The sequence below is a fragment of the Hemitrygon akajei genome, unplaced genomic scaffold (assembly GCF_048418815.1).
Source record: "Hemitrygon akajei unplaced genomic scaffold, sHemAka1.3 Scf000133, whole genome shotgun sequence".
In the NCBI taxonomy this organism is placed as follows: Eukaryota; Metazoa; Chordata; class Chondrichthyes; order Myliobatiformes; family Dasyatidae; genus Hemitrygon; species Hemitrygon akajei.
This window is the reverse complement of record NW_027332019.1, coordinates 175,799-247,887: the sequence shown is the minus strand read 5'-3', so window position 1 is coordinate 247,887 and position 72,089 is coordinate 175,799.

The window sequence follows — 72,089 nt, the reverse complement described above, 5'->3', positions numbered from 1 at the left end:
TGTAAATTTCATACATTATCAGGTATCAGGGACAGGAATCAATTTCAATGACTCTGAATTGATCTTTCACTACTTTGGGTTTTTCCTGATTGATCTCAGCTGCTGCACAAACACATTTATTTACGCGGTGACTCAGTCGAAATTCAGGGAGCAGGTGATCAGCGCGGTGAAATATCCCGTCACTTCGATGCTTCAGTTGATTAATGGCGCCGCATCTGAGTAGTCGCCAGAGGCGGCGGCAGAGTCTCCAGTCCGGGCTCCAGCTCCTCAGATTCACCGCCTGATCTCCCAACTGTTGTTCCCGGGCGTTTTTTCCCATCGACCGGCAGTCCGGGACGTTAAGATAGTGTGTGTGTGTGGGGATGGGCAAAGCACCGTCCAGGAGAATCTGTACCTCATTCTTCCCGCCAGATGCCAGACAAAGAACTACTCCGGAATGCCGCCCGCACATTCGTCTGCGGATATGTCCATCTATTCCCATTCCGCTCACCAACTTCACTATCAGACATTCCCACAAGACGGTGCGTGTCGAGTCAGATGCTCATTTACTAACCCAATGTGAATCACATGAATCCCCACCTTCTCCTTGAATGATTGGCTAAATTTTAAAAAAGGCTTTCGATTAACGGCGGTGGACACTCCAACTTAAGGCGATTCCTGTTATCGACTGGACTGTGGTGTAGAGAATTTGGGAAATAAAATCCTCACTCCTTAAGTCTTCTAATGAAAGTTAAATTACCCCCGAAAAATCCAATCGATTATACGTAATGAAACACAATACTGCGAATTCAATTAAGGTTACACCCCTGATTAAGAAAGCGGATCAATGAAATCAGTCAAGCCCCCCAAAATTGCAATGATGCCTGCATGATTTCTTTCCTGATATGCTTCACCTGTGTTCAACCGTTTCATAATGAAAAAACCTACACGATCCGGAAGCATGATTTGCAACAGGATAAAAGGAATAATTAAGTATAGTAAGTCATGGCGATATAATTCCTTCCCTCCTTGTTTCTCCCATAAACCCAGCACTTTTATGTTTCCATTCTAATTCATGTCGATATAATTCCGTCCGTTCTTATTTTACCCCTTTCTCCCCATACACTGACCCCTGATGTGTTGGATATGACTGGCTGGATACGGTTTTAACTCCGTTCATCCCTTTCGCTGGGATCCTGCTGCTCAATGCTCTGACAGTCAGGCACATTTTGGTGGCCAGTCGGGTCCGTAAGGGGCTGAAGGGTCAGAGCAAGGGGGAGAACCGCAGTGACCCGGAGATGGAGAGCAGGAGGAGGTCTGTGGTTTTACTCTTCACTCTCTCCGGCAGCTTCATCCTCCTGTGGATGACAATGGTTGTAAATTTCATACATTATCATATATCAGAAACAGGAATCGATTTCAATGATTCCGAATGGATCTTCCACTTCGTCTGGTTTTTTCCTGATGGATTTCAGCTGCTGCACGAACACATTTATTTACGCGGTGACACAGTCGAAATTCAGGGAGCAGGCGATCAGCGCGGTGAAATATCCCGTCACTTCGATGCTTCAGTTGATTAAAGGCGCCGCATCCTGAGTAGTCGCCAGAGGCGGCGGCAGAGTTTCCAGTCCGGGCTCCAGCTCTGCAGATTCACCACCTGAACTCCCAGGTGTTATTCCCGAGCGGATTGTCCCATCGACCGGCAGTCCGGGACGTTAAGATAGTGTGTGTGTGGGGAGGGGCAAAGCACCGTCCAAGAGAGTCAGAACCTCATTCTTCCCGCCAGATGCCAAAGAACACTTCCGGAATGCAGCCCGCACATTCGTCTGCGGTATGTCCATTTATTCCCATTCCGGTCACCAAATTCAGCGGCATACTTTCCCACAAGACGGCGCGGGGCGAGTCAGATGCACATTTACTAACACAATGTGAATCCATGCTAACTCGGACCGATCCTGTTACTGCTATCCAAATGTACCGCTATTTCATCTTTTATAATTGTCTCCTGTATCTTCCCCACCACTGATGTCAGGCTAACTGGTCTATAATTCCTTGTTTTCCCTCTCTATCCTTTCTTAAAAACTGGGATAAAATTAGTTACCCTCCAATCCTCAGGAACTGATCCTAAATCTATAGAACATTGGGAAATGATTACCCATGCGACCACGATTTCCAGAGCCATCTCTTTAAGTACCCTGGGAACTGAAGTACCACCAGGCCCTGGGAATTTATCAGCCTTCAGTCCCATCAGTGTACCCAACACCATTTTCTGCCCAATCTGTATTTCTTTCAGTACCTCCGTTACCCTAGGTCCTCTGACCGCTGTTAGAACTGTCTGTGTCTTCCCTAGTGAAGACAGATCCAAAGTACGTGTTCAACTCGTCTGCCATTTCCTTGTTCCCCAGCATATATTCACCCATTTCTGTCTTCAAGGGCCCAACTTTGGTCTTAACTATTGTTTTTCCTCTTCATATAACTAAAGAAGCTTTTTCTATCCTCCTTTATATTCTTGGCCAGCTTACCTTCGTACCTCATCTTTGCTACCTGCATTGCCTTTTTGGTTATCCTCTGTTGCTCTTTAAAAGTTTCCCAATTTTCTGGCTTCCCACTCATCTTTGCTATGTTATACTTCTTCTCTTTTAATTTTATACTGTCCTTGACTTCCATTGTCAGCCACGTTCGCCCCTTACTCCCCTTAGAATCTTTCTTCCTCTTTGGAATGAACGGATCCTGCAGCTTCTGTATTATTCCCAGAAATAGCTGCCATTGTTGTTTCATTGTCATCCCTGCTAGGGTATCCTTCCAGTCAACTTTGGCCAGCTCCTCCCTCAAGGCTCCATAGTCCCCTATGTTCAACTGTAATACTGACCCTTCCGATTTTCCGTTCTCACTGGCGATGCATTTTGGCAATGGATTACCTAACATTACCAGCGTTGAAAGCATTCCAGTTGTTTAACACTATAACTACACCTTTATGGCCGGTCGGATTGATTCTACTTTTTAATGCTTTAACGGTCAGTCATATTATCGCGGCAAACAGAGTTCGCCGGGGGCTCAGGAACAGCAGAGAGAAAAAGAATGATCCAGAGGTGGAGAACCGGAGAAAGTCAATAATTTTGTTGTTCGCTCTGTCAGCCAATTTCATATTGTTGTGGATCCCCTATATTGTATATACTATGAACTGGCAAGTTCAGAATTACTCTTACAGTGACAGATATTTGAACACCCCGACATATATCCTGCAACAGTTTGGGTTGATGTTGCAGTTTCTCTGTACCTGCACCAACACGTGTATCTACACTCTGACACAGAGGAAATTCAGGGAGCAATTGATGTATGGACTCAAACATCTGCTCATATTAAGTGGTCGGCTCTGTAGGTAAAACGCATGTCCGATTGTAAAGTTTGTTGGGAGTTCAAATAAATGGTGATATCATTCAGATTTCCAGGAAGTTAACCATACTTTCATGTAGCCTGGTGGGAGAACGTAAATAACTTGTCATTACCGGTTCGTTCAGCAAAATTAACTCAATTAACTTGGGCAGATGTGCCAACGAATGAAGGCTCGCTAATGAGATCTTCACGTGAGCAGAGACTGCATTGAAAAATGCCAACCACCCACGTGATGCTGGTGTGATTTTTCTTCCATTGCTACAGGTCCATTACAATTCACAGATTAGCGGTTTCTAGCACACGAGTGGTCTTTCTCGTTGAGAACCTGAGCAATATGTCGAGAACATGGAAAGCCCGTGACGGTTAAAGTGAGCTAGAATGATTGTAACATCCAATGCATTGGTGCTTTTCGAATGCCTTTTCGTCCTGGAAACGCGTGGTCCTTTACATAAACGGAAGTTTAATAACTACCCATAAATGGACATGCTTAGCAGCTGACTTCTCTGGGTTGTTATGCAGCTGCGGCGTGTAAATGCAAGCCGGTTTGTCTTCCACTGAGGTTTGGTGCTTATACCCAATCTAGAACCATGGTAATTCTAAGATCAGAGCCGCTTCTCTTTGGAAGGATGTGCTGAAACTGGAGACGGTTCAAAGGCGGTTACTAAAATGGTTCCAGGATTGAATGGCTTATCAAATAAAGAACATTTAATGGTTGTCACTACAGCTTTATTCCCGATTGGTTTGATTCTATTGGTGAAAGTAATATTTGTAATGTTGTTTCGCTTAGGAAGCACGCGGCTCTTTATGAAAACTGGTTTAAAATGTCTGGTAAACGAAACTCTCATTTGACCTGTGTTACGTACCCAGTAACTGGGTCTACAGAGCAGCAGAAATAGAAGGATCCGTTGGAGTCTGGTGGTACCAAAAAACTAAAGGTGTTTATTAGTAAACTACACAATACAGTATCAAAAATGCAAATATACATATAAAACAGGTTAGCAATAATAAACATAGAAGTGTAGGAATAATAATCAACAATAATAAACAAGCTCTATCAATGTCTGGCAGTAAATGAATTGTCATAGAAGAATATAAAGTTCAGTTCAGTCCATGTGTGCTGAGGTAGTTATCGTTGTGTTGCAATCGTTGGAGAGAGAGAGAGAGAGAGCAAGAGATTGAGCAGCTGCAGCCAGCAAACCTTCTGTTGTATTTTGATTCCGTTGTACCGTTGTGGTCATTCGGTTATGACCCTCCGCTCTCGGCCAGACCGTTCTTCTGTACTGGACTCATCACTCTGGCATGAGTGGACACACACACAAGTCCCCACCGGCCCTGCCGTCACACTGTGAGCTTTGTTGACCGATCTCCTGGTGTTTCTGAGAGTGTCTCCCCACATCTGCCTTTTATCCCCATTGACGGGGTATCAGCCATCCGTCAACTCAAAATGACCATGTCCATCAAATCAGGCCACACCTGCTGTCTCCTTAGGAATTTTAAGGAGCAAAGTAACGTCCTTGTAGCGAAAGGTATTACAATCCAGGGAGAAGCCATAATACATAAATCAAATGTGTGTCTCTCTCTTATCTGTAGCAGATGTTCCTGCCTCTGTGCTTCATCTCTCTCTCTCATTAGCAGCATAGCAATAGCAATAGTTCATAGCTCTCAAAAGGTTAACTCTACACCCCATTTCCATCAGGTCTGTTCAGCACTCATAACACCGGTAAATGGACATGTATAGCAGTCTGACTCCGTGGAGTTCTTATCAGAAATTAAGTTGGTGAGTGAAGCTTCTCTGTACAATCAAGCATAGCTAAATAATGTTGTATTCTCGGGCGTAGGAGAAGTGACTGATCGCATCGAAGCTCTTGATTCTACCAAATACACCGCACCGAAAACCAGATGCACAGAAAGTTCCTGACTTCGTTCACCTCCGATGCAGTCTGGCGTCTGAACCTCTGGTTTCTTCCTCCTGAAACCAATAACCAGCTCCTTGGGTAACAGGTTGTTATTGTGGAACCACGCTTCCAGTGCTGTTGATTTATTTTCTTTATCTCCCTGCTATGGTTGCAAGGACGAGGCTGAGGATGAACCCCAGCGCAGGACAGAGGCGCGGAGGCAGAGTTGTGAGGCATTAGCACCGTGGCAAACGGGGAACCGGTATCCAGCAGAGTCTTTACACGGAGACAGTGTTTACGTAGAGTATCCAGGAACTGATGCGGAGCTTAGAACTGGCAGTCCTGAGGAATCAGGAAACGAGGTTTACTCACACTAGAGTCGAACAACGAACTGGCAAAGCATGGCCGTGACGCCCGAGTTTTACCCTGTTTTCGCTAATGTGAACCATGTGTTCTGTAATTAGTGGAACTGAGAATGATCGGAGATCAGACGAGGGGATTAATGCCCAATTAAGGAGGTAATAGCAAGATGGGGAATTGCCAGACGGGTCCATGATAGTACCGAACCCCCCCCCCCCCCCGCCCTTCAGCGGGAGCCTCCAGGCGATCCTCCAGGCTTGTCCCGATGGTCCGGATGGAAGTCTTGGATGTGAGTGTAAACTGAAATTTACCAGACCAAATAACTACACCACAAACAAGTCTTTATTTAATCTTTCACCCGTTTATTTGCTCGAACTCAGCCGGCGAGAAAGGACTCGGAGCCGATCATCAGGAAGACTGAGTATCTCTCTCTCTCTCTCTCCCCGGCAGCTCGCAACGAGCTTTCTGTCTAACACTCAGAAACATGACAATTTATAGAACTGGCGGAACAAAGAACAGTCGGTTCCATGGATATTCCCACCAAATCAGTTACAGCAAAACTTAATTAATTAGATAAGAGTGTACACTAAATCACAGGCTTTACTTACAGACAAATTCTAGCTTCATCAGTAAATCTTCAACAGACAAAGGTGGGAACATAGATCAATGACGTCACATTGTGGGGCATGATGTAGGCAACCTAGGGCTAAGGGTGAAACCTTCAACCAGGCCAGTCCAGTTTCTGGTGTAAGTTTGGCCAGCTGATCATTCACGGTACTATTGGCTGGTTCCACTATGCTGGCTGCTTTCGGAAGGCAGGTGCAGTGGAACTGCTGTTTTAGAGCAAGTTCTTTACAGACTTCCTCATTGATTTTGGCTACAAAATGTGGCCCATTGACCGAGTTTATCATTTCTGGAAGTCCACAGCGAGGAATTATTTATTTTAGAAATATTTTCACAACAGTCATAGTGGTATTATTAGTTGTAGGAACAGCTTCAATTCATCTGTTAAATCCATCTACTGTCACTAAGCAATACTCATAACAATATACTCTAGGAAATTCTATAAAACCAAGCTGTAAACAAGAAAAAAGGCCCGCCAGACAAGGGGGTAGTTCCGGAAACAAAAGGCACTTTCTTCCCAGCATTCATTCTTTTAGAAATTAAACATTCTTTGGCTCGCTTTTCAAGTCAAGTCAAGTCACTTTTATTGTCATTTCGACCATAACTGCTAGTACAGTGCATAGTTAAAATGAGCAACGTTTTTCAGGACCACGGTGTTACATCACACAGTACAAAAACTAGACTGAACTATGTAAAAAACAACACAGGGAAAGCTACACTAGACTACAGACCTACACAGGACTGCATAAAGTGCACAAAAACAGTGCAGGCATTACAATAAATAATAAACAGGACAATAGGGCAAGGTGTCAGTCCAGGCTTCGGGTATTGTGGAGCCTGATGGCTTGGAGGAAGAAACTGCTACATCGTCAGGTCGTGAGAGCCCGAATGCTTCGGAGCCTTTTCCCAGACGGCAGGAGGGAGAAGAGTTTGTATGAGGGGTCCTTCATAATGTTGTTTCCTTTGCGGATGCAGCGTGTAGTGTAAATATCGGTGAATGCGGGAAGAGAGACCCCGATGATCCTCTCAGCTGATCTCACTATCCGCTGCAGGGTCTTGCGATCCGAGATGGTGCAATTTCCGAACCAGGCAGTGATGCAGTTGCTCAGGATGCTTTCAATACAACCCCTGTAGAATGTGTTGAGGATGGGGGTGGGAGACGGACTTTACTCAGCCTTCGCAGAAAGTAGAGACGTTGCCAGGCTTCTTTGCTATGGAGCCGGTGTTGAGGGATCCGGTGAGATTCTCCGTCAGGTGAACACCAAGAAATTTGGTGCTCTTTACGATCTCTACCGAGGAGCCGTCGATGTTCAGCGGAGAGTGGTCGCTCTGTGCCCTCCTGAAGTCAATAACCATCTCTTTTGTTTTTGTTCACATTCAGAGACAGGTTGTTGGCTCTGCACCAGTCCGTTAGCTGCTGCACCTCCTCTCTGTAAGCTGACTCGTTGTTCTTGCTGATGAGACCCACCACGATGGTGTCATCGGCGAACTTGATGATATGGTTTGAGCTGTGTGTTGCAGCACAGTCGTGGGTCAGCAGAGTGAACAGCAGTGGAATGAGCACGCAACCCTGGGGGACCCTCGTGCTCAGTGTGATGGCGTTGGAGATGCTGTTCCCGATCCGGACTGACTGAGGTCTCCCAGTCAGGAAGTCTAGGATCCAGTTGCAGAGGGAGGTGGTCAGGCCCAGTAGGCTCAGCTTTCCAATCAGTTTCTGAGGGATGATCGTGTTGAATGCTGAACTGATGTCTATGAACAGCAGTTGAACGCATGTGTATTTTTTGTCCAGGTGGGTTAGGGCCAGGTGGAGGGAGGTAGCAATGGCAGCATCTGTTGAGCGGTTGGGACGGCACGCAAACTGCAGGGGGTCCAGTGAGGGGGGCAGCAGGGTCTTGATGTGCCTCATGACGAGCCTCTCGAAACACTTCATGATGATGGATGTGAGTGCAACGGGACGGTAGTCATTCAGGCAGGACACTGAAGACTTCTTCGGCACGGGGACGATGGTGGCGGCCTTGAAGCACGTTGGAACGGTGGCGCTGCTCAGGGAGATGTGGAAGATGTCAGTGAGAACATCTGCTAGCTGGTCTGCAGGTGATGTTGTCCTGTAATTGGTGATGTCCTGGATGCCCTTCCACATGCGCCTCGTGTCGCCGCTGTCCTGGAAGTGGCTGTGGATTAGCTGGGCGTGTGCACGCTTTGCAGCTGCTTTCTGGAAATCAGGGTGCCAGCAAGATTGTAATAATGTATTAACCATTCAACCATTCCCTCCTTGCCCAGGCGTGTACAATTATGTACATAATCTATCAAAATAGGTAAGAACACAGACCTGACCTGCAGAGGTCACCCATACATTGTTCTGAGGTTTAAGGTGGCAAACCATGTGGGACCATAGTTCGCGCTCTCCTTTAGGGTCGTCCTCCTGAAACGTACGTATCTCCCCCATGTCTGGCATCCCCGTCCTTACATTTTGTCTAATAGGAGCTTGCTGGGTTCCCGAGGTGTCTAAAAGTGTGGGATTCGAGGCTGTCTGTCTAGCTGCTGCATCAGCCCTGGCATTACCAATAGATATCTCATCAGATTCCCCAGTATGGGCTGCACATTCCATAATAGCCAAAACTCGAGGTAGCTGTAGAGTGCTGAGTAAGTTGTCTGCATAAGCTCCGTAGTCTGTGCATAACGGGAGTCTGTGTAAAAGTTCTCACTTAAATCTGTTGCTAGGATACAGGCACGAGTCAGAGTGAGCAGCTCAGCCTTCTGGGAAAGAGGCCTACGTCACTGTCTGTCATTATCACATAGCCAGAACATCGTTTCCTCACTGGATTACCGGAGACCTTCCATCCTCATAAAACGTTGCCTCGGGCTTGAGGGGGTAATGCGGAAGGGCTTTGGAGAGTCTGTCCTTCTTTTACGGTGATCCAAACAGTGGGAGGGGGGGTGAACTTGGTGCGGCCGACTTCATGGCCTGAAATTGTCCGGAGATGTGGTACAACATCTTGGGTTTGGTCAATATTAAAAGAGTGTCTCACCAGATGTCCCGTCTTCACCTTCAACTCCTTCCAGTATCGGAGTTGGTCCGCAGCCAAGTCCGGCCAGTCTCCCTTGGTGCTAAAGGCTTGTTTCATCAGGGCATAGGCAAGAAACCCACGCTCTTTAGCTTGAACCCAGGGGCAAACCCTAATGGTGGTATGGGGAAGCACCAATCCTGTCTGTCACCAAAGGAAACCTGAAACTTCGGCCAGTAATGCACTGCCCTCTTTTCCTTTAGCCTCTCCAGTCACGGTGACTTTGAACTTCTGTCCCTCGAGGGGGGCATAATATCGGCTTTCCTCAGTTGAGCACCACGTAGGGGTCAAATGAGGGTCTGCCTCCGGCAGAGAGGGTTCAGACGAAGTGGAGTCCAGATTCAGTGCCCACCACTGGAGGGGGATTCGGTAACTGGGGAAGCTGTCGGTTGTTCGCTAGTCCGTGTATAGAATCTCCACTTGCAATGGACAGAGCAAGTCTCACTCTGCTAGATTACACCCCAGACTGGTGGTGGCTGTAAATGAAACCTCACACTGGGTCCCCCTGGAATTCCATGTGCGTTCCGTGCCATTATTAGAGGTTTGGTCTCCTGCGAGAGTGCGTAGCGGGCCACAACTCTCTCCGATAATCTGGTCCCAATTCCCCAGGGTTACGTTTGGATTCAAGTACTTTAGTGATGTTTACAGGTTGTTGGAGAGCCCTCTCCAAGGCTTGAATAATCTGGTCTGTCTGTTCATTCTCATCATGGATTCCCACCTGTAACTCTTGATAGGTTTGGTATCTTAATTCTGCCTTCCATTCCCGCCCCTCATCAGCTGAGAGAATCATGCAGCAGAGACCGAATGAACCTTGCGGGGTCACATTATACATTTGTATAGTACTGCGGACATACCGAGCAATCTGTGCTGGGTTTTCTTTTCTATCTGGGGCCGGATTCATGATCACTATCATTTCTTGAGGCTTCCAGGGTGCGTACACAGGAATCACTGAGAGCTGTCCCTCCTCCGCTGCTCATGGATTAGGCAGCATTCGGGTGGGCAATTGTCTCTGTGGAGCCATTAACTCTGGGGTTTTAGTGGATTCTCCCCTCCCTGTCTCGTAATAATCCTCGGTATTCCCTTTATGGATCTGAGGATATAGAGAGCCTCCCCTTCCCCGCTGCCGCTGTTTTACCCGAGTGGCCACCGTATCTGAGTACTGGGAGGATTGGGGTTCGGGAGCACTGGGTGCACTCGGCCCTGGTAAGGTGGGGGGAGTACGGTGGGTGCCCACTCCTCATCACGGTCACCGTCCTCAAACAGGGTCGGTATCCCAGACATGGGTTCGGGATCCCTTGTTTCCCTGTCAGTTCGAACTTTAGACTGACGTTCCTGCCCTTCTCTCCTATCTAGGCCGGCCTTGGTTTGCTGACGTTGTTTTTCCTGCTCTCGCTTTCGGCGCCCATTCACCCATTCACACTCTGCCTTTAGCGTCTTCTGCAGTACGTACCTCTCTCCCTTTGTCACACGCATTATCCCTCCAACTTGCTCATCATGTACTGTTCCACTTTGCATCGGCCTTATCCTTCCATTGCCAACAATTTCCACTTCTTCCCACAGTTCATCTTCCATATCAAATTTACTGCTTGTTCTCAAGAGGTGATATCGCAGGCTCCCGCTCAGTGGCCACATTCCCCCCCCCCCCAATCTTTTTATTCAGCGCTGCGGTCAACATTCACAAATCTTTTTCCTTGTCTGGAAAACTCTCACACACATTATATAGGGCTGCTCTCGGCCCACTCGTATCACTCGACTCCATGCCCTCTAAGTAATTTACCCGGCACAGAGCCTCCTGCTCGATTAACAATCAGATAAATTTACCCAGCAGGCACCACCTGCTGAGTTGATAAATTTACCCAGCACGTCTGTCTCCTGCCCAGTTACTAAAATTTACCTGGTACCTTCTTCTGCTCAGTTAATATATTTACCAGGATCCGACTCCTACTCAATTAATAAAATTTGCCTAGCTTCTACAAGTCTTCCGACAGATACTTTCCCGATCCTGTCAAGGTATGCAAGCAGCCCTCGGCGAGGAACCGTACCTCCAAAGGAACTACCGGAGAGCGACAAAAGATGAAATACCCGTTGGGCGCCCGGTCGGTCTCCGCAGTCCCTGGAGTGGTCCGGCCGCTTACTCAGTCTGTCTGCTTCGCACTCTCTGTATTGGGATCCTGTTCGTGACGCCCAATGTTAAACTCGGGAGACCAGTTTCCTCTCGGCACCACAGTTTATTGGATTCTCTTGCAAGAGTTTGAGAGCCAGTTATCAAAGGGAAGGCATGTCAGTGCTGCCAACCATCTGACAAGTGGACTCTCTCAGTCAGGTTACAGCAGTATATTCATACACAGTAAGTCCCATACATCACTGTTGCAAGCTGCTATTAGAACTGGTACACCCACCAAGTCTGTTGGTGCAAAACTTAATGTCTTAGGTAACAGAGTGCACTAACTCAAGGTTTGAATATAGATGGATATACAGTCCAGTCCTTATCAGCTATTCCCTTTGCAAGGTCCTGACTTCATTCCAGACAGATGTTCATTGCTGTCCTTATCGATGAGTCCTTACTCAAACATGGGTACAATATATATTATTAAATTCTCAATGTCCCTCTGACAATTAAAAGGAAACCAGTATAAGCCGTTTACTTTCTTAACTGCTGAAGACAGAGTTTACTTTAGTTCAAAAATTCCTGTTCAGTCCCAATTATTCTTTTAGCTAGAGGTTACTTGGGTTCAAAATGATTTTTTATATATCCGCATTTCCTCAGAATGGTTTCTCCCCAGTGTGAATTTGCTGATGTCTCGAGAGCTGAGATGAACGACTGAATCCTTTCCCACATTCAGAGCAGGTGAACGGCCTCTCCCCAGTGTGAACAAGCTGATGTTCTTTCAGCTGAGCTGAATCGGTGAATCCCTTCCCACATTCTGAGCAGATGAATGGCTTCTCCCCAGTGTGAATTCGCTGGTGTCTCAAGAGCTGAGAAGAACGACTGAATCCTTTCCCACATTCTGAGCAGATGAATGGCCTCTCGCCAGTGTGAACTCGCTGATGTAACTTCAGTTGAGATGACTGAGTGAATCCCTTCCCACATTCAGAGCAGACGAACGGCTTCTCCCCAGTGTGGATTCGCCGATGCTCCTTCAGTTGAGATGACTGGGTGAATCCTTTCCCACATTCAGAGCATGTGAATGGTTTCTCCTCACTGTGATCTAACTGGTGCGTTAATAGACTAAAACGCCGAGTGAATCCTTTCCCACAGTCTGAGCAGGTGAACGGCCTCTCCACAGTGTGAACAAACTGATGTTCTTTCAGATGAACTGAATCGGTGAATCCCTTCCCACATTCTGAGCAGATGAATGGTTTCTCCCCAGTGTGAATTTGCTGGTGTCTCAGGAGTTGAGATGAACGAATGAATCCTTTCCCACATTCTGAGCAGCTGAACGGCCTCTCACCAGTGTGAACTCGCTGATGTACCTTCAGTTCAGATCACTGAGCAAATCCCTTCCCACATTCAGAGCATATGAATGGCTTCTCTCCAGTGTGGACTCTCTGATGTAACTTCAGTTGAGATGACTGGGCGAATCGTTTCCCACATTCAGAGCAGGTGAATGGCTTCTCTCCAGTGTGAACTCGCTGATGTGACTTCAGTTCAGAAGACTGAGCGAATCCTTTCCCACATTCAGAGCAGGTGAATGGCTTCTCCCCAGTGTGGACTCGCTGATGTCTCTGTAGGTTGGACGAGTGAGTGAATCCCTTCCCACAGTCTGAGCAGGTGAACGGCATCTCCCGAGTGTGAACTCGCTGATGTAACTTCAGTACAGATGACCGAACGAATCTTTTCCCACATTCTGAGCAAGCGAACGGCTTCTCCCCAGTGTGGACTCGCTGATGGGACTTCAGTTCAGATGACTGAGCAAATACCTTCCCACATTCAGAGCAGATAAATGGCTTCTCCCCAGTGTGAACTCGCTGGTGTCTGTGTAGGTTGGACGAGTGAGTGAATCTCTTCCCACAGTCTGAGCAGGTGAATGGCCTCTTCTCGGTGTGAACTCGCTGCTGTTCATTCAGTTGAGATGATTGAGTGAACCGTTCCCCTATTCAGAGCAGGTGAATGGCTTCTCCCCGGTGTGAACTGATTGGTGTCACTGTGGTCTGGTTGAGCGTGTGAATGTCTTCCCACCATCCGAGCAGGTCAATGTCCTCTCACTGGTGAACTTTAGGATATACCTTCAGCATCGACAATGGAACGAATTGCTTCCCACAGTCAGAACAGGTGGAGCATCTCACTAAGGTGTGAACTTGCTGATGTATCTTCAGACTGGATGACTGAGTAGTTCCCCTCCCTCACACAGAGCAGGTGAATGGCCTCTCCCCACTGTGAACTCACTGGCGTGTCTGTGGGTAGGCTGTGAGTGAATCCCTTCCCACGCTGAGAGAAGGAGAATGATATCTCACTGCGATCAATTCTCTGTCAATTCAGAAAGTCAGATGTTTGAATCCCTTGTACAATCAAAGCAGCTGAAGAACTGATCTCCAGTGAACAAATGCTGATGTGTTCTCAGCACCCCGGTTCCAGTGGATTTCATTGAGTTACAACAGAAAACTTCATTTCAGTGACAGAACACATTACCAGCTGGTATGAGATAATTCTTCATCTCCGTGGATCAACAACAGATGTGTTGGTGTCGCAAAGAAAATATTTGGTCACTCCTTAAATATCCAGAGTCAGCAAAACTGATGTGTTGTTGTGTTTGAGATTCCCGTGCACAAGTGTTCTGTCATTTCAAACCTGTAAAAATATTTGCAAAAGACATCAATGGGTGAAGGACAGTATTTCAGGAGAGATTATAGTCTGTGGTAAGAACATAAGAAATAGGAGCAGGAGTCGGCCATCTGGCTCGTCGAGTCTGCTCCACCATTTAATAAGATCATGGCTGATCTGGCAATGGACATCTCCACCTACCTGCCTTTTCCCCATAACCCTTAATTCCCCTACTATGCCAAAATCTATTCAACCTGGTCTTAAATATATTCACTGAGGTAGTCTCCACTCCTTCATTGAGCAGAGAAATCCACAGATTCACCACCCTCTGGGAAAAACAGTTCCTCCTCATTTCCATCCCAATTTCCCCCAAATCTTGAGGCGACGTCCTCTAGTTCTAGCCTCATCCACCAGTGGAAACAACTTTCCTACCTCTATTTTATCTATTCTTTTCATAATTTTACACGTTTCTATATGTTCTCCTCTGAATGAGAGCTCTGGCATCACAATTTTACCAATTTCAACTCAAGTTGGGGGTACTCATCTTGAGATATACCCCAGGCTACCGTGGGAAGTGAGGGAGGAAAATGCTGGACGTCTGGTGATGATCTTTGCACCATCAGTAGGGAGGGGAAAAGTACCAGAGGATGAGGAGACATTGTTCTCTTTTCAGGTAAGCCAGATAAGCCAGGAAATTACAGACCAGTGGTTCTTACTTCAGAGGAGGGCAAGCTGTTGGAGAAGCTCCTGAGAGGCAGCATTTCTGAGCATTTGGAGAAGCATCATCTGATGTGGGATAGTCAGCGTGGCTCTGTCTAGGGCAGATCGTGCCTTACGAACCCGATTGATTTCTTTGAGGATGTAACAAAACACACTGATGAAGGTAGAGCATTGGATGTAGTGTACATGGCTTTCAGTAAGACTTTTGATAAGATTCCTCATGCGAGGCTCATTCAGAAAGTAATGACGCAAGGATCCAAGTAGACCTTGCTTTGTGGATCCAGAACTGGCTTGCCCACAGAAGCCAAAAGGTGGCTGTAGATGGTTCCGTATTCTGCATGGAGGACGGTGACCAGTGGTGTTCCACAGGGATGTGTTCTGAGACTCCTTCTCTTTGTGATCTTTATAAATGATCTTGATGAGGAAGTAGAAGGGTGAGTCAGTAAGTTTGCTGATGACACAAAAGCTGAGGGTGTTGTGAATAGTCTGGACAGTTCTCCAGAGGTTGCAGCAGGACATCGATAGGATGCAGAACTGGCAGATGGAGTTCAGCCCAGACAAGTGTGCCGTGGTTTATTTCGGTACATCAGATTTGAAGACAGAATGCAATATTATGTTAGGACTCTTGGCAGTGTGGAGGATCAGTGAGATCCTGCAGTCCATGTCAATTCTACACTTAAAGCTGCAGCGTTGATTGACATTGTTGTTAAGAAGGCCTTCATCAACCATGGAACTGAGTTCATGAGTGGTGAGGTAATGTTGCAGCTATATAAAACCTGATTTATACCCCACTTAGAGTATTCTATTACCTCATTACAGGAAGGATGTGGATACTATAGAAAGAGTGCAGAGGAGATTTATAAGGATGTTGCATGGATTGGAGAACATGCCTTATGAGAATAGGTTGACGTCTCAAGATGGCGCTCATGGAGTAAACCACTTCTAGGCTTTGCTCCAAACCTTTTACGTCTTTTTAACCTACAAACACCCCTTCAAGGATCTTCTTATACTTATTCTAAAGGGGTCTAAACATACAGAATTTTTCTTTTTAACTATTTGAATTATTCTCAACTTGCTGAAATGTCTAGAGCAAAAGAATCGAAACAGACGAAAGAACCGATAACTTTAGAAACAATTGTGAAGCTTATAGAAGACAAATTTGAAGAACTGGAGAGAAAAATAACCGTAAAGCTTTTTCGGTTTGATGAGCATTTGAAGCTGGTTGAACAAAAGCTCCAGACACTTACACTGGAATCACAAAAACAACAAGTAAGTATTTTGGCTCTTGAAGAAGCCGCTCGCAAGAAAGATCGTATAATTGAAAAAATACAAGAGCAAACTTCGACTTCTCAACAGATGGATCGTTATAAAGTTAAAATTACTGATTTGGAAAATCGCTCTCGAAGGCAAAATCTTCGGTTAATTGGGATTCCGGAAAAATTTGAGAGCGGTGATCTTACCGTTTTCTTCTCTAAATTTCTAATGGATGTCTTGGGTCCAAAGGTACTGGACTCTCTCCCGGTAATCGATCGGGCACACCGTGTCTCCCGTTTTCGGTCTGATTCAAGTTTGAAACCACGACGTGTAATTCTCCGGATCCATTACCCTCATACCAAAGAACGTTTGATTTGGGCGGCTCGGAAAAAGGGTATGATCAGCTATCAAGAGTTTAAATTTCGCATTCTGAAAGATTATAGCCCTGAAGTCTTAAGGGCAAGAATGGCTTTTAGATCGGTTATGTCGAAATTTCACCAGAAAGGCTGCAAGCAAGTGCTGTTATTTCCAGCACACTTGAGAGTCACTCTTGAGGACGGAACTTTTCGGCTGTTTAAATCTCCAGCGGATGCTCAAAGTTTCCTGGAACAATGACATTCTATCGGGCTGACTAATGTAATTTAGCCTATAGATTTGGATCTGTTACAGAATGATGTTTGGTTTTTTTTTGGGTATGGCTTACATGTATTTCTTATATACGGTTAAAGCTCTTTTTGCTGGGTTTATTTTGACTTTATTATTTTTCCATATTATTAATCTATTAGCGTTGAAAATAACTTATTAGGGTTTTTTTTTTCCTTTTTACTTTTCTTTTTAAGCTGATATACGCATTTTTATACTCTTAACATTTAAATATTAAGATTTTTTAAAAAATAAAATGTTGTTTCTTCTTCCCGACAGACTTTAGTGCTTGGAATGTCATATCTGTTTTGATGTGTCTGAAAGTTTTAAACTTTCATTTAAAATACCAATCCAGTATTAGTTATTTATGGGTTTTATCGTTTTAATTCTTTTTTAACCCTTTTGGTTATATACATTTATAATACTAATTTTATGTTTTAACTTTTGTTACACCAACCCTCTCTTATAATGTGGGTTGTTTGTAGTTTTTTTTAAACTTTGTTGTGTCTGAGTTGCCGTCTTGAGACACGGGGGTAATTTTAGTATTAGATTGCTTGCTTGCCTCTTTTTGGCTTTTTTCCTGGGGTTTTGAGGGTGGAGGGAGGGGGATTTTTCTTTTTTCTTTTCTTTTTGCTTGCTTTCTGCTTAGTTTTATTTCATGGGCTTATATGAAACTACAAAAATGGTCGCAGTGTCGTGACTTCCGGTTTCTCTTTGAACTTACTTCCTTCTTCCGGGTTCATGAGCTCACTTCTTTTTCAAACTTATGTGTTAACTGTAATAAATATTGTCAATATGGATAGGACTATTAACTTTGTTTCTTGGAATACTAATGGTTTAAGTCATCCGATCAAATGGAAAAAAACAGTCAAAACTTCTTTTATACATCATGAAACAATTTCAGATCCGCAAGGTAGATTTTTGCTTATTACTGGTCTACTTTTTAATCAAAAAGTTGTTTTAGTTAATGTTTATGCTCCAAATACTGATTGTCTTGAATTTTTTAAATGTTTATTTACATCCTTTCCTAATTTAAATCAATATAGATTGACAATGGGTGGGGATTTTAACTGTTGTTTAAACCCTTTGATGGATAGATCCAAGCCCACCCAAACTCTTCCGAATAAATCGGCTTCTCTCATTAACTCTTTTATGATTGACTCAGCTATTTGTGAAATTTGGTGTCTTTTACACCCTAATGACAAAGAGTTTTCATACTTTTCCCATGTTTACCATAATTACTCAAGAATTGATTACTTTTTCATTGATCACCATTTACTTACAGATGTTATGGATTGTAAATATGACTCTATTACCATATCTGATCATGCACCTTTGAAGTTATCTATTAAGATGACGGATTCATATATTAATACTAAAGGTTGGAGGTTTAATCCTGTTTTATTGCAGGATTCTGACTTTGTCAACTTTATTAAACAGCAAATTGATTTGTTTTTCTCAACAAATTCTGCAGCAGAGATCTCTAGTGGAACTTTGTGGGATACTTTTAAGGCATATATTCATGGACAGATTATTTCATATTCTGCTGGAGTTAGGAAACGAACTAATTCTAAAATATTAACACTAGTTGATAAAATCAAAGCAATTGACAAGATTTATTCAATGACCCCTAGCAAAGAACTTTATAAAGAAAGAGTGGAACTTCAAATGGAGCATAGCTTACTATTATGCTCCTCGATTGAAAGTCAGTTAATTAAATCAAAAGCCCAATTCTATATATATGGAGATAAGTCTGGTAAATTACTAGCTAACCAATTGAAAATTGCTTCGGATAAACGACAGATTACTAGGATTCATAAACAAGATGGTACTTTGACGAGCGATCACAAAGAGAAAAATAAAGCCTTTCAAGATTTTTATAATCCCTTATATCAATCAGAATGTACTAAGGACTCTTCTATAATAAATGAATTTTTAAGGAAATTGAATATTCCAAAAGTAACTGTTGAGGATAGTGTATTTTTGGATACACCTATTACGGAGTCTGAAATAGAAAAGGCTATTTTTTCAATGAATTCGGGTAAAGCTTCTGGTCCAGATGGTTTTTCTACAGAATTTTTAAAATCTTTTTCTTCCATACTTTCTCCTTGGCTTTGTAAAATTTTTAAAGATGCATTAAGTATAGGCAAACTACCACAAACTTTTGATGAAGCTTCTATTTCTTTAATTCTTAAAAAAGATAAAGACCCTACTGAATGCGCATCCTATCGGCCTATATCCTTGTTGAATACGGATTTTAAGATTTTTAGTAAAATTTGGGCTATTAGATTAGAAAATATATTACCTTGAATTATTTCTGAAGATCAGACTGGATTTATTAAAAATCGCTATTCATCTTTTAATATTAGAAAATTAATTAATATTATTTATACCTCTTCATCTAAAATACCAGAATGTGTCATTTCTTTAGATGCCGAAAAAGCATTTGATAGAGTCGAATGGCCAAATTTGTTTAATACAATGCAACATTTTAATTTTAGTTCAAAATTTATATCATGGATTAAATTAATATACCATAAACCCTTAGCTTTGGTTTTTACCAATAATCAAAGATCCCCTTTTTTTCAGCTATTTCGTGGTACAAGGCAAGGTTGTCCTTTAAGTCCTTTATTATTTGACATTGCTTTAGAACCCTTGGCTATACCTATTCGTGAATCACCCAATATTTTCGGCATTACCCGTGGGGAGATGACGTATAAGGTATCATTATATGCGGATGACTTGTTATTATATATATATGACCCTGAAAGATCTATTCCTGCTATTTCTTCTTTGCTCGCTCAATTTAGTAACTTTTCTGGTTATAAATTGAATTTTAATAAGAGTGAACTATTTCCATTAAGTATGCATGTTCCAATTTATAATCATGTACCATATAGAATTGTTACAGATTATTTTACTTATTTAGGTATTAAAATTACTAAAAAACATAAAGATTTATTTAAAATTAATTTTCTACCTTTAATCGATCAAATTAAGCAACTTGCTAATAGGTGGTCTCCTCTATGTTTGTCTTTGGTAGGCAGAGTTAATGCCATTAAGATGATGATACTAACTAAATTTTTATATTTATTTCAAGCATTACCAATTTTTATTCCTAAATCTTTTTTTGATATGGTTGACTCTAAAATATTTGTGACAGAACAAAAATCCTAGACTAGGCAAAAAATATTTACAGAAGCCTAAGAAGGAGGGCGGCTTGGCTCTACCAAACTTAAGATTTTACTATTGGGCAGTTAATATACGGTATTTAATATTCTGGATACCAGAATCGAGTACAGCTGCTTGCCCACAATGGGTAAATTTGGAATGTAAATCTGTGCAAGATTTTTCACTGATCTCAATCTTAGGATCTTCACTTCCTTCTTCGTTATTCAAAATGAATAAACAGATAACTAATCCCATAGTCAAGTATACATTACGAATTTGGTTTCAATTTCGTAAATTTCTTGGCTTGAATAAGTTTATGCTGTCATGTCCTATAACATCTAACTACTTCTTTCGACCTTCATCTATAGATCAAGCTTTTCTTTTATGGAAAACAAAAGGTATAACATGTTTTCGTGATCTGTTTTTGGATGATAACATTATGTCCTTTGAACAGCTATCTAATAAATATAATTTACCTAAAACCCATTTTTTTAGACATTTGCAAGTCAGAAATTTTCTGTATAATGAATTAAAGTCTTTTTCGAAAGAATGTCCATTGAACATTACAGAAAGAATTTTAGCCCTCAATCCTTGTCAAAAGGGTTTAGTAGCTATCATTTATAATATGATTATGAGTGTACAGCCAGATGTATCAAAAAAATTAAGAAGGAATGGCAAGAGGAATTGCATTGTCTTATATCTACTGAGCAATGGGAAAAAATTTTATCATTGGTAAATTCGTCCTCTATTTGTGCTAAACATGCCCTAATACAATTTAAGGTTGTACATAGAGCTCACATGTCTAAAGATAAACTTGCTCGATTTTATTCTTATGTTAATTCAACCTGTGACAGATGTCATTCTGATGTTGCTTCATTGACTCATATGTTTTGGTCTTGTCCTTGTTTACATAATTATTGGAAAGATATTTTTAATATTATTTCAAGAGTTTTAAATATCAATTTCCAACCGCATCCTTTTACTGCAATTTTTGGTTTACCAATGATAGATAATAATTGTCTATCCGCTTCATCTCAACGAATGATTGCATTTGTTACATTAATGGCTAGAAGATCTGTTTTACTGAATTGGAAAGAAATTAACCCTCCAACTGTATTTCAGTGGTTTTCTCAAACTACTTCTTGTTTGAGTTTAGAAAAAATTAGAAGCGTGGTTTTTGATTCTTAAGTTAAATTTGATGAAACTTGGAGACCATTTATTCAACATTTTCATATGAGTTAAATGGTCTGATCCTAAACCTTACTGTTATTATCCTTAATTATTTGGATGGAGGTTCGGAGTTATCGGCACTACTGTATGTACTTAACATTATGCAATTGCCCATGTTGGTTAGTTTTTTTTTAAGTTTTCTTTTAGTTTTTTGGGGTTTTTTTTTTCTCTTTTTCGATTCTTTTACATTAATACTATGAGTTTGGGAGGCCTTATATATTGATTATTACATATCTGATTGTCTATTTAAACTATTAATTATGTACTCTCAAACGTTTTGTATTCATATTTCACTTATGGTTTTCTTTAAATTAATAAGAAGATTTAAAAAGAAAGAAAGAGAATAGGTTGAGTGAACTTTAGAGTGACAGAGGATGAGAGGTGACCTGATAGATGTGTATAAGATGATGAGAGGCATTGATCATGTGGACAGTCAGAGGCTTTTTCCTGGGGCTGAATTGTGCCTTGTGCAGGAAGGCACAGAGTCGACTGTACTTCCTTAGAAGGTTGGCGTCATTCAATGTCTGCAGTGAGATGCTGAAGATGTTCTATAGGTCAGTTGTGGAGAGCGCCCTCTTCTTTGTGGTGGCGTGTTGGGAAGGCAGCATTAAGAAGAGGGACGCCTCACGTCTTAATAAGCTGGTAAGGAAGGCGGGCTCTGTCGTGGGCAAAGTACTGGAGAGTATAACATCAGTAGCTGAGCGAAGGGCGCTGAGTAGGTCAATTATGGAAAACCCTGAACATCCTCTACATAGCACCATCCAGAGACAGAGAAGCAGTTTCAGCGACAGGTTGCTATCGATGCAATGCTCCTCAGACAGGATGAAGAGGTCAATACTCCCCAATGCCATTAGGCTTTACAATTCAACCGCCAGGAGTAAGATATGTTAAAGTGCCGGGATTGATTGTATTTAATGTATTTAAGTAAACTACTTAAGAACTTTTTAAAAGCTATTATTAATGCTTTTGGAGAGAGTGATTTAGATGCATATCATATTTTTACTGAGTTAAGTATTGTATGTAATTAGTTTTGCTACAACAAGTGTATGGGACATTGGAAAAAATGTTGAATTTCCCCATGGGAATGAATAAAGTATCTATCTATCTATCTATCTAATTGGGAAACACAAGGGGCATTGTTTTAAGGTGCCTGGAAGTAGGGTCGATGGGGATGTCAGAGGTAGGTTTCCCACACAGAGAGTAGCAGGTGTATGGAATACACAGCCAGCAATGACAGTACAGGCAGATACCATACAGTCTTTTGAGAGACTCAGATAATTTCATGGAGCTTAGAATACACAGAGTGCAATGCAGTTGGGAAATATGAGGCAGTTTCTAGAATAGGTTACATGGACGGCACAACACTGTGGGCTGAAGGGCCTGTATTATATTGTAGATTTCTATGTTTCCATATGCACTCATCTTCTAACAAGGCACGGATCAGACATTCTGACTGACCATCAAATTATCTGACTATATCCCTGTCTTTATGAGAATGGGCTGTTTCTGACTTCAATCAGCCTGTGACTTGGCTCAATTTGTTTCTCTCCTTTGGGATTATTTCAAGTTCTGGGCATGTTCCACAATACTACAAAGATCACTGGTTACTGCATGTACGATCCTGGAGATTTACTAATTACTTGGATCGCCCCCCCCCACCTGCTGATTGACAGTGATGAACCCATCGATGGCAATGCCAATGAATATATAGTGGAGGGCAGTGGTTATTCTCATTGGAGTGCGGTACCTTTGTGATCTGAAAGCCAGAAGTCACGTCATCGAGGTAAAGGTGTTTCATACCGTTATTAACCCAGAGAGAACTAAATCTGCCGGAAGGTTTTATTTCCATACAGCACTAATTGACATTTTCACTGACTGGAAGGTAAACTCTTCAACCGAGCTTAACTGGGAACTATATTTTCGTTCTGATTCATAATCCTCGGATTTACATAGTGGTGCTCAGCAATGTTTCGGACATACATCCGCTCGCACTTCCTTCGACTGTACGGAACAACACCGGCAATACCGCCCATGGCTGCCTCTTTACCCAGAAACCCTCACGAAGAGAAACCTCCCGGTGTTGTTGGGTTGGTTGTGGGCTGGGCTGAGAGTTTGAAAGGTGGTGGTGCATGTGTGAATGTGGTTTGGAACTTGTTGAGGGGAAGAGAGTGGGGAAGGAGCGGGAATTGCTGGGAGGGGGTTGCCTGGGTCTGGTAATGGCAGACAAGGTGAGAGGAGGGGCTGAGGGAAAGAGAGTGGAGAAGGAGCGGGATAGGGATTTGGGATCAGAGGTAGGCAGCTGGGGAGAAATGGATTATTGTGAAGGGAGAAATAAAGGGAATAAGGAGATAGGGGATGGATGAATGAAAACCGAGACAAAGGGAATAAAAGAATAAGAAATGACAGTGGAGAGAGGTCTGAAAGTGAGGACCATGAACAAGTTCAGAGAGGAGGTGTTGTCATAATTAGGTTTAATGAGAAGGCGCAAGGACACATGAAGAAAATTAACCCGTTTGTGCTAACAACAACTCTGGCAAATAAGATAGGGGAAATAGTATTTGCAAAAGTTCTTAATGATGGCAATCTATTGGTAAGATGTGCGAATGAGGAACAACTTAAGAAAGCACTCAAGCTAAAAAAGATAGGAAAATGCAAGATGGAATATACAGGGAGGGTGGGAGCATGAAATGGCGGTTGTAAAAGAGTGATCACGGGGTACCAATGAGTATAAACATGGAGGAGTTGAAGAGGAATATCAAAGGGGGGAAAGTAATTCATGTTCTAAGACTGAAAACAACAAAGGAGGGAATGAAAAAGGAAAGTGAAACAGTATTGATTGAATTTGAAGAAGAAAGATTGCCAAGAAAAGTTTTCCTGGGTTTCATGAGTTACCCAGTAAGGGTGTATGTGCCAAAGCCATTGAGGTGCTATAATTGTCAAAGGTTTGGACACATAGCTAAAAACTGTAAAAGGCAGAGGAGATGTGCTAGATGTGGGGATGATCATGAATATGGAAAGTGCGGAACAGGAGTGCAACCAAAATGCTGTAATTGTGGAGGAGCTCATAATGTGGCGTATAGTGGGAGTGAGGTTATGAGACGGGAGAATAAAATTCAAGAAATAAGAGTGAAAAGAAAGATCACTTATGCAGAAGCTGTAAGAATGTCAAGAGAACAGAGTAATGCTCCTAATGATCAGAGAGCAATAGGGATGCAAGAGATGCAGCGAAGAGTAAATGACAGGATTTATGTGGAAAAAAAAGCTGTAATAACATTCATTGCAGGAGTCATTATTAGTACGGCAGAGGTAAAGTCAAAAAGTGACAAAATTCAGCTGGTGGTCAAAGCAGCAGTAAACCATTTAGGGTTAGCAGGACTGACATGAGAAGAAGTGAGGGAGAACCTCACTAATCAGTCAAGCCAAGAAGTGTGATAGGTTGGTTAGTACTCATTATGGTGATTCTTTTACAATGGAATGCAAGGAGTTTACTGGCCAATGGCCAGGAATTTAAGGAATTTATTAAGGAAATGGTTGTAAAACCGGATGTAGTGGGTATTCAGGAAACTTGGTTGAAACCAGCTTTAGACTTTGTGGTATATGGGTATACAATGATAAGGAAAGATAGAAATCTAGGGGGAGGAGGAGGTTGTGCTATGTTAATCAAACAAGCTATACTGTACAGAGTACTGGAAAAAGGAGACAATCATAGTGGTGGAAATGTGGGAGAGAGGGGAGGGAGTGGTTATAATTAACTACTACAATCCATGTAAAAGGTTGGATTTGGACAGCCTACTAAGGATACAAGGACAAAATAGACATAAAGTAGTGTAGTGTTCAGATTTCAATGCTCACAGTACAATATGGGGGGATCTGATTACAGATTCAAATAGAACGGTAATTGAAGATTTGATGGAAGAAAGGGATTTGGTATGTATGAGTGATGGTAGAGGAACAAGGATAAACATAACAACAGGAATTGAGTCGGTATTAGAGATTATGTTAGTGTCTAATGTCTTGGCTGGCATCAGTAACTGGGGAGTTTGGACTGCTTCAACAGTAGGCAGTGATCACTACCCAGTTTTATGTTCAGTGGGTAAAAGAGTTGAAATAAGACCAGGTGGGGGAGTCCCAAAGTGGGTGTTTGGAAAAGCAGATTGGGGTAAGTTCCAGAAGTTAAGTGAAGAAGCATTGACAAAGATTGACATTTCTGGAGATATAGATGAATTAAACAGTCAGGTGACTTCAGCAATTATTATGGCAGCAGAAGGATCTATACCCAGGAGTAAAAATAGGATGAATAGAAAAATAGTGCCATGGTGGTCAGAGGAATGTTGTCAGGCTGTAAAAACCAGAAATAGAGCAATCAGGCTAGTTAAAAGAACCCATAATATGCAGCATTTGATTGAATATAAGAAGGCACAGGCAGTAGTGAAAAGAACTATAAGTCAAGCTAAAAAGGCAAGTTGGAGGAGTTTTTGCAACAAAATAGGAAGAACAATGCCTGTGGGAGAGGTATGGGGAATGATTAAGAGGATGGGGGGAGATAGAAGGGATTGGGAGTATCCAGTAATGATGTCTGAGGAGGAAACAGCAGTCTCCAGCAGGGATAAGGCTGAGATCATGGCCAAGTCATTTGTAAAGATACATAGTTCAGAAAATTTGTCTGAAGAAGGGAGAAGGAGAAGGGAAAGAACAATGAGTCAATACCCAGGTGTGTTAAACAGGAGGGAAGAAACATATGATATAATTGATGATCCATTTACTTTGGCAGAAATGGTGAGAGCAATAAAGAGATCGAGACCAGGGAAAGATCTAATATGCTACTTGATGCTAAAAAATCTAGGAGAAGGAGCGCTCTTGAAGTTACTGCATTTTTACAACAGAGTGTGGGAGGAGGGAAGATTACCAAGTGCATAGAAAGAAGCAGTAGTAATTCCAATAAGGAAACCTGGCAAGGATCCGTCAAAACCCACTAGCTACAGGCCAATAGCACTAACATCAAATATATGTAAGGTAATGGAAAGGATGATAACTGAAAGGTTATCATATGATCTTGAGAAGAGAGGAATGCTGGCAAGTTATCAGAGAGGTTTTCGGAAGGGAAGGAATTCCATGGACTCAGTGATAAGGTTAGAGACTGAAATAAGAAAGGCCCAGGCAAATAAAGAAGCAGTAGCCTATGAAAATTGAAAAAGCCTATGATATGATGTGGAAGGAAGGATTATTAATTAAACTGCACAAGATGGGGGTTGGGGGGAGAGTTTTTAATTGGATTAAATATTTTTTGTTTGGTAGGAAAATTCAAGTTCGGATTGGATCAGAATTATCAGAACAGTACATAGTGGGAAATGGCACACCTCAGGGTAGTGTGATTAGCCCCTTACTTTTCATCATTATGATCAATGATGTCTTCACAAAGGTACCAGTGGATATAGGTAGGTCACTGTTTGCGGATGATGGGGCCTTGTGGAAAAGAGGCAGGAACACGGAGCATATAATCAGGAAACTACAAGGAGCAATTGATGAAGTGGTAGAGTGGGGTTATGATTGGGGATGTAGATTTTCAGTGGAAAAAACTCAAACTGTATTTTTCACTAGGAAAATAATTGAAGTAGGGAAGAAGTTAAGGATGTATGGGATTGATTTAGAAAGGGTTGGATCATTTAAATTTCTGGGAGTTATATTTGATTCACGATTAACATGGGCAGACCATATCAGGAAAGTTGAGGAGAAATGTAAAAAAGTAATAAACGTGATGAGATGTTTGACTGGTAGGGAATGGGAGCAAGTTGTTCAGCATTAAAGAGAATGTATGTGGCTTTAGTAAGATCTGTGTTGGATTATAGAAGTGTAGCATATGGATCAGCAGCTAGGTCTCTTATAAGGAAACTGGATGTGATTCAGGCTCAGGTTTTGAGAGTGTGCAGTGGGGCTTTTAAAACATCACCAGTATCAGCCCTGCAGGTAGAAATGGGAACAATGCCTTTGGAATTAAGAAGGATGCAATTGATGGCAAACTACTGGGTTAATTTGCAGGGACACAATGACTCCCACCCTGCTAAAGGAGTGTTGCAGGAGTCCTGGGAAAATGGGAGGTTTCAGAGGGAAAACTTTAGTCGGGTAGGGAATGATATTGTTAGATCATGTGGAGTGTTTGATCTAAGGATAAGTCCTTCAGTAGTTTATCTGGTTGTAGCTCCATGGAAGCTGGTATGGCCTGACATAGACTGGCATTTGTTAGAGGTAAAAAGGAAAGGAAGTATAAAACTAATTTGGTAAGTGCATTTAACTGTTATGTGATGGAAATGTATAGTGATTATACTCAGGTCTATACAGATGGTGCTAAGGAACCTGAGACAGGAGTGACAAGGTTTGGGGTGGCAATACCAGCAAAAGCAATTGCAATCAGCAGAAGAGCATCTGATAAGTTAGCGGTGTGTACAGTGGAGATGATGGCAGTGTTGGTTGTGTTGCGTTGGGTGGAGAAAACTAAACTAGTCAAAGCGTTGATATGCTCAGATTCATCTTCAGTACTAGCAAGTTTAAGGTCTTCTCCCTCAAACAGCTGGCAAGATGTACTTCATGAAGTCCTTCAGTCAGTCACAAGAGTTGCAAATCAGGGAGGTCAGGTTAAATTTCTATGGGTTCCAGCTCACCTAGGGGTGAAGGGCAATGAAAGGGTGGATGAGTTGGCAAAGAGGGCAGTAAAGAAAGAAAATATAGAAATGCACATTAGTATTAGTAAAGCAGATGTTAAGTGTGTAATCTGGAGGAAAAAATAACCAAATGTGGCAAGAAAGATGGGACAGGGAGGGGAAAGGGAGGCATTTATATCAAATACAAAAAAGTGTTGCAGGTACTAGGGTAGGAAGTAGATACAGAATAGATGAAATTGTGTGGACTAGGTTAAGGCTAAGGGGAACTGTGCACTAAACCAAACACTGAAATTGATAGGGAAACACCAGACAGGACTGTGTGAGGAATGTCAGGAAGAGGAGTCAGTAGAGCATGTAGTTCTGAGTTGCAGGAAGTATGGGATACAGAGAGAGATGATGAGAATTAATCTAAGGGAACTGGGGGTGCAGGAATTCACATTGAAAGGGTTGCTGGGCATGGGTGAGAGAACACAGGTCAAGGTATTTTTAGCTTTCTTAAGGGGTACAGGGGTTTTTTATAGGATATGATGGATAAACAGAAATAGGGTACTAGGATGGGGAGGATAAATTGTAGGTTAGGTTATGTGTATGTGTCCGATTGGATGAAGGGATTTAGAATGTGAGTCCATCGCATACTCCGGAGCAGAAGGTGACGGTAATGCACCATTAAGCTGGGTGCCAACCGCTGTAAAACAAGAGAGGGAGGGGGAGAGAGGGGGGAGGGGAAGAGGGGGAGGGAGGGGGAGGGGGAGAGGGAGAGGGAGGGGGAGGGGGAGAGGGAGAGAGAGACCTCCCTGGCCGCATCGAAAGGCCCGAGAATGCGCATGCGCCGGTACGCAGGATCTAGGGCCGGGTACGGATCATGGGGCTGAGAGAGAGGGGGAGGACCAGGACCGCCGTGGGGTGCAGCACCAGTGTTGCTGGAAATCACAGTAATTGTCCTTCGGTCGCGTTTCAGACGCCGGTGAATTAGAACCCGCCCGGAACCCGCTCTTACCTTTGTCCGGTCGATTTCGGCCTCCGGGCTACTCGGCGCATGCGCGTTACTCGGGATTGGTGCCCCGACCACGCATGCGCAATGATTTATCATGGCGAGAATCTGCAGATACGGAAACCCAAAGCAACACAGACAAGATGCTGGAGGATCTCAGGGGGGCAGGCGGCGACTATGGAGAGGAGTGAACAGTCGGCGTTTCAGACCGAGACCCTTCTTCAGGACTGGAAAGGAAGGGAGGGAGTCAGATTGTGGGGCGACATGAGGTGATGGGTGAAAACGGGAAAGGGGGAGGCGTAAAGTCAAGAGCGGTGAAGTCGCTGAAAGAGATATAGGGCTGGAGAATAATAATAATAATAATAATAATAATAATAATAATAATAATAATAATAAATATACTTTATTGATCCCGAGTGGGAAATTCTTTCGTTACAGCAGCAATATTTAAAATCGCACTTAGCAGTGTGAAGACTTTACTAAAAATAGAGAATAATAACATACACAGTAATACTGTACCAATGTGCAATAACAATGTATGAAACAATATTGCAGAGACTATTGAACTATGATCTGTCGCAGAAAGATGTATTGAATTGACTTTATTTTTTACATCCTTCCCATACATGTGGAGTAAAACTGTTTACGTTATGCCTCCGTCTAAATGTGCAATGTGCAATCGTAGTATTTCATAGTAATTTATAATAAACAGAACAGTCAAGGTAACATAGAAATGCACTCAAATCAGCGTGAGTTAAGCAGTCTGATTCCTGGTGGAAGAAGCTGTCCCGGAGCCTGTTGATCCTGGCTTTTCTGCTGCGGTAGCGTTGCCCCGATGGTAGCAGCTGGAATATATTGTGATTACCGTGACTCAGGTGCCCCATGATCCTGCGGATCTTTTTACACACCTGTCTCTGAAAATTTCCTGAATCATGGGAAGTTCACAACTGCGCTGGGCTGTCCGCACCACTCTCTGCAGAATCCTTCGATTAAGGGAGGTAAAGTTCCCATATCAGGCAGTGATGCAGCCAGTCGGGATGCTCTCAATTATGCTCCTGTAGAAAGATCGTTGGATTTGGGGGCCCATACCAAACTTCCTCAACGGTCTGAGGTGGAAGAGGTGCTGTTGTGCCTTTTCCACCGCATAGCTTGTGTGTACAGACCACGTGAGGTCCTCAGTGATGAGGATCCTGAGGAACTTAAAGCTGTTTACCCTCTCAACCCCAGATCCATTGTTGTCACTAGGGGTTAGCCCGTCTCCATTCCTCCTGTGATCCACAACCAGCTCCCTTGATTTTTCGACATTGAAGGAGAGGTTGTTTTCTCGACACCATTGTGTCAGAGAGATGACTTCTTCCTTGCAGGCCACCTCATTATTGTTTGAGATTGGGCCAATCAATGTGGTGCTGTCGGCAAATTTAATGAAGAGATTGGAGCTGTGAGTGGCCGGTTAGCAGATGGACTGTTGTATGTGGTTATTACATCTGATAGGAAAGAGCTTCTGTAACGATCATTGTGACAGCGGTGCTGAGTGAGTCTGTTTGAAAGGGTGCTCCGCTGTCTGTGCAGTCGCTCATGGAGAGGATGTGCCCGATTGTCCGTAATGGGTGTCCATTTGTTTAGTAACACCACTCCTCTTCACCACTCACTCCAAAGAGCCCCGGTTGTGGCCAAGGACGGTTCCAACCTTTCTGATGAGTTTATTTTGCATCGATGCTGCTCCCCCAACGTAAAGCGGCAAAGAAAACTGCAGTCGCTACAACAGACTGGTAAAACATCTCCAGCATCCTGCCTGACACATTCAAGGATCTCGGCTTCCTTAGAAAATGGAGACCGCTCATCCCCTTCTTGTAAACAGCCTTACTTCTGTTACTTGTGTTCTCAGCGCCCGGTTCCAGTGGATTTCACTGAGTGACATCGAAAATATTTCAGTCACGTTTCCGGCTGAGATGAGAAACTACTTCATCCCCAAGGATCAACAACTGATATATTGGTGTTTCAATGGAAATATCTGGTCACTCCTTAAATATCTGGACAGAGGTGTGTTGTGTTTGAGAATTCCCGGACACAAATTGCTGTTTCTTTCCTGTAGAAAGATTTACAGAAGACATCAATGGATGAAGGACTGAATTTCGGGGACGGCATGGTCGTGTACTTTGGTAGAAGAAATAAAAGGGCAGACTGTTTTGTAACTGGAAAAAATATTTAAAAACATTAAAAATTAAAGGGCCTTCTGAATCCTCGTGTAGGCTTCCCTGAAGGATAATTTGCAGGTTGAGTCGATGTTGAGGAAGTTATCTGTGGTGTTGACATTCACTTCGAGAGTTAAAGCAAGGATGCATTGGTGAGGCTTTACAAAGAGGCCTCACTTGGAGCATTGTGAGCAGTTTCCGGCCTCATATCTAAGAAAAGATGTGCTGACCTCGGAAGGGGCTCAAAGGAGCCACAGGAATTTGAACAGGACCCCACTAAGTCTGTTCACGGGACATTCACCGTCTAGACTTCAACAGTCCTCTCTCCAATTCCAGCCTCACTCCTTCTGAACGTTGGACTCTCCACTCCCACTGCACTGATCCTAACCTCACCATCAAACCCGCAGATAGGGGAGGTGCTGTAGTTGTCTGTCGGACTGACCCCTACCTTGCTGAGGCCTATCGCCAACTCTCAGACACCTCCTCTTACTTACCCCTCGATCAGGACCCCAGTAAGGAACACCAGGACATGGTCTCCCACACCATCACCAACCATTTTGACTCTGGGGATCTCCCAGCACCACCACCAACCTCATACAGTAGTTGAGCCTACTGGCCCTGAACACCTCCCTCTACAACTGGATCCTAGATTTCCTGACTGGGAGACCTCAGTCAGTCCGAATCGGGAGGCAGCACCTCCAACACCATCACACTGAGCACGGGGGGCCCCCAGGGCTGTGTGCTCAGTCCGCTGCTGTTCACTCTGCTGACCCACGACTGTGCTGCAACACACAGCTCGAACCACATCATCAAGTTCGCCGATGAAACGACCGTGGTGGGTCTCATCAGCAAGAACGACGAGTCAGCTTACAGAGAGGAAGTGCAGCGGCTAACGGACTGGTGCAGAGCCAACAACCTGTCTCTTAATGTGAACAAAAACAAAAGAGATGGTTGTTGAGTTCAGAAGGGCATGGAGTGACCACTCCCTGCTGAACATCAACGGCTCTTCGGTAGAGATCGTTAAGAGCACCAAATTTCTTTGTGTGCACCTGACGGAGAATCTCACCTGGTCTCTCAACACCAGCTCCATAGCAAAGAAAGCCCAGCAGCGTCTCTACGTTCTGCGGATGCTGAGGAAAGTCCATCTCCCACCCCCCATCCTCATCACATTCTACTGGGGTTGTATTGAGAGCATCCTGAGCAGCTGCATCACTGCCTGGTTCGGAAATTGCACCATCTCGGATCGCAAGACGCTGCAGCGGATAGTGAGGTCAGCTGAGAAGATCATCTGTGTCTCTCTTCCCGCCATTACGGAAATTTATACTACACGCTGCATCCGCAAAGCAAACAGCATCATGAAGGACCCCACGCACCCCTCATACAAACTCTTCTCCTTCCTGCCGTCTGGGAAAAGGCTCCGAAGCATTCGGGCTCTCACGACCAGACTATGTAACAGTTTCTTCCCCCAAGCTATCAGACTCCTCAATAGCCAGAGCCTGGACTGACATCTTGCCCTACTGTCCTGTTTATGATTTATTGTAATGCCTGCACTGTTTCTGTGCACTTTATACAGTCCTGAGTAGGTCTGTAGTCTAGTGTAGTTGTTTCTTTTTTCTCTGTGTTGTTTTTTTACATAGTTCAGTCCAGTTTTTGTGACATGACACAGTAACACCATGGTCCTGAAAAACGTCGTCTCATTTTTACTATGTACTGTACGCAGCAGTTATGGTTGAAATGACAATAAAAGTGACTTGGCTTGACTTGGCAATACTTCCCGGACCCCGAAGCTCCTGTTTCTGCCTCCTCCGCAAAATCCTAAACCCCCGTGTCCAGGTAGGCCCATTGTTTCAGCTTGTTCCTCCACAATGAACACATAGCATACCCCGACTCTGTCTTATCCCCAATCCCCCACGGTTCAGTCTCTCCCTACCTACAGCGGCATGCGAAAGTTTGGGCACCCCGCTCAAACATTCTGTTACTATGAATAGCTAAGCGAGTAAAAGATGACCTGATTTCCACTTTCCATTCCCATTCTGATATGTCCATCCATGGCCTCCCCCACTGTCATAATCACACCACACTTACACTGGAGAAACAACGCCTTATATTCCGTTTGGACAGACTGCGACCTGGTGGCATGAACGGCGATTTCTCAAAGTTCCGGTGATGTCCCTCATTCACCATTTCCCATTCCTTTTTGCCTCTCTCATGTTATCTCCTTGCCCCCCTCTGGTGTTCCACTCCCTATTTTTTCTTCTAAAGCCTTCACCAATCAACTTCTCAGCGTATTACCTCATCCCCCCTCCCGATTTCACCAATCACGCTGTTTCACTCCCCGCTCCTCCGACCTTTTAAATCTACTCTGAGATTCTTTTAAATCTCCAGTCCTGCCGAAGGGTTTCGACCCGAAAGGTCGACTGTTCTTTCTCTCCATAGACGCTGACTGGCCTGCTGAGTTCCTCTGGCATTTTGTGTGTGTTGCTCACAAAAATGATTCCGGGAATGAAAGTCTTGTCATATGAGGAACATTCGATGATTCTGGGCCTCTCTCACTGGAATTCAGAATGAGGCGGACCACATTGAAAACCTCTCAGGTGTTGAAATGTCTCGATGGAATCGATGTGGAGAGGATGTTTCCTGTGGTGACCCAGAGGACAGAGGCTCAGAATAGAGCGACGTCCTTTTAGAGAGGAGATGAGGAGGAATTTCTTTACCAAGAGAGTCGCGAATCTGTGGGATTTGTGGCCTCTGGACTGACCGTAAACGTCAGCCTGTGACGTAGCACAATTTCATTCTCTCATTGGTGTTACTCCCTGTTGTCGCTGTGCTGCGCGTGTGCGCGGTTGCACAGTATCTGAAACACTCCCACGCAGATCGCAGTCGGTGCGGCGCTGATGGAATTTTCTTTCCTTGGAAGTGCCGTGCAGTGTTCAGGCCATGCAGAAAGATTCCTGCCCAGATCGGTGGCCATGTTCCACAGCGCCACAAAGAGCCCGTGATATTACATGGCTAATCCGGGAGACTTTCCACCCACCCACTCTGACCCACCCACTCCAGCTGACTGACTGACATGTTCTCATTGGCGGGGGAGTGCAGGTGGGCGGGACGCTGAGCGCTGGGAGCAGCATGTTCTCATTGGCGGAGGAGTGTAGGTGGGCGGGACACAGCGCTGGGAGAAGCATGTTCTCATTGGCGGGGGAGTTTAGGTGGACTGGTCGCTGGGAGACACATGTTCCCATTGGCGGAGGACTGTACGTGGGCGGGACGCTGAACGCTCCGAGCTGCCGAACATGGAACCGGGAGCGAGTGGATCCGGGGAGAGGCGGCAGATTGCGAGTTGCATCTCGAGTAAAGGCTGCAACACCGGCAGGGGGTTTGATTCCTTACGATAGCAGAGGTGAAGAGACCCTGAGATGTTTCAGCTGCACGGAGGGCGCCCGGCCTTTCCCCGCCGAGGATCGGGGCCTGTTGTCTGGAGCTGATCTACAAACCACAACCATAATCAAGAACAGATCCAATTAAAAAAATAAATTTGGTCAACAAATATTTTCATGTAACACCACAGACTACCCACAGAGATAACTGAGAATATTTAATGTTTCTTTACCATATAACCATATAACAATCACAGCACGGAAACAGGCCATTCCGGCCCTCCTAGTCCGTGCCGAACTCTTAATCTCACCTAGTCCCACCTACGCGCACTCAGCCCATAACCCTCCACTCCTTTCCTGTCCATAAACCTATCCAATTTTACCTTAAATGACACAACTGAACTGGCCTCTACTACTTCTACAGGAAGCTCATTCCACACAGCTATCACTCTCTGAGTAAAGAAATACCCTCTCGTGTTTCCCTTAAACTTTTGCCCCCTAACTCTCAAATCATGTCCTCTCGTTTGAATCTCCCCTACTCTCAATGGAAACAGCCTATTCACGTCAACTCTATCTATCCCTCTCAACATTTTAAATACCTCGATCAAATCCCCCCTCAACCTTCTACGCTCCAATGAATAGAGACCTAACTTGTTCAACCTTTCTCTGTAACTTAAGTGCTGAAACCCAGGTAACACCCTAGTAAATCGTCTCTGCACTCTCTCTAATATATTGATATCTTTCCTATAATTCGGTGACCAGAACTGTACACAATATTCCAAATTTGGCCTTACCAATGCCTTGTACAATTTTAACATTACATCCCAACTTCTGTACTCAATGCTCTGATTTATAAAGGCCAGCGTTCCAAAAGCCTTCTTCACCACCCTATCTACATGAGACTCCACCTTCAGGGAACTATGCACTGTTATTCCTAGATGTCTCTGTTCCACTGCATTCCTCAATGCCCTACCATTTACCCTGTATGTTCTATTTGGATTATTCCTGCAATACATTTGTTAATTATTTTCTGATCCGATGCTTCCATGTCAGCTTATTATCCATCCACATGCCTGGAAATCTTACCACTGACGCCTTTTAAGGAGTTTGACCAGATCATTTCCAATCAAGTGCAGGTCTGTTCATCCTGTTTGTAAATAACATAACTTGTCTTGTAGCTAGTAAAAGCTTAAATCCCATCTAATTTGCCAACTGTTTGAGCTTATTAATTGCGAGTCCATCCTTTATACAAGGGGTGATTGATAAATTGGTGGCCTAAGGTAGAAGGAGTCAATTTTAGACAACCTAGCACATTTATTTTTCACCCTCCCCTAGTGTTGCCACCACGTCCTTGTGGACCTCCTTGGGTGATACGCCCTTGAGGCCGAGGTAGCAGATGACTGCACAAAGGCCGATGTCCATTTTCTCAGACAGTGCTTACTTGCAATTTTCAATTATCTGAAACAGAAATACCACAAAAATTATAAACTTCAAACTTTCTGCATAATCACTCAAGGAGTTGACCTGCACTTGCATGTAACGAGAACTGTATAACTCATCTCCTGCTACCTTAGGCCCCGAACTTATGAATCACTGCTGTTGCGGACCACTTTCTGGAGACGCCAACTTTTACAAACAAGGCATCCGTATGCTCCACGACCGCTGGACTGTGTAAATGTAGGAGGGGACTATTACTATTTTTGAAAATAAATGTGCTAGGTTTTCTAAAATTGACTCCTTCTACCTTAGGCCACAAACTTATCAATCACCCCTTGTATAGTAAAATCAAAATTCCTACCTCTAATCCACAAAACTCCATCATCTGCATACAATGATTTACACATTCCAAAACCTATTTCAGAAAAAGTATCATTAATTATATTGTGAAGTAATAAATACTGCTTTGTTAGGATCCCAATCTCTATCTCATACCAACCTGAATATAACTTGCCCACCTGTACCTGAGCCAAGACGTTCAATTAAAAAAAACTGAGAAAAAGTTCGATAATCACCTCCTCCATCCTCATTTCCACAATTTCATAAGTCTTTCCTACCATAAACACCATCTGCCTTTTAAATAGTAAAAGAAATGCTATTACAACATCTATATTTAACTGCTTTCCTAATATCATCTTCCAAACATAAAAATGAATACAATTTCATACTTGCCCATCCATACCTTTACAAAGCGTCCAAATAAAAACAATCAGAAAAAATGTACAATAGCCCCCTCAATTGCATTTCCAAAAATTAATCAGAAGTCCATCCTGCAAAAAATATCATTTGCCTTTTCAATATCACAAAATATTGCTATTACAACATCTTGATTTAACTGTGCTTTCCTAATATGATCTTCCAAACACAAAACTGATTCCAATGTTATTCTACCCTTCTGAATTCCCCTCTGATAAAATGTGAAATCACCTCTTTTATCGAAAATATAATTCAAACGCTCGATTACCATACATTCCAGAAGTATTCATAAAAGAGACATTCATGATATTGGCCTATAACAAGGAGGATCAGACGGGGAGCGCAGGGTTTAGAATGGACACTACTACAACAACCATTTTCCATCAGGAAAGTGGATGGCCAAACCTCCAAATACGATTCAAAAAGTTAATATTTTCACAAAAGAAAATTACATACATACTTGTTGAATCAAGAATTTATACTACAATTTCCTTAAACATTTTATTGCCATTCACAACTCTATACCCTGCCCCTTTCCTTATAAAACTGGCAACACCACCCCTCTACCAACTAACCTGTCAAGCCTAACGACAATATAATCCTGCACAGGAATAAAAACTTAAAATGTGCAGGTTTCCTGAACAATATAACATCGGAAGAATCTGAAAAATCAGAAATTAAATTCTTAAAGTATTGGCCATTATAAAACAGAGTTCTTGCATTTCATTCAGTATTGTAATCTGATTATGTATCTTCACAAGTAGATTGGGATACAGATACCCTACCCAACAAAACCTCATTTAAAGCTTCCCACAAAACACCAGTTACACCGAGATACCTTTCTGCAGCTTTCACAATAATTTTAATTTCCTCAGTAGGATGAGATGTCTGAGCAGTACAATTCACCTCATTGGTTATAAACATCACAAACTTCATTTTATCCAGCAGTGAGGTATCTTTGGTGAGAGAACTGTGATGCCGGCATATATCCACTGACGTCACAGTCTGTTCTCTGAGTGGGATCACTTTATCCAGTTTACCTGCTCTGCTTGCTGTACTTGTCCTTGAACTGGCCCTTCTGCTCACTGTGTTGTTCCGAACCAATTGAACTGGTCACTTCATGCCTTACTAAACCAATCCCTTCAGCCTACACAAGGAACACATCCCTCCATTCTCCTCACATTCACGTGGTATCTAATAGCCCCTTTCACATCGGCCTCCACCACTACCCGATATTCACTCCAGACACCCACCACGATGGGAATGAAAAATAAAACTTGAAACACAAATCTCCTTTAAACATCCTGAGTCAGGTTTTTAACATCATTGTCTTTTCCAATTGTTTTTTTTTTTCAACAGCAGCTATGCAGAGAAAAGATAGGAAATTACACTAAATTACAAAATACATAAATAGTACAAAAAGGACCATTGAGGATGTGTTCCCCCTTTCTCCTGAAGTGCATGCCCACTGGCATTGGACATTTCCTCCTTAGAGAAAAAATCCCGGCTGTCCACTCTGTCTGTGACTCTCACATTCCTGTAAACGTCTGTCAGAGCTCCCTCAGCCTCTGCCACTCCGGAGAAAATTACCCGAGATTGTCCAGTCTCACTTTATCCAGGCAGCATCCTGTTAAGCCTCTTCCACTCACCATGCAAAACCTCCGCATTATTCCTGTCTTCGAATGTAATTCTCCAGATGTGGTTAAACTAGAGATTTATACAACTGCAACGTAACTGCCTGACAATGGACCACTATCTGGGAGTTATGAACTCGGTTTCCAAGATCCCCCTGTAGATCAACACATTCCAATATCACCCCATGAATATAACAGCAACGAGAAAATGCTGAGGCTTTATAAGACACGAGTCAGGCCACACTTGGAGTATTGTCAACAGTGTTGGGCCCCACATCTCAGACAGGATGTGTTGTCATTGGAGAGAGTCCAGAGGAGGTTCAGAAAGATTATTTCGGGAATGAAGGGGTTAAAGTACGAGGAGCAGTTGGCAGCTTTAACCGTGTTCACTGGAACTCAGAAAAATGCGGAGCATCTCATTGAAACCTACCGAATGTGAAAGGACTGGATAAGGTGGATGTGGAGAAGGTATTTCCTGTGGTGGGGCACAGCCACAAAGTTGAGGGGCCACCTTTTCAAACAGAGGTAAGCAGCTTATTAGTTTTATTAGCCAAGGTGTATTGGATCTGTGGAATGCTCTGCCACAGACTGCGGTGGAGGCCGAGTGTGTGGGTATATTCAAGGCGGAAGTTGATTGTTTCCTGATCAGTCAGGGCATCAAAGGATATGGCAGGAGGTCAGATATCTGGAATTGAGTGCGATCTGGGATCAGCCATGATGGAAAGGTGGCTGACTCAATGGGCTGAATGGCCTAATTCTGTTCCTATGCCTTATGGACTTATGAACACATGCCCACTCTATCATGATGAATCTCCTCTGCACTCTTCCAGCACAAAACATCCTTTGTACAGAATTCTAAGCGGAACTGAATGTAACTTTTCAAGAACGTTGTCAAGTCAGGCAGCATCTGTTGAGAGGAATAGAGTCGATGGTTGGGACAGAACCCCTCCTTTACGGCTCTGACACAGGCCCTTCGGCCCAACCTTTCCATGCTGTCCTCCTGTCCATTTAAACTAATCCCTCTGCCTGTCTTTGACACAGAACACAGAAATCTACAGCACATTACAGGCTCTTCAGCCCACAATGTTGTACCGACCATGTAACCTACTCTAGAGACTGCCTAGGATTTCCTGATCGTATATCCCTCTATGTTTCTAAGCGCCATGAACCTATCTAAGAGTCTCTTAAAATATCCTATTGTATCCACCTCCACCATCGCTGCAGGCAGTGCATTCCATGCACCCACCACTCTCTGTGTAAGAAACTTACCCCTGACATTCCCTCAGTACCGACTTCCAAGCAGCTTAAAACTACATCCCCCCGTGTTCGTCACTTCAAGCCTGGGAAAATGCCTCTGGTTATCCACATGGTCAAAGCCTCTCATCATCTTATTACAATTACTTATGTACAGGTTAGGAGAAATATAGCTTCAACATCACCTCATAGCTCTTGAACTCAATCCCATGGTTGATGAAGGCCATCACACCAGTCGCCTTCCTAACAACACTGCCAACTTCCACAGCAGCTTTGAATGTCGTATGGACACAGACCCCAAGATCTCTCTGACCCTCCACACTGCCAAGAGTCTCACCATTAATATGATATTCTGTGTTCAAATTTGATCTGCAGAAATGAACCTCTTCATCTGTATTGAACTCCCTCTGCCACTTCCCAGTTCTGCATCCGAGGTGAGGAAATAGATTGCTGAGCCTCTGGATAGGATCATTATGTCCTCATTGTCCACGGGAATGGTCCCGGAGGATTGGAGGGAGGCAAATGTTGTTGCCTTGTTCCAAAAGGGTAGTAGGGTCAGTCCGGATAATTATAGACCATTGAGCCTTACATCTGTGGTGGGAAAGCTGTTGGAAAAGATTCACAAAGATAGGATTTATTGGCATTTAGAGAATCATGGTCTGATCAGTGACAGTCAGCATGGCTTTCTGAAGGGCAGATCGTGTCTAACAAGCCTGATGGAGTTCTTTTAGGATGTGACCAGACATATAGATGAGGGTATTGCAGTGGATGTGATCTACATGGATTTTAGTAATGCATTTGATAAGGTTCCACACTGTAGGCTTATTCAGAAAGTCAGAAGGCATGGGATCCAAGGATGTTTGACCAGGTGGATTCAGAGTTGGCTTGCCTGCAGAAAGCAGAGAGTTGTGGTGGAGGGAGTACATTCGGATTGGAGGGTTGTGACTAGTTGTGTCCCACAAGGATCAGTTCTGGGACCACTGCCTTTCGTGATTTTTATTAATGACCTGGATGTTGGGGTAGAAGGATGGATTGGCCAGTTTGTTGAAGACACAAAGGTTGGTGGTGTTGTGGACAGTGAAGAGGATTGTCAAAGATTGCAGAGAGACAGTGATAGGATGCAGGAGTGGGCTGAGAAGTGGCAGATAGAGTTCAACCTGGAGAAGCGTGAGGTGGTACACTTTGGAAGGACATACTCCAAGTCAGAGTACAAAGTAAATGGCAGGATACATCGAAGTGTGGAGGAGCAGAGGGATCTGGGGCTACATGTCCACAGATCCCTGAAAGTTGCCTCACAGGTAGACAGAGTATTTAAGTAAGCTTATGGGGTGTTAGCTTTCATAAGTCGAGGGATAGAGTTTAAGAGACGCGATGTAATGATGCAGCTCTATAAAACTCTGGTTGGGCCACACTTGGAGTACTCTGTCCAGTTCTGGTCACCTCACCATAAGAAGGATGTGGAAGCATTGGAAAGGGTACAGAGGAGATTTACCAGAATGCTGCCTGATTTAGAGAGCATGGATTATGATCAGAGATTAAGGGAGCTCGGGCTTTACTCTCTGGAGAGAAGGAGGATGACAGGAGAAATGATAGAGATATAGTTGATATTAAGGGGAATAGATAGATAGCCAGCGCCTCTTCCCCAGGGCACCACTGCTCAATACAAGAGGACATGGCTTTAAGTTAAGGGGAGGGAAGTTCAAGGGGGATATTAGAGGAAGATTCTCTACGCAGAGAGTGGTTGGTGCGTGGAATGCACTGCCCGAGTCAGTGGTGGAGGCAGATACACTAGTAAAGTTAAAGAGTCTACTAGACAGATATATGGAGGAATTTAAGTTTAGGGAGGCAGAGTTTAAAGGTCGGCACAACACTGTGGGCCGAAGGGCCTGTACTGTGCTGTATTGTTCTATGTTATATCTATTCCTCGCTGGAATCTCTCTTTTAATTTAATTTTTCATTGAAGGCACGACACAGTACAGAAAACGTAATGCATTACATTTTCCACAAATTTTGCTTTGATACCTTACCCCTGAACACCACAACGTCATCAGTGGGGCCTTCTGGGAGTTGTAGTCATTGGTCCTCGCTCGCTCCCTGTCAAAGCATGTTTCGTCAGCCACCACAGACGTCACCGAAACAGACCCACCGAGGCGCGAAGGGGAATCACACCCGTCCTTGTGGGCGCCGAGGCCGGCGACACCCACAGAAGCGAATCGCTGATCTCCGCCATGGCGATGGAGCGGAAGAGGAGGGGCTGATCATGGGCCGATTTCCTCCAGCCTATCGTAGCTCAGATGAAACACTGACCTCTGCTGTCATTGGCTGTGGTGCATGTCGCTCAAATGGGAACTCGGAGGGTGATTAGTTTATGTGAACGTCAGTCAGACTTCCTGTCTTTATGAGTTTGGATTTGGATTTATAACGGGACAGGAAGCAAATTGGGAGAAATGTGAGTTTTTATGTGATGGTGCATCAGTCTCCGAGTGACATTATTAGCAATAAAAGGGCAAAGGCCGTTGTGAGGAAGTAGGTGATTTACTGGAGTTTATATGGAGATAATATTGGAAGGGATATCAAACTTGGAATTGTTTGGGATACGATTTAGAAAATGGGGGGATTTGTGGGGATCATAATATTCCAGTGTTGATTAATGAGGGCAAAATGATTGTTACTGAAACAGGGAAGGTTGTGTTACTGGCTGGGTCATTTGTTGAGATTCATAATCAGGATAATTTAAGTAAAGAAGTTAAACAATGTAGGGATATGTTTTTCAGTGCTGGAATGATGTGCTGGAAGTCAGCTGTAGTAATGATAGTATCACTGATGGAGAGATTTCTTTGTATGAATTTAAGACGTCTATTAATAATGCAGGTCAGGTGCTCCCAGGAAAGAGTGATATTTGAAATTGTAATTGTTTCTAATTCACTTTTGTGAAAATATTAAATGTTTGAATTGTGCATCTACTTTCCTCATGGAAAATGGAAATAGTAGTGCCAATTCTAAAACCTGGCAGATCCCCATCTGATGCTTCTTGTTAAGGGCCTATATCGTGAATGTCTCATTTATGTAACCTTATGGAATGTATGGTAATCAAGCGCTTGAGTTATATTTTGGAAAGAGTGATGATAAAGTGTTTTATTAGAGTGGATTTTGGAAGGGTGAAATGACATTAGATTCAGTTTTAGATTTGGAAGATGATATTCGGAAAACACAATTAAATAAAGATGTTGTAATATCAGTATTTCTTGATACTGAAAAGGGAAATGATATGGAAGAAAGGACTTTTGATTAAATTAGGAGTGAGGGGGACATTGTATAATTTTTCTGAGTTTTTTATTTGGACAGACTGTGCATGTACCGGTCTGCATGTTATGTTGGTGTTTCTATGAGATAGAGAATGGGATCCCATAAGGCAGTATTTGTAGCCGTTCATTATTTAATATTATGATTAATGATATTTTCTCTGAGATGGGAAAATGGGATACCCTGGGTAAATCACAATATACAGATGACGTCGCTTTATGGATTAGAGGTATTAATTGCAATTTACAATTAATAGGTCAAACAGTGGGCAGATTGATGAGGATTTTAAGCTTTTAGTCGTTAAAACACATAATGTGGTTTACAAACAGCATTAATAGACTTGCACGATTTTAAATTATGTCATTAATATCTTGTGGAAGTGTCAGTGGTAAGATTTCTCAGTATGTGGATGGATAATAAGCTGACGTGGAAGCACCTATCAGTAAAATAATTGATGAATGTAAAGGAGCTTTAAATCTCCTCAGACATCTATGTGGGTATTCTTTGATGCAACATGAAAATCTTTGTTGACCAATTATATTTGTTTAATTTGATCTGTTCTTGATTATGTCTGTGTGGCTTATGGATCACCTTCATCTTCAAATTAAAAATGTTTGTATGTGATACAATTACAGACTTTAAGATTGTGTTCTAGTGCAGTAATGTTGTCTTCTGTTTTGGATTTACTGATTGCAATGGGACAATTGCCCTCAAAGTAACAGAGTTTCGAGTTGATGTCAACATACTGGATTAATTTGCGGGGCAAGGAAATGATCATCCTGTTAAAGGTGTGCTGGAGGACGGTTGGGGACATCACAAGAAGAGTGTTTTTTGTTCTGAGTGGCTGGGTTCTTACCACGCTGGGAATACGGGTGTATTTGATGATACAATATGTCCCACTGTAGCTTTCTCTGTAACCACACCTTGTTTTTTCCAATGACTTCAGTTGATTTTACGTTACACGATCGGATTCGGTTCTGCCTGAGAGTCTGTTGGTTCATTAGTATATTAATGGAAGTTATTATCATACAGTAAACATTTTTACAGATGAATCCAAAGATAAGTTAACTGGGTATGTTGGTGTGGCTGTTTTTGTGTGTCTGAATTGCAGGTAATGATAAAGAAATGACATAGCCATTTATCAGCATAGGAAGCAGAATTCTTTGCCAACAGTTTAGGCTTACAGTGGGTGGAGGAAATTGGTCCTTATAATTTGCTCAGAATACATTTCGGGTTTGATGAGTCTTAAACAGGGCATTCTGGCAGTAGGTCAGATTGACTGTTGGAAACATGTCAAACGGTATTTCATATATAAAGTTTGATTTATATGTCTGCACATTATGGGCCCTGAACATCACACTGTTGAGGGAAATGATGATATTGACTGTTTAGCACCAAAAGCTGTTAAATGTTAAGCTGTGGATATAGACCTTCCACTTAGCAAATTAGAAGCTAAAGGGCTGGTAGTGTTAAGAATTGGGGGCTTATGACAAGACGTAGGATAATGGACATAAGGACAGACACCTTTACAGAATACATAAACCTGTTGGGTTTATAGAAGAAGGGCTTAAAACAAGGGAAGGAATGATATTGACATGACATAGAAATGTCCACACTATGCTTAATTATGCTTTCTAACTAATTGGAAAACTTCATTCTGTGTCGTGTACAGTTTGTCATTATGAAACTGTCGAAACAGATACTATTTCAATGTGAAGCGTATAAGGCTGAAGAAAAATCAAATGCAGTCTTCAGTACAATGTTTGCGAGGGTAGATAGTTTTCAAATAGAAACTATTAAATTATGGGACTGACTTTAAATCAATTCACAGTTTGAGCTGGAAAAGGCATGTAATAATTGTGTTAAACCTAAGGAAATGACATATAGGGTAGCAAAGGTGAGTGGGATGATGGATTATTGGGATGCTCTTAAAATCCAACAAAAGGCAATGAAAAAAGCCATAAGAATGGTCAAGACGAAATATGAGGGCAAACTGGCCAGTAATATAAATCAGGATACTAAAAGTTTAGTTTTCAGTTACATGAAGAGTGAAAGGGAGATGAGAGTTGATACTGGACCACTGGAAAATGATGCTGGTGAAGTAGTAATGGGGGACAAAGAAATGGCAGATGAACTTAATGAACAATCTTCACTGTCTTTTCTGGTAAGCACCGCCCCCACTTGTCCCATTTAACCTGTCTCATTACGGGTGGACTTTAGGACCCGGGGGAGCTCAGGACCCGCCGCCCGCAACTGCTGCTGAATCCCCGGTGTTTCTGTTCGGTTGACGTATGCGATGAACGAGTTAAAATTAAGCGATCGACAATTCTTATGTCGTGTTTATTTCACTCCATAGAACCATAGAACACTACAGCACAGAAAACAGGCCATTTGGTGCTTCTAGTCTGTGCGGAAACTTTATTCCGCTCGTCCCATTGACCTGCACCCAGTCCGTAACCCTCCAGACCTCTCCCATCCAGGTATCTATCCAATTTACTCTTAAAACTTAAGAGTGATCCCGCATTTACCACGTCAGATGGCAGCTCGTCCCACACTCCCACCACCCTCTGAGTGAAGAAGATCCTCCTAATGTTCCCCCTAAAGCTTTCCCCTTTCACCCTAAAACCATGTCCTCTCGTATTTATCGTTCCTAATCTAAATGGAAAGAACTTACTCGCATTTACTGTCTATACCCCACATAATTTTGTAAACCTCTATCAAATCTCCCCTCATTCTTCTACGCGTCAAGGAATAAAGTCCTAACCTGTTCAATCTTTCCCTGTAACTCAACTCCTGAAGACCTGGCAACATCCTAGTAAATCTCTGCACTCTTTCAATCTCTCCAACCTCTCCATGGATACCTCATGTCTGAACTTTCTGAACTAACCTCCCATATGGGACCTTGTCAAAGGCCTTACTAAAGTTCAGGTTGACAACATCTACAGCCTTTCCTTCACCTACTTTGTTGGTAACCTCCTCGAAAAACTCTTCGAGATTCATTAAACACGATCTACCATGCACAAAGCCATAGTGACTATCCTTAATCAGCCCTTGGCTGTCCAAATACTTGTAAATCCGATCTCTCTGAACATCTTCCAATAATTTACATACTACTGATGTCAGGCTCACCGGCCTGTAATTACCTGGTTTACTATTGGAGCCTTTTTTAAACAACGGAATAACAAGAGCTACTCTCCAATCCTCCGGCACTGCACCTGTGGCTGAGGACATTGTAAATATTTCTGTTACGGCCCCTGCAATTTCTACATGAGTCTCTCTCAAGGTCCGAGAAAATATCAAGTCAGGCCCGGGGAATTTATCTACCTTTATGCGCTGTAAGGCAGCAAGCACCTCCTCCTCTTTAATCTACAAATGTTCCATGACACTACTGCTTGTTTCCCTTCCTTCCATATACACTATGCCAGTTTCCTGAGTAAATACTGATGCAAAAAAACTGTTTAAGATCTCCGCCATCTCGTGAGGCTCCACACATTGACGACCACTCTGATCTTCTAGGGGACCAATTTTGTCCCTTACTATCCTTTTACTCTTAATATACTTGTAGAAACCCTTCAGGTTTTCCTTCACATTATCTGCCAAAGCCACCTCATGTCTTTTTTCCTTCCTGATTTCCTTCTTTAGTATTTTCTTACGTTTTCTATACTCTTTAAGTATGCTCTTTGTTGCCTCTACCTGCTATACACCTCTCTCTTTTTCTTAACCAGATCGCCAATAACCCTTGAAAACCAAGGTTCCCTGTGCCTGTTAACTTTGCCTTTAATCCTGGCAGGAACATGCAAACTCTGCACTCTCAAAATTTCACATTTGGAGGCATTCCACTTACTGAACACATCCTTGTCAGGGGAAAAAGAAACTTATCCCAATCCACTCTTCCTAGATCCTTTTTCATTTCCACAAAATTGGCCCTTCTCCAATTTAGAACCTCAACTCAAGGACCAGACCCATCCTTATCCATAATTAACTTGAAACTAATGACATTATGGTCACTGGACCCAAAATGTTCGCCTACACATACTTCTGTCACCTGACCTGTCTGGTTTCCTAATAGGAGATCAAGTATTGCATCCTCTCTCGTAGGTACCTCTATATATTGATTTAGAAAACTTTCCTGAAAACATTTCACAAACTCCAAGCCATCTAGCCCTATTACAGTTTGGGAGTTCCAGTCAATATGTGGAAAGTTAAAAGCCCCTACTATTACAACTTCCTGTTTCTTACATCGGTCTACTATCTTTATACAGATTCGCTCCTCCAATTCTCTCTGACTATTGGGCGGTCTATAATATACCCCTATTAGTGTGGTCACACCTTTCCCGTTCCTCAGCTCCACTCATATGGCCTCTGTAGACAAGCCCTCCGGGCTGTCCTGTCTACGCACAGCTGTGATATTTTCCCTGACTAGTAATGCCACTCCTTCCCCTTTCATCCCTCCCCCTCTATCACGTCTGAAACAACGAATATTTCTACATTGTATAAACCTTAGGTGGGAGGTTATCTTTTTGTATTAATGTATTAAAAATAAATTATAAATTCTACCAATGAGAATTACAAATTCTCTTACTGAAGGATTCATATTCAAAATAGTATCCAACAAATCAGATTCTTGCATATATGGGAACTTAGATAATTAATTTTTGTAAAAAAATTTCTAACCTGAAGATATTGCAGTAAGTGTGTATGAGAGAGAGAATATGTGCTAATTAACTCTTCAAAAGTCATCAATCAACCATGACAAAATAAATGATAATAAAAATAAATAAATCTGCAAAAAAAATACAGATCCCCTTAATCACTAAAAATTAAACAAGTTTGGGAGAGAGAACTTAATATGACCTTTGTTAATGAAGATGGTCAACTCTTCTTTAATATGTGCCAATCAGTGTTTAATTCAATTTACAATTGTTCACTGTTACTATTTCACAAAGGAGAGACTATCCAAAATATTTCCTAACATAGACAATTATTGCGATAGGTATAAAACTGAAGTAGCCACTTTTTCACATATGTTCTGGTCATGTTCTTCATCAAAATCTTTTTGGAAATCTCTATTTTCTACAATTTCTAAAGCTCTGAAAATTAATTTACAACCTAATGTACAAACCTTTGATTTCTGCCTATACATGCAGTCCTTGCATGACCTTTATCCTCCTCCACCTCACTATCTGCTCTAACAATCTGGTTCCCCTCCCTCTGCAAATCTTTTTTACCCCCCCCCCCCACAAGCAGCACTAGCAAATCTACCCGCAAGGATGTTAGTCCCCCTCCAGTTCAGGGGCAAACCGTCCCGTCGGAACAGGTCCCAACTTCCCGGGAACAAAGCCCAATTGTCCAGAAACATGAAGCCTTCCCTCCTGCACCATCTCCTTAGCTGCACTCTCCGCACATTTATATTTACAGGGACTTTACCCCTGACGCCGGTCCCGGGACCCGACCCGTTTACAGATCCGGAGCGGAACCGGAGCAGATTCTCAGCCACTGGTTTATATCCCAGGTCCGGAGGAAAGGATAAAGTTTCTCCGTGAATTTATTCCCAGTGAAGGTGTGGAGATGGGACTTGGTCTCCACATTGTAAAATGAAACTGTCCCGAACTCGTAACTGAGATAAACTCCCACCCTCCCGGGGATGGGACCGGCAGCGAGACGGGACTCGGAGGAGGTGGGACCACCGAACACGTCACCATCCCGATGTAACACGTCACCATCCCGCCGGATGACCCACAACCCGGTCTCCGGACTCAGTCTGACCCATCCCTTCCTCTCCCCAGACTCTGCGGCGACTCCCAGATACCAGCCCCGATTCCCCGTCACCTCCACCTCCCAGTAATGTCTCCCCGATGTGAATCCCTCCGATCCCAGCACACAAGGCCAGAATGTGAATCTCTTCCCGGTGTCAGGGAGTTTCCTCCGGGTCCGGGTCCATCTCACACTCTTCCGATCCTCAGACACCTCGAGACACGGATTCGCCGTTTCCACATCCAGGGTGACAGAGACTGGGGGGAGAAGCAGAGAATTAGAGAGTCACCGGGGATCAGGGGGAGACTCGGACAGCGCGGCCCCGGGGATCGGGGGGAGACACGGGCAGCGCGGCACCGGGGATCGGGGGGAGACTCGGGCAGCGCGGCCCCGGGGATCCAGGAAAGGCCACTGGGCCTCAGGCGTGGTCGGGTGGCCGACACGAACCTTTCCCGTTGTTTGACCCGACGAAAGCGGATGGACAATTAATGTTTCCCCAGGGGTTTTATGCTGGACGTTGAGCAGAGAGACCCCTGGCCCTTGACTCCTCAGACAGGGGAAACATCCTCCCTCACTCCTGCCTGTTGACCCCTGAAAGAATTTTGTGTTTCTATGAGATCTCTCATTCTTCGAAACTGGGAACAGAGAACATAGAGCAGTGCAGCACAGGAACAGGCCCGTCATACAATGTTCACATTCATTTGTGAGTGTGAAGTGGGGCAGTGTGATGGTTTGAGACAGTAAAGGAGGTGATAATGAGAACCAGTATGGGAGAGATGAATGGCAGATTGAATCAGGAGGGGGAGAGGTGGAAACCCCGTGGGTGAACTGTGTGTGTAGACGTAATGAGAAGCTAGAGGGGGCAAAGATGGCAGATGAGGATGACTTTGTCCCCTTTCCCACAACCCCATCCCCCGCAGCCCTTCATTAGGACAGAGGATGAATTTGCAGGAACCCTTAAGCAACACAGGTCTTGATGAAGTGTTTCAGTCTGAACCGTCGACTGTTTACTCCATTCCATAGAAACTTCCTGGCCTGCTGTTCCCCCAACAATTTGTGTGTGTTACTCTGCTTTAAATATACTCAATTATTTGGCCTCCACAGTTGCCTGTGGCAGATTCACTATCATGTTGATAAAGGAACTCCTCCTCGTCTCTGTCCTAAATGGACATCCCTAAAGTCGGAGTCTGTGCTTACCGTTCTCGACCCACCCACATCCTCCCAACATCAACTCTCTCCAGACATGTGTCAGAGAGATCTGGCGAGACCCTTCATCAGGACCTGTGTAGATTGGATTACCAGCATCTGCAGATTTTCTCCTGTTTGATTTTTAAAGCAGAAGTTAATAAGTAAACATCTTGATTAGTCAGAGTCTCAAATGTTATGGGGAGGAGGCGGGAGAATAGGGTTGAGAGGGATAATAAATCAGCCATTCTTCTAAGCTCCCGTGAGTACAGGCCCAGAACCATCAAACACTCCTCATATGTGAACTCTTTCATTCCCGGAATCATTCTTGTGAATCTTCTGGACCCCCTCCAATGCCAGCACATGTTTTCCGATAGAAGGGACCAAAAACTGCTCACAATACTCCAAGTGTGGTCTGAACAATGCCTTATTAAAACCTCAGAATTACATCCTTGCTCTTGTACTCCAATCCTCTCGAAATGAAAGCAAACATTGAGTTTGCCAATCTTACCACTGATACAAACTGCAAGTTAACCTTCAGGGAATCCTGCACAAGGACACCCATGTCCCTTTGCACCTCTGGTTTTTGAATTTCGCCCTGTTTACACAATTGCTTCTGCCTTTATTCCTTCGACCAAAGTCGTACCTGCCTAAGTTTGTACGTGTCAAACTCTACCTGTGCTACAAGATCCTTATTCCGTATACTGGTGCATTCAAATAAGACCATAAGACAAAGCAGCAGAAGCCAGCCATTTGGTCCTTCAAATCTGCTCCACCATTTTATCATGAGCTGATCCATTCTCCCATTTAGTCCCACTCCCCCACCTTCTCACCATGACCTTTGATACCCTGGCTACTCAGATACCGATCAATCTCTGCCTTAAATACACCCAATGACCTGGCCTCCACTGCCGCAAGAAATTCACAGATTCACCACCCTCTGGCTAAAAAAATTTCTTCGCATCTCCGTTCTGAATGGGCGCCCTTCAATCCTTAAGTCATGCTCTCTCGTACTAGACTCCCCCATCATGGGAAACAACTTTGCCACATCCACTCTGTCCATGCCTTTTAACATTCGACATGTTTCTGTGAGGTTCCCCCTCATTCTTCTTAACTCCACGGAGTACATTCCAAGAGCGGTCAAATGTTCCTCATATGTTAACCCTCTCATTCCCGGAATCATTCTAGTCAATCTTCTCTGAACCCTCTCCACTGTCAGAACATCCTTTCTTAAATAAGGAGACCAAAACTGCACACAGTACTCCAAGTGAGGTCTTACCAGTTCCTTATAGAGCCTCAACATCACATCCCTGCTCCTATACTTTATTCCTCTAGAAATGAATGCCAACATTGCATTCGCCTTCTTCACCACCGACTCAACCTGTAGGTTAACCTTAAGGGTATCCTGCACGAGCACTCCCAAGTCCCATTCCATCTCAGACCTTTGAATTCTCTCTCCATTTAAATAATAGTCTGCCCATTTATTTCTTCTACCAAAGTGCATGACCATACACTTTTCAGCATTGTATTTCATTTGCCACTTCTTTGACCATTCTCCCAATCAATCCAAGTCTCTCTGCAGACTCTGTTTCCTCAGCACTACCGTCCCCTCCACCTATCTTTGTATCATCAGCAAACTTAGCTACAGTGCTATCTATTCTATAATCCAAATCGTTGATATACAACGTAAAAAGAAGCGGCCCCAACACGGACCCCTGTGGAACACTACGGGTAACTGGCAGACAACCAGAATGGGATCCCTTTATTCCTACTCTCTGTTTCCTGCCAATCAGCCAACACTCTATTGACGTACGTTACTTTCCCGTAATTCCATGGGCTCTTATCTTGTTTAGCAGCCTCATGTGTGGCACCTTGTCAAAGGCCTTCTGAAAATCCAAATACACAACATCCACTACATCTCCCTTGTCTCGCCTACTTGTAATCTACTCAAAAAATTTCAATGGGTTTGTCAGGCAGGATTTTCCTTTAAGGAAACCATGCTGAGTTTGGCCTATCTTGTCATATGCCTCCAGGTACTCCGTAACCTCATCCTTGACAATTGACTCCAGAACTTCCCAACCACTTCTCAAGCTAACAGGTCTATAATTCACTTTTTGCTTCCTTGCCCCCTTCGTAAATACCAGAGTGGCATTTGCAATTTTCCACTCCTTCGGAACCATGCCAGGGTCTATTGACTTTTGAAAGATCATTGCGAATGCCTCCACGATCTCCACAGCTACTTCCTTCAAAACACAAGGGTGCATTCCATCTGGTCCTGGAGATTTATCTACCCTTAGACTATTCAGCTTCCTGAGTACTTTCTCTGTCGTAATTGTGACTGCGCACACTTCTCTTCCCTGACACCCTTGAGTGTCCGGTATACTGCTGATATCTTCCTCAGTGAGGACTGATGCAAATACTCGTTCAGTTCCTCAGCCATCTCCTTATCTCCCATTACAATTTCTCCAGCATCATTTTCTATCTGTCCTATATCCACTCTCACCCGTTTTTTACTCCTAATGTACTTGAAAAAGCTTTTAGTAACTTCTTTGATATTATTTGCTAGCTTCCTTTCATAGTTCATCTTTTCCCTCTTAATGGCCTTCTTAGTTTCGTTTTGTAAGCTTTTAAAAACTTCCCAATCCTCTGTCTTCCCACTAATTTTTGTTTCCTTGATTTACTTTGGCTTTGACTTCTCTTGTTAGCCACGGTCGCATCCTTTTTCCATTCGAAAATTTCTTCTTTTTTGGAATATATCTGTCTTGCACATTCCTCACATCTCGCATAAACTCCAGCCACTGCTGGTCTGCCGTCCTTCCCGCTAGTGTCCCTTTCCAGTCAAATTTGGCCAGTTCCTCTCTTGTGCCACTGTAATTTCCTTTACTCCACTGAAATACTGACACATCTGATTTCGGCTTCTCTTTCTCAAATTATACCTGCCAATCTGTAGCTGTACGATAAGATCATCCACCTTATTCCTTATGCTGTGTGTATTTAAGTATAACACCTTAAGTCCAGTATTTGGTACTTTTTGTTTTGATTGCACTGCAACTCATCCCAGTGGCTGCAAATTTGCCCCATCACCTGCCTGTCCTTCCTGACATCTTTACTGCTCACTATCTTAGATTTATTTGTGTTTTCCCCCTCCTCTACTCTATCATTCCGGTTTCCCATCACCCTGCCAAATCAGTTTAAACCCTCCCTAACAGCTCTATTAAACATTCCCGCTATGGTTCAGGTGTAACCCGTCCTTTTTGAACAGGTAATACTTCCCCCTGAAGAGATACCAATGATCCAAGAATCTGAAGCCCTGCCCCCTGCACCAGTCTCTCAGCCAACATTCATCTGCCTGATCCTACTATTCTTGCCCTCGCTAGCACGTGGCACAGGTAGCAATCCTGAGATTACTACCCTGGAGGTCCTGCTTCTCTGCTCCCTTCCTAACTCCCGGAAATCTCTCTTCAGGACCTCCTGTCTTTTCCTCTCTATGTCATTGGTACCAGCATGTACCAAGACAGCTGGCTGCTCGCCCTCTCCCTTCAGGATATTCTGGACCCGATCCGAGACATCCCATACCCTGGCACCTGGGAGGCAGCACACCATTCGGGTATCTCTACCAGGCTCACAGAATCTCCTGTCTGTTCCCCTGACTATGGAATCCCCTATGACTACCGCATTCCTCTTCTCCCTCCTTCCCTCCTGCACAACAGCGCCAGGCTCAGTGCCAGAGACCCGGTCACCGTGGCCGTCCCCTGTCAGGTCATCCCCCTCAACAGCATCCAAAACGGTATACTTGTTGCTGAGGGGGGCAGCCACAGGGGTGCTCTCCACTATCCGGGCATTTCCCTTCCCTCTCCTGACAGTCACCCAGTTTTCTGACCCCTGTAGCCTTGGGATGACTACCTCCCTGTAGCTCCTGTCTATCACCTCTTCATTTTCTCTAATAAGCAGTAGGTCATCAAGCTGCAGCTCCAGATCCCTAACACGGTCTCCGAGGTGCTGAATCTCGGTGTACCTGGTGCAGATGTGGCTATCAGGGAGGCTGGAGGTCTCCCAGGATTCCCACATCTGACACCCTGAACAAAGCACTAACCCTGCAGACATGCTACCTAATTCTACAGGAATGAAACAAAGAAAGATAGGTCTACTCACCCACTTACTTCACCAAACACACGAACTTTTTAAACCGTTAGCTAATGTGCCCTGCTGTTCCCCCGTCCGTCCGGGCCGATTTGCCAAGGGGAGAAAAAGAGTCGGTGCCTCGCTCTCGCCTCTTCCCGTTACCGCCTAAGCCCGTTGAGCCAGAGCCCTACAATCTGCTGCCACCCACTCCGCTGCCCGCTGTATAGGGTGGTCATCTTTTTAAACTCTCCGCGCTGTCCTGAGCAGTCTCGCCGATCTTGTACGCGAAGTTTTTTTAAAAAACTGCCTTCCGTCAGAATTTAGCTCCCACGCCGCCCGTCTTGTCCCAATCTAAAAAAACACCTTCAGTCCTGTATTGATCAGCCTATTCCACACTGTCCACATGAAATTCAGCAAGGCCTTTGATGTCGATGATAGACCACACTTGGAGCATTGTCTGCATTTCCGGTTCCCGAATATGGGGAGGATGTCATTACACTGGACAGGAGGCTTCAGGAGGATGTTACCTGGACTGGGGGCTTGGGTTAAAAGCAGAGAGTGGATAAGCTTGGGCTATTCAGCTGTAGTGTACGATGTTCAGGTATGACCCCTTATCGAGGTAAATAATTCATAAGGAACTTAAATAATGTTTCTTTTTCCAAGAAATGGGAGTACAGAACCAGAGGCCTCAGATTGAAAGTGAGACGGGAAATTTTTCTGAGTGGTCTATCGGATAACATTCTCATAGAGAGGGAGGTTGGTAAATGGAATTTGCCCTCAGACGCTGTAGAAACAGGTAAAAATAAAATATTTTAAAATAAATTTGGGCAGGTACACAGATGGGAAATGGTTAGCGGGATGGGGGGGGGGCAAACACACACAAATGGGACATGCTCAAGAAGACATCTTAGTCTTGCAAATTGATGAAGTGGGCTGTGGGTTCAACATCCATCAAACCCTCCCAGATCATCCTCCTGAGGAATCTCACCCCGGAGTCTGTCTGTGAAGTGTTGATGTGACGTCACGTCAGAGGGCAGCTCAGTGCCACAGAACAGACAGACTGGGTAAGGACGGCAGATTTCAATCCTAAATGGGAATTTGCGCCTATTTCTGTGGCCGTGTGTCACACTCTGATAGTATATCCGTGTGTGTGTGTGTGTGTGTGTGTGTGTGTGTGTGTGTGTGTGTGTGTGTGTGTGTGTGTGTGTGTGTGTGTGTGTGTGTGTTGATTGTGGTAAATATCCGTGTGGTGTGTATACACATTGAAGGAGAGTGTGAAGAATTTGTATGTTATAGTCTGTCATCACATGTCTGGTGTGTGTTGACAATGTGTCATACGTGATTGAGTTGTTTAAATGAATAAATGACTGTCTCTGAAGAGATTAGTTTCCAGGTTACTGAGGGAAATAACAATGTACATTGCTGAGGCTCTGACTACAATCTGCCAGTCCTTCCTGTGTATGTGTGTGAGGGAGCTTTGCCAGGCCGGTTATGCTGTGTGTGCTTCTCCCGAGATGAAATCTTGACCCATGTCATTGCTTGTTGGTGTGTCCGAGCTCATTCTCACAATGCTTCAATGTAGTGGTCTGATCACCATAAGACATAGGAGCAGAATTAGGCCATTTGCCTATCGAGTCTGCTCCGCCATTCAATCATGGCTGATCCTTTTTTTCCCTCCTCAGCCCCACTCCCTGGTCTTCTCCCCGTAACCTTTGATGCTGTGTCCAATCTCGAACCTATCAAGCTCTGCCTTAAATACACACAATTTCCACAAATTCACCAGCTGCTGGCACAAATTTCTCCGCATCTGTTTTAAATAGACCCCCCTCTATCTTGAGGCTGTGCCCTCTTGTCCTAAACTCCACCACCATGGGAAATATCCTTTCCACATCTACTCTGTCTAGGACTTTCAACATTCGAATGGTTTCAATGAGATCCCCCCTCATCTTTCTAAATTCTAGCGAGTACAGACACAGAGCTATCAAATGTTCCTCGTATGATAACCCTTTCATTCCTGGAATCATCCTTATGAAATGAACCTTCTGCAATGCCAGCACACCTTTTCTTAGATGAGGAGCCCAAAACTGTTCACAATACTCAAGGTGAGGCTTCACCAGTGCCTTGTAAAGCCTCAGCATCACATCCCTGCTCTTGGATTGAATGCTATCAAAATCCCTTGAATTGAATGCTAACGTTGGATTTGCCTTCCTCACCACTGACTCTACCTGCAAGTTAACCTTTAGTGTGTTCTGCAGAATGACTGCTAAGTCCATTTTCATCTCAGCTTTTTGGGTTTTCTCCCCATTTGAAAAAAAAAATCTGCACATTATTTCTACGATCTAAGTGCATGGCTATGCATTTTCCAACATTGTATATCATTTGCCACTTTCCTTCCCATTCTCCTCATTCAAGTCCTTGTCCAGCCTAACTGTTTCCTGAACACTACCGGCCCCTCCACCAATCTTCGTATCATATGCAAACTTGGAAAAATGCCATCTACTGTAGGACAAGAGGGTATGACTTCAGGATTAAAGGACGTCCTTTTAGAACTGAGATGCGGAGAAATTACTTTAGTCAGTGTGTGGGAAAATCTGTGGAATTTGTTGCCACAAGTGGCTGTTAAGGCCAAGTCATATTTAAGGCAGAGATAGATAGGTTCTTGATTAGCCAGGGCATCAAAGGGTATAGGGTGAAAGCAGGGGAGTGGGGATGACCGGAAGAATTGGATCTGCTCATGACTGAATGGTGGAGCAGGCCCGATGGGCTGAATGGCCTATTTCTGCTCCTATATCTTATGGTCTATTCCATCAGCCAGATCTTGATATACAGCATAAAATGAAGGTGTCCTAACACTGACCCCTGTGGAACATGAGTAACTGGCAGCCAACCAGAAAAGGATCCCTTTACTCTCATTCGCTGTTTCCTACCAATTAGCCAATGTTCTAACCAAGCCTGTAACTTTTCTGTAACACCATGGCCTCTTAACCGGGTTACCACCTTCATGTGTGTCAAAGGCCTTCTGCAATTCCAAATATACAACATCCACTGCATCCCCTTTATCGATCCTGCTTGTAATCTCCTCAAAGAATCCTAACAGGTTTGTCAGGCAAGATATTCCCTTAACGAAGCCATGCTGACCTGTCCTATCTTGTCCAGTGTCACCAAGTATTCTATATCCTCATACTTAACAATTGATCTCCAATTTCTTCCCAACCACAGAGGTGATTGTTAACTGGTCAATAATTTCCTTTCTGCTGCCTTCCTCTTTACTTAAAGAGTTAAGTGACATTTGCCATTTTCCAGTCCTCTGGCACCATGCCAGGGTCCAATGATTTTTGAAAGATCATTTGAAATGCCTCCAAAATGTCTACCACAACCTCTTTCAGAACACTAGGGTGCAGTTCATCTGGTCCGCGTGACTTATGTACCTTTAGGTCTTTCAGCTTTTTGAGCACCTTCTCCCTTGTAACAGTAACTGCACTCACTTCTCTTCCCTAGCACCCTTCAACACCGGGCACAGTACTAGTGTCTTCCACGGTGAAGACTGATGCAAAATATTTGGTTTATCTGCCATCTCTTTATCCCGCGTTATTATATATCCAGCCTTATTTACTAGTGTTCCTATATCCACTCTCATCTCTGTTTTATTTTTTTACAATACTTGAAAAACAATTTGATATTGTTTGCTAACTTGTTTTACAAAGACAGGTGTGTTAAAAGGGCCTGAAGGATCATTGGAGACCAGAGTCACCCCAACCACAAACTGTACCAGTTGCTACCATCCGGGATACGGTACCGCAGCATAAGAGCCAGGAGCAACAGGCTCCGGAACAGCTTCTTCAACGAGGCCATCAGACTGCTTAACTCATGTGGACACAACTGTATTTCTATGTTATATTAATCAGCCTGTTGTACATATTATTCATCATAAATTACTATAAATTGCACATTTCACAGTTAGATGGAGACATAACGTAAAGATTTTTACTCCTCATGTATATGAAGGATGTAAGTAATAAAGTCAATTCAATTCAAATCAAATCAATTTCTTGTTTATTTTTCCCCTCCCAAACATTCTTTTAGTTCCTCTCTGTAGATATTTAAAAGCTTCCCAATCCTCTGTCTTCCTACTAATTTTTGTTTAGTTGTATTCCCTCTCTTTTGCCTTTACATTAACTTTTCTTCCCTTGTCAGCCACGGTTTTACTATTTTGCCATTTGAGTATTTATTTATTTTTGGAATACATCTAACCTTCACCTTTCTCAATTTCCCAGAAACTGACACCATTTCTGCTCTGCTCTCATCCCTGCCAGTTTGCTTTCGCCAACTCCTCTCTCAGACCACTGTAATTTCTTTCACTTATCTGAAATACTACAATGTCAGACTTTACTTTCTCCTTATCAGATTTCAAGTTGAACTCTGTCATGTTGTGAGCACTGCCTCCTAAGGGTTCTTTTAACTACTCACCTCTGGTTCAATACATAACACCCAATCCAGTAGAGCTGTTCCCCGAGTAGGCTCAACGACAAACTGCTCTAGAAAGCCATCACATTGCATTCAACAAACTCACTCTCTTGAGATCCTTTACCAACCTGATTTTCCCAATTGACCTGCATGTTGAAATCTCCCATGATTATCATAACATTGTCCTTTTCATCAGCCTTTTCTATTTCCAGTTGTAATCTGTGGGCCCCAACCCACTGACTGTTGGGAGGCCTGTGTATGACTGCTGTCAGTGTCATTTTTACTTTGGCAGTTCCTTACCTCAACCCACAAGGATTCAACATCTTCCAATCCTATGTCACATCTAGCTGCTGATTTACCAGCAGAGCCACACCACCCTATCGACCTTCCTTCCTTCCTCCGATACATTGTGTAACCTTGAACATTCAGCTCCCAACTACAACCATCCTTCAGCCACGTTTCCGTGATGGCCACAACATCATACCTGACAATCGGTAATAGTGCAACAAGATCATCCACCTTATTTCTCATACTCCCTGCATTGAGATATAACACTTTGTGTACTCTATCTGCTACCCTTTTTAATTCTGCATGTCTAATGCACTGATACTCACCCTGCTGGCTGCAATTTTCTCCTCTCATCTGTCCGCCCTATCTGACAGTCTGACTGTACGCAATCTTTGCATTTTTACCATCAGTCCTATCCCTTCACTCCACTTCCAACTCCCCACCCCACCAAATTAGTTTCAACCCTCCCCGACAGCTCTATCAAACCTCTCTGTGAGAATATTGTTCTCCCTCGGGTCGAGGTGCGACCCATCCCTTTTGAGCAGGTCATTCCTCCACCAGATGAGATCCCAATGATCCAAGAACCTGAATCCCTGTCCCCAGCACCAGCTTCTCAGCCATGCTCTATCTGTCAAATTATCCTGTTTCTACCCTCACCAGCACGTGGCTTAGGCAGCAATCCAGAAATTACAACCCTGGGGGTACTGCTTCAGAGCTTTCTACCAAGCTAGCCAGATTCTTTTCAGGACCTCTTTGTTTTTACTTCCTATGTAATTGGTCCCAAAATGCAACAAGTTATCTGGCTGTTTTCTCTCCCTCTCTAAATGCAGCAGACATGATCGGAGACATCCCTGACCCTGGCACCTAGGAGGCAACATACCATTCGGGTGTCCAATTCACGTCCATACATTCTCCTGTCTGTTCCCCTGACAATTGAGGCCCCTATCACTATTGCTCCCCTCTTCTCTCTCTAACAACAGTGAGAGATGCTGATCCGGAAGGGGGAAGACCTGTGTCAGTCAGAGTCTGCACTCACAGGGCACAGAGGACTTGTGTATTTTCCTGACAATCCCCGTCACCACACTGATATCCGCTTTTATTCCCTACAATATCATCAAGTCAGTATTACATTCTGAGCTCCTGTGGTAGATTCAAATTAATGTCTTGGCACGTTAGTGCAGTGTGTCTGGAATCAGGACAGAGTGGTTCATCTGACAGTCCCGTGTATTGGTTGTATTGTGACCCTGTGCTGGTGTGTTCAGGGGTCTGACATCTCCAGCTGACCGTGTGACAGTGATGCCTCCCAGTCAGTGGGGCTGATGTGGAATAAGCTTCAGTTCCCCTGCAGTCCATTATCACAGCCAATCCTTGCTTCAGCTTATAAATTAATTGTGTTTCATGAACAGGGAAAAATGAATCTTTGTAAGTTTTACCTCGGTTAATGGCATCAAGTGTTTCTGTCAGCACTGTGTTCAACAAATAGAAGCAATCGAATCTTTCAACTGGTAGGGCCTCATCTGTCACTGACAATTCCTGGACATCATCACTGATTCTGTAAATATTAAACTGCTGGTGATAAACTGGAATTTTACAAATCCATACAGGGTTTCAGTAAAGAGCATGTCCTACCTCCTGTTTCGATGAGCTTCCTCCTGAAATAAATAAAAGCACAAATCTGATTAGACTTGGACTTAATGTCCACATCATGAATTTCATCGAAATCATTACAAGGTGTTGAAAATTCCCACTCCCACAGTCACTCACACACCAGCAATACAGAACCACGGGGAAAATTATAGGGAAAGTTTCTGAAAGTTAGACCATTACTGAGAGGATGGAACTTACAGGAAAGGCAGGACAGGCTGTGCATTTTCATCTGGATAAGACATCAGAATGATAAAATGGAACAATTTAAGATTAGTGATGGATTTGCTTGCGCGAAGGTGGAAAAAGTACCTCATTATGGCGAACACGAGAGGACACAGGTGCTTGGAAGTAGTACGGAGGAGATGTCGGGTAAGTGTTTTGGAATGGGTGGAATGAGCTGCCAGCAACGAAGGTGGAGGCGGATCCGATAGGCTCTTTCAAGAGATTCCCACACAGGTACATGGAGCTTAGAAAAATAGAGACCTATGGCGAACTCGAGGTAATTTCCAAAGTAAGTACAGAATTGTTTGGCACAGCATTGTGGGCCAAAGAGACTGTATTGTGCTGTAGGTTTTCTTTGTTTCTATGTTTCTATTTATGGGGAGACCTTCAGTCAAAGATAAAATGCCAGGAGGTTTTAATAAATCCCGCAAGAAATTTAGTGAAGAGGATGTGGAACTCCGTGCCACAGGAGTGGTTGAAATGGAACATCAGAGATTGAATGTAATGGGGAGGCTGGATAAACACGTGAGGGACCAGGGAGTTGGGACATTGTTGCTGAGTGCGGTGAGTAGGTGGCAGGAGGCTTGTGGCCGAGGGGAAATTCATAGAACATGGACCAAATGGCCTGCTCGTGACGGAGAATGGGACACAATCCCATGTAAAACTAATTCGAAAAAGTAGAGTCAGTGAAAGTTTCTGTAATCTGATGGAAACCGGACATGGAAGATAAGTCTGATGTTTGGGTCACATTCTTTGTTCTCACTGATTGACAGAGAGACCCTCACACCCACCGCACCACACACTCACAGCCTGTGACTGGAACTGGGTGTTAATGGGAGTTTTAGAGGATATTTAATGCGGTAATTAAGGACACAATCAGCAGCTCTTTGTTATGATCAGAGTAAATCATTTCAGAAAAGATTACATTCTGTCCTGGGATGTACAGAAGTTGTGGATGTCCAGTTTTGGGACAACAACAATCCTGGATAGTTGCATCAATTGTCTGGTGAAAACCAGTTTACTGCCATTTGTAAATGCTGTGTGGAGGAGCAACACGTCTGTTTTTTGTCTGCATTGTATTCTGTGTTATGTGTTCATTACGATAACCAGTCACGTGAGTGGGGACGTGGTAAAAGTGAAGGGAATAAGTTACGTATTCGTATTTTGTTCTGGGCTGTTTTGATCCTGGAACAGGCAGATGCCATATCTTTTGTTGACCGATTAATTGCAGTTTAATTTACAATTAATTATGCTGAAATTTCATCGCTTAAATATTGTATGTTGCTGATAAAGGATCGAATATCAATCTCCGATATTTAGAATGTCATTAGTGGAGTGATTGGAGGTTTGTCATGCAAGGAGAACAATCTGTGTGAGGACACCAGCAGCGGTAATTGCTTTGGTTGAATTGGCCGCTGTGCTGTCTTTATTTCAAATATACCACTGTTCATTTAGTTCAATCTGACAGAAATAAATTGAAATGTAATCCCTCACCTTGAGAAACATCACACTGTCTTTTTGATCCATCTGTTCCTTTAACTTAGTGATTTCCTCCTGAATAATCCTTATATTCTCTTGAATCTTAAGAAGATTTTTCTCCATTGGGTTGAGAATCCTCTCCTCTTCTTCCCTGAGATCCCTGAGTAAGCTCTGCTCTTTCTCGGTGATAATCTGGCGCAGTTCAGCAAACTGGGATGTGATGTGGGACTGAACGCTGTGTGACTGTTTCTGTCGAATGAAAGGAGAAGATTAGTTTCCTGCATTGCTGTGTTGTATTTCCTTATGACATAAAAGTGACCATTCGGTCCAGTGGGGTCCATACTACTTCTGAGATTTTCCCGTCAACCCCTTTCCCTCACATTTTCCTGAAACTTATTCTCCCTCAGTGACCCATTAACTCCCAGCAGATTCACATCACTCTCCTCCACCTTCACAGGGTTAATTGTAATTAACCATTCATCCAGTATGTCCTTGGAATGTGTCTGAAACTGTCATGGCCACAGGGAGAGCATGCAAACTCCACACAGACAGCAGCAGAGGTCAGGATCGGACCCAGGTCACGGGAGCTGCGATACTCTGCTATTCTGCATTAAATGGAGCAGAACTCGACAGTAATATCAGAAATTATGCTCAGTAAGCCTCACCCGAACTCCGGAAATCTTCTCTTTCTGTTGCTGCTCCTTTTCCTGGAAGTCTGATTTCTTTTTTGTGAGAGAGTCTAAGGAAGATTTTAGCTGATCCTGGAAGTCAGAGAGTGAAGGAAATAGAAATAAAGATGCATCAAAAGAAACAGGTGATCAAACCCGATTATCACACAAAATGCCGGAGGAACTCACTGAGTCAGGCAGCATCTATTCAGGGGAAATAAACAGTCGGTGTTTCGGGATGAGACCCTTCATTAGGACTGAGAAAGAACGGGACAGAAGCCAGAATAAAAAGGTTGGGAATGAGAACCAGCTGACAGGTGACGGGTGAGACAATGTGAGGGGGAACGTGAGGGAGGGTGATGAAGTGAGAAGCTGAGAGGGGACAGGTGGAAGAGGTAAAGAGTTGGAGAAGAAGGAATCTAATACGAGAGGACAATCGACCATGGAAGAAACGGGAGGAACTGGGCTGTTTGCGGTCCTGAATGGTGACGAGGGAGGAGTTAGGAGTCAGGTGTAGCACTTGTCCCGCTTGCAGGTGTCAGTGCCAGGAGGGAGATCAGTGGGGAGGAGCGAGTGGATCAGGGTAATACAGGACGTGGAGCGCGATGCGTATAGAGAGTGGAGAGTTGCGGGGTGCGGGGGTGGGCTGTGGGACGGATAGATGCTAGAATCCCGTTGGAGATGGCGCAAGTTGCAAAGAATGAAGTGTTGGTTATGGAGGCTCGCAGGACAAAGGAAATGTGTTAAGTATTAAATTAACGTTAGTTTTTACCTTGTAGATTTTAACAGCTTCTTTAATCGGCATGAAGCGGTGCTCTCTGTGTTCCTGCGCGTCTCTACAGACCAGACAGATCAGTGTCTTGTCCGTTTCACAAAACAGCTTCAGTTCTTCCTCATGTTCCTCGCAGTGACGTTTACTTTCCTTCCCTTTCGGATTCAGGTTTAGATTTCGAAATTTGTCAGCCAGATTTGCTAAGGCCCGATTCACCCTGAGGGTGCGGTCAGCAAACACCTCTCTACATTCCGGGCAGGAGTTTCTCTCCTCCCTTTCCCAACACCGTGTGATACAAGAGCGACAGAAGTTGTGTCCGCACTCCAGTGATACCGGATCGGTGAAGAAATCCAGGCAGACGGGACAAATTGCCTCCTCGCTCAAACTCTCGACCGGTCCTTTCGAAGCCATGTTAACTCCCAGCACTTCCTGATTCAGAATGCTTTCACTTTCGGGGAGCTGCTGATCCCCTGCAGTACCGCGATTGTCCACTACGCGCGCTGCAGACTCAGGGAATGAACATGGTTTTGCTGGATGTGTTCAGTGGAAATTCTGGCCATTTCTATGTTTAGTGTGGGATCAAAAACACATTAAACAGGCAATAGATAAGAAAACGCGGCCATGGACTGTCTAAGCCCGGCTACGAGCGGAGGAGGGTTGGCCATATGGCCAGCAACCCCATCTCTTAAAAACCCAGTGCGACAAAAACGTCAGCTGAATCTCCAAAGGCCTCATCCCTGCGGTCGGAAGGACCTTCCCCTGGAAGACGAATGAAGTCCTGCGCTGAAAGGAGAAGCCATGTCCCCCCCTGGGGTGGTTCACTCCTACAATAACTGTAAGGCTTCCTCAGCCAACCCGGCCTCCCCCTGTCCGGTGTAGAGGATCCCTGTAGTACCAATGGTGTCCCTGTAGTCTGGAATGTGCCAGTCGGCAGCATTCCTGTACAGCAGGGGTTCCCAAACATTTTTTTAATGCCAAAGACCAATACCAGTAACCGTGGACCCCAGGTTGGGAATCCCTGCTCTCCGGACATCTCGATGTGATGGCAGGCCAACAAGTTTCGGGCGTCTTTCCCCGAGTTGCTGATCTTCCAGCAGCACTCGCTGTCCGTTTTCCTACGCGTCCTGGGAACAGCCCGAGGATCAGTGAGCCTTCTGTCACGCAGCTGCTGTGGCACAGGCCCTTGCATCTTTCTCCACAGATCTTCGCCAGCCCACAGTCCGCAAAGAGGCGAGTGACCGTCTCGTCTCCACTGCAGTAATCTCGGGGCAGCGCGCTGTGGGAGTGATCTCCGGGCATGCAGCAAGGATCAGACTGGGAGGGGCCCTCTCGCCGAAAGACAGGTGAGGTCTTGGTGCCTGTCGGTGAGATCTGGTGATGAGGCATTCTGCCAGATGGTCTGGACTGTCTGCTCAGGGAACCACTCCACTGTGTCAATCCAGTCCTTCTCCTGCAGTAACTGCAGGACATTCCATGCTGACCACTGTCTGGTGTTCTTGTGGTCAAAGCTGCTGGTCTGAAAGAACTGTCACCAATTTCATGAACACAAGGTTCACATGGAGAAGCTTCCTGATTGAGACAGACACAGTCTCACAGGGTATTTACAGGGTAGGGGCAGGAATGATGTTTTTCCTGGCTGGGCAGTGGAACCAGTGATCACAGACTCAAAATCCGAGATCACCTCAGCAGGACTGAGATGAGGGGAAATTTCCCCAACACAGTGCGGTAAATATTTGGAGTTTTCTCCACAAGTTTCCTAAATTAAACTGTCATATTTAGGGGCTCGGCGATGTTGGGAACGTTGCAGGAAAGTGGCGCTGAGGTCAAAGATCAGCCATGTTCTGAGTGAGGGACAGAACAGCGCAACGGGCCGAATGACAACGCCTGCACCTGTTTCTTATTTCCTAAATCACGAGGTTACCTTTGCGCCTTGTTCTCCCTTGGCCTTCATCCTGTCGGATTGCACAGGGGAGCGGTGAGAGCTCCGGAGATCCATCAGCAGCCGCTGCGGTTATTTCATGCTCTTGTTATTTATCCTGTTTCTCCATATTTGCATTTACACAGTTTGTTACCTTCAGCACTCTGGCTGATCTTTCACTTCCTACTTCTGTTATGGTTAATATTCTATACTTTTTCTCAGTATGTCCACAGGAAAATGCTTCTCGGGGTTGTATGTGGTGACTTAACTGTACTCTGGTAATAAAATTTATTTTGAAATATGAGTTTCGGGGAACTTCCTTTGATCCTGAGAACAAACTGTGACTGACATCTCCAGCTCCCAGCTGCAGCCCGTCCTCAGACAGTCACAGCCAATTAGCGACCAATGCTGGGAGAAGGTTGCTCGCATTGGCTGAGGGGTGTCAGTGGGCGGGACGCTGAGCGCCCGGCTGGGCCGGGGTTTGGACCCGGGACCGAGTGAGGCCGGAGACCGGGAGCTGCGCCTCGGGTTTCGGCTGCACCACCAGCGGGTCGTGAATCCTTTCGAAGGCAGAGCTGAAGAGACTGGCGGATATTCCGTGAGATGTTTCAGCTACACGGAGGGCGCTCGGCCTTTCTCCGCCGAGGATCGAGGCCTGTTGTCTGGAGTTGTCTCCCAGACCCGTCCCTTCCTGCTGGGAGACGGGAGCTGCCCTGCAGCGGCTGCCGATGGATCTCCGGAGCTCTCACCGGTCCCCTGTGCAATCCGAACGGCTGAAAACCAAGGGAGAACAAGGCGCAAAGGTAAACTCGTGCTTTAGAAAATAGGAAGCCCGTTGCACCTATTCTACCCTTTCCTCACAATAGTCCTGATCTTCGACATCAGCGCCACTTTCCTGCAACGTTCCCATCATCGCTGAGCCCCAAAATTTGACTTTAAATTTAGAAAACTTCCAAATATTCACCACAATCTGAGTGAGGAAATTTCTCCCGATCTCAGCCCTGCTGAGGTGACCTCGTATTTCGGTAGTTTTAGGACAGGCCCAATCATTGTAATCTCTCTGAGGACACTACCACAACCCAAAATCAATCTGGGAAACTTCTTCATTCCCTTTATCCGATAGACTGCCTCTGGGACGGGGACCAGACCTGTGCACAGTGTTGCATGCAGGCTCTCCACAGGACCCCATATACCTTCAGAGGAGCTTTTTATTCTTGTATTAGGCCATAAGACCATTTTCCCTATCGTCTGCTCAGCCATTTCATCATGGCCGATCCATTTTTCCTCTCTGCAGCAATCGCCTGTCTTCCCCAACCTCCCCCGTCCCCGTCATGCCCTGACCAATCAAGAATCAATCAACCTCTACTTAAAAATACATAATGAATTGGCCTCCCAAGCTGCCTGAGGCAAAGATTTCCACAGATTCAGTTCTCTGTGCTACAGAAATTCTTCTCATCTCCGTTCCAAAAGGACACCCTTCTATTTTGAGTCTGTGTCCTTAGACATGCCCACCAGAGGAAACACCTTCTCCACGTTCACTCCATCAAGCTCTCTCAGTATTCTATAGGTTTCAATTAGGTCACCCCTCATTCTTCTGAATTCCAGTGAATTCAGACCCTGAGCCATCGAATGATTTTCATATAACAAGCCATTTAATCCTGGAATCATTTTCATGAACCATATTTGAATCCTTTCCAGTTTCAGCACACCCTTTCCAAGATAAGGGGCACAAAACTGCTCTCAATACTCCAAGTGAGGCCTCACCAGTGCTTTATAAAGACTCAACATTACATCTTTGCATTTATAGTCTTGCCCTCTTCAAATGAATGGTGACATCGCATATGCCTTCCTCACCACAGACTCCTGCAAATTAACCTTCAGGGAATCCTGCTCAAGGACTCCCAAATCCCTCTGCATCTCAGTTTTTGAAATTTCTCTCCATTTAGAAAATAGTCCATAAGACCATAATAACTGTAAGACATAAGAGCAGAATGAGGCCATCTGGCCCATCGAGTCTGCTCCACCATCAATCATGGCTGATCCTTTGTTTTAAATCTCCTCCTCAACCCCAGATCCCGGCCTTGTCCCCGTAACCTTTGATGTCATGTTCAAACAAGAAGCTGTCAATCTCTGCATTAAATACACCCAACGACCTGGCCTCCACAGCTTCATGGGGCAACAAATTCCACAAATTCACCACCCTTTTGCTGAAGAAATTTCCTTGCATCTCTGTTTTGAAAGGACGCCCCTCTATTCTGAGGCTGTGCCCTCTTGTCCTAGACTCTCCTACCATGGGAAACATCCTTTCTGTATCTACACTGTTTGGCCTTTCAACATTCACAAGGTTTCAATGGGATCCTTCCTCATCCTTCAGAATTCCAGCGAGTACAGACACAGAGCCATCAAATGTTCCTCGTATGATAACCCTTTCATTCCTGGAGTCCTCCTTGTGAACCTCCTCTGGACCCTTTCCAATGCCAGCACATCTTTTCTCAGATGAGGGGGCCAATACTGCTCACAATACTCGAGGTGAGGCCTCACCAATGCCTTATCAATGCTCAGCATCACCTACTCGCTGTTGTGTTCTAGACCTCTTGAAATGAATGCTAACATGCATTTACCTTCCTCACCAACAAACTGACTCAACCTGCAAGTTAACCTCCAGGGTGTTCTGCACAAGGACCCCCAAGTCCCTCTGCATCTCAGATCCCTGGATTTTCTCCCCGTTTAGAAAATATTCCACACATTTATTTCTACCACCAAAGTGACTGACCAGGTATTTTCCAATATTGTATTTAATTTGCCACTCTCTTGCCCATTCTCCTAATCTGTCTAAATCCTTCTGCATCCTACCTGATTCCTCAACAGTACCAGCCCCTCCACCAATTTCGTATCATCTGCAAACTTGGAAACAAAGCCATCTATTCCATCATCTAAATCATTAATATAGACCATAAAAAGAACCGGTCCCAATCCCGACCCCCGTGGAACACCACTAGTCACTGGCAGCCAACCAGAAAACAATCCTTTTATTCCCACTCACTGCCTCTTACCAATCAGCCAATGTTGCAACCAGGTTAGTAATTTTCCTGTAATACCATAGGCTCTTAACTTGGTAAGCAGCCTCATGTGTGGCACCTTGTCAAAGGCCTTCTGAAAGTCCAAGTACACAACATCCACAGCATCCCTTTTATCTATCCTGCTTGTAATCTCCTCAAAGAATTCCAACAGATTCATCAGGTAAGATTTACCTAAAGGAAACAATTCTGACTTTGTACTATCTTGTCCTATGTCACCAAGTACACCATCACCTCATCCTTAACAATTGACTCTAACATCTTCCCAACCCCTGAGGTCAGGCTAACTGGTCTATAATTTCCTTTCTGCTGCTTTCCTCCTTTCTTAAAGAGTGGATTGTCATTTGCAATTTTCCAGTCATCTGGCATAGTCCATTGATTTTTGAAACATCATTTCTAATTCTACAACAATCTCCGATGCCTCCTCTTTCAGAACCCTAGGGTGCAGTTCCTCTGGTCCGGGTGGCTTGTGTACCTTCAGGTCTTTCATCTTTTTGAACACCTTTTCTCTTGTAACAGTAACTGCACCCACTTATCTTCCTTCACACATTACACCATCAGGCATACTGCTAGTGTCTTCCACAGCGAAAACTGACACAAAGTACTCATTTAGTTCATCAGCCATCTCCTTGTCCCCTGTTATTATTTGTCCTGCCTCATTTTCTAGCGGTCCTATATCCACTGTCATTTCTCTTTCATTTTTAACATACTTGAGAAAACTGTTACTATCCACGTCGATATCATTTTCTAGTTTGGTTTCAGATTTCATCTTTTGCCTTTTTTAGTTGCTCTCTCTAGGTTTTTAAAAATGTTCCAATCGTCCATCTTCCCACTAATCTTTGCTTTGAACATAGAACATAGAACAATACAGCACAGTACAGGCCCTTCAGTCCACAATGTTGTGCCGACCCTTAAACCCTGCCTGTCAGAAAACCCGCAACTTAAATTTCTCCATATACCTGTCTAGTAGTCTCTTAAATTGCAGTAGTGTATCTGCCTCCACCACTGACTCGGGCAGTGCATTCCACGCACCAACCACTCTCTGAGTCAAAAAACCTTCCTCTAATATCGCCCTTGAACATTCCACCCCTTACCTTAAAGCCATGTCCTCTTGTATTGAGCAGTGGTGCCCTGGGGAAGAGGCGCTGGCTGTACACTCTTCTATTCCTCTTAATATCTTGTAAATCTCTATCATGTCTCCTCTCATCCTCCTTCTCTCCAGAGAGTAAAGCCCACGCTCCCTCAATCTCTGATCATAATCCATACTCTCTTAACCAGGCAGCATCCTGGTAAATCTCCTCTGTACCCTTTCCAATGCTTCCACATCCTTCCTATAGTGAGGTGACCAGAACTGGACATGGTTCTCCAAGTGTGGCCTAACCAGAGTTTTATAGAGCTGCATCATTACCCCACGACTCTTAAACTCTATCCCTCGACTTATGAAAGCTAACACTCCATAAGCTTTCTTAACTACCCTATCTACCTGTGAAACAACTTTCAGGGATCTGTGTTCATGTACTCCCAGATCCCTCTGCTCCTCCACACTCCCAAGTATCCTGCCATTTACTTTGTACTCTGCCTTGGAGTTTGTCCTTTCCAAAGTGTACCACCTCACACTTCTCTGGGTTGAACTCCATCTGCCACTTCTCAGCCCACTCCTGCATCCTATCAATGTCTCTCTGCAATCTTCGACAATCCTCTACACTATCCACAACACCACCAACTTTGTGTCGTCTGCAAACTGCCAACCCACCCTTCTACCCCCACATCCAGGTCGTTAATAAAAATCACGAAAAGTTAAAGGTCCCAGAACCGATCTTAGTGGGACACAACCCTTCTTTCCGAATGTACTCCCTCCACCACGATCCTCTGCTTTCTGCAGGCAAGCCAATTCTGAATCCACCTGGCCATATTTCCCTGGATCCCATGCCTTCTGACTTTCTGAATAAGCCTACAGTGTGGTACCTTGTCAAATGCCTTACTAATATTCAAGTAGATCAATACACTGAACTACCCTCATCTATATGCCTGGTCACCTCTTCAAAGAACTCTATCAGGCTTGTTAGACACAATCTGCCCTTCACAAAGCCATGCTGACTGTCCCTGATCAGACCATGATTTCTAAATGTCCATTGATTCTATCTTTAAAAGTCTTTTCCAACAGCTTTCCCACCACTGACGTAAGGCGCACTGGTCTATAATTACCCGTACTATCCCTAATACCTTTTTTGAACAAGGAGACAACATTCGCCTCCCTCTAAATCTCTGGTACCATTCCCGTGGACGAGGACATAAAGATCCTATCCAGAGGTTCAGCAATCTCTTACCTCGCCTCGTGGAGCAGAACATAGAACATAGAATAGTACAGCACATTACAGGCCCTTCGGTCCACAATGTTGCACTGACCCTCAAACCCTGCCTCACATATAACCCCCCAATTTAAATTCCTCCATATACCTGTCTAGTAGTCTCTTAAACTTCACCAGTGTATCTGCCTCCACTACTGACTCAGGAAGTGTATTCCACGCACCAACCACTCTCTGAGTGAAAAACCTTCCTCTAATATCCCCCTTGAACTTCCCGCCCCTTCCCTTACAGCCATGTCCTCTTGTACTGAGCAGTGGTGGACTGGGGGAGAGGCGCTGGCTATCCAGTTTACCTATTCCTCTTAATATCTTGTACAACTCTATCGTGTCTCCTCTCATCCTCCTTCTCTCCAAAGACTAAAGCCCTAGCTCCCTTAATCTCTGATCATAATCCATACTCTCTAAACCAGGCAGCATTCTGGTAAATCTCCTCTGTATCCTTTCCAATGCTTCCACATCCTTCTTATAGTGAGGCGACCTGAACTGGACACAGTACTCCAAGAGTGGCCTGACCGGTGTTTTATAGAGCATCGCGACTCTTAAACTCTTTCCCCATAAGGTTTTGTAACTACCCTATTCCCCAGTAGCCGGGGGAATATTCCATCAGGCCCCGGTGACTTATCCGTCCTAATATATTTTAACAACTCCAACACCTCTTCACCCTTAATATCAACATGCTCCAGAACATCAACCTTACTGATATTGTCCTCACCATCTTCAAGTTTCCTGTCATTGATGAATACCGAAGAGAAGTATTCATTGAGGACCTCGCTCACTTCCACAGCCACCAGGCACATCTTCCCACCTTTATCTCTAATCGGTCCTACCTTCATTCCTGTCAACCTTTTGTCCTTCACATAATTGAAGAATGCCTTGGGGTTTTCCTTTATCCTACTCACCAAGGCCTTCTCATGCCCCCTTCTTGCTCTCCTCAGCCCCTTCTTAAACTCCTTTCTTGCTACCCTATGTTCCTCAATCGACCCACCTGATCCTTGCTTCCTAAAAATCACGTATGCTGCCTTCTTCCATCCACCTCACTTGTCACCCAAGGTTCCTTCACCCTACCATTCTTTATCTTCCTCACCGGGACAAATGTATCCCTAACATCCTGCAAGAGATCCTTAAACATCGACCACATGTCCATAGTACATTTCCCTGCAAAAACATCATCCCAATTCACACCCGCAAGTTTTAGCCTTATAGCCTCATAATTTGCCCTTCCCCAATTAAAAATGTTCCTGTCCTCTCTGATTCTATCTTTTTCTATGATAACGTTAAAGGCCAGGGAGCGATGGTCGCTGTCTCCCAGATGCTCACCCACTGACAGATCTGTGACCTGACACGGTTCGTTACCTAATACTAGATCTAGTATGGCATTCCCCCTAGTCGGCCTGTCAACATACTGTGACAGGAACCCGTCCTGGGCACACTTAAC